This window comes from Palaemon carinicauda, chromosome 3 (assembly GCF_036898095.1).
Source record: "Palaemon carinicauda isolate YSFRI2023 chromosome 3, ASM3689809v2, whole genome shotgun sequence".
Taxonomy (NCBI): Eukaryota; Metazoa; Arthropoda; class Malacostraca; order Decapoda; family Palaemonidae; genus Palaemon; species Palaemon carinicauda.
In genome coordinates this window covers 76,467,522-76,539,610 of record NC_090727.1, presented here as the reverse complement: position 1 = coordinate 76,539,610, position 72,089 = coordinate 76,467,522, and the positions used below count along the sequence as shown (strand labels likewise).

The 72,089-nt window shown below is 41.0% G+C and overlaps 1 long non-coding RNA gene across 1 annotated transcript; it reads right to left on the bottom strand.

The window, feature by feature from the left end:
- Positions 1–24,402: 24,402 nt before the first annotated feature.
- On the bottom strand, positions 24,403–59,259 carry LOC137638346 (uncharacterized). Its single transcript, XR_011044085.1, has 3 exons — positions 59,187–59,259; positions 35,591–35,759; positions 24,403–33,307 (listed from the first exon to the last, which is right to left on the bottom strand). It is a non-coding gene; the product is annotated as an uncharacterized lncRNA (long non-coding RNA).
- Between the last annotated feature and the right edge of the window lie 12,830 nt (positions 59,260–72,089).

The following is a 72,089-nucleotide window of genomic DNA, read 5'->3' as shown; positions in this document are numbered from 1 at the left end:
AATTTGTATTTTTCCTAACCATACAAACCTTAGCTATTTACACATATTTGCCCGCCAGCCCTGTCCCCCAAGACAAGTCCTACCTCTAAGTGAAAGTGAGCATTCACCTGTGTGTGAGGGGGGGAGGGGTAGCTAGCTACCACTCCCCTACCCCCACGCTAACTAGCGCGGGGGTAATACACCCTCGTTAAATTCTAATGGCTCGCCATTTCAGCTGCGCTAAAAGGTAAACCCAATGTAAATAGCTAAGGTTTGTATGGTTAGGAAAAATACAAATTATCTTCGAATTTGTCATATTAACATTTGGATACCTACAAGTACATCTAAATATTAAAAGGAATACTCTGTTACACATGTATACGTATAGACTTTGTCTAAGCAATTAGTTGTTTCGTGAAAAAATGTCACATTTAAATGATAGGATTTGCCCAGCGGTGTTCCTCTCCTGATGGTGAATGAAGACGAAAATCGAAAGCAATGCAAACTTTAGAAAAGTGAATAACTCTCAAGATTAATTCTTCCTAGAGTTTAGAATGATGCAGTTAGGCTTTAATGAATGATGAGGATATTATTCAAAAGTTCAGTAATGTATAATTGCTTCTATTATCTGTATTGTCTTGAGATATTCTTAAAAGGATGACTAAAATATTTAACTTTCTTTTTCAGATTATCGACGTCAGTACGAAGTACAGTAGAAGACTTAACAATATCACTGAAGATATATCTGGGGTATAGATGAATCCATAGACGATTTCATCAAGAATCAAGAGAGCATCGATAATTACACCTTTTCTTAATTTCGTTTCAGTGAAGTCTTGGGTTTTTTATTCGAATAAGAATAGATGTATTTTAGGTCCAAATGAAAGAATTGAATAATGCAAAATGTAAGAAAAAAACTCAATTTTGCTAATTAACAATTGAGTTTATTCTAGAGAGCTTGTGAATATATACACATACACGTAAGGTAGAATGTCTCGTGGAATTGTGGAAGATCTGAATAAGAGAATCTCTGAAATATATGAAAGGTTTATGTAAAATTTATTTCGTTCTTTCATATTTACATTCTATGAATATTGTTTGTTGAAATTTATTTATTTATTTATTATTTATAGAAATGTACAGAGATCTCAGCGAGCTTAAAGATTTTTATATATAAGGAATAACGTTTTTATTTTGTGTTAAGTACTGTAGTATATATTTGAAATTCAAGATATTTTGCATTGGTAAGATGTTGAAGTTAATTCAAAAGTAGATTTATAGTTGAATTAGGTACAACATCCAACTCAGAAGAAGGTTCAGGTCCGATTCAGCTTCTAGAGAAAAGCGTCTTATGAGGAGTTTCGCTTAATTCCGTCCGTTTTGTCGTTTCTATAAAGTAAATGTTAATTTCTCATTACTCGCAAGAAGCGTTTTATCGTCACTTTTGTTTATACTCGGACTCTCCGTTTTAACTTTGAGACGTCAGTGAATTGCAAACGGTTATTCCTAAATTAGTCATGAAGAAATACGTACTTTTTTTCGTTTGATCTATTGAGCAGTTTTTTCTCAAATTTTGTCTTTCAAAATAATAATAATAATGATTAAAATAATAGAAATATTCAAAATGATAATATAAATAAAGATATTTGAAATAATTAAAATTATAATAATAATAACTGAAATAATAGTAATAATAATTAATATATTAGAATAATAATTTAAAGAATAATTAAAATGGTAATATTTTTTTTTAATTAAAGTAATTGAAATAATAGTTGAATAATTAGAATAATGATAATAATATTTAAAACAGCTAATATTATAATAATCGAAATAATGAAAATACATATAAAGAATTCAATATCAGATTTATTAAAGAAATAAAAGTAATATAACAACACAAGAAGTAAAACAATTGAGAATATTTTGTATGAAAAAAGAAAGTCTTAAGACGGATAAAATATTTTTTTTTACAATTTTGATTAAGTTCACTTATTGTTTTACTTGCCGGGTTTAAAAGGACACCCAATTAGAGTTTATTTATTGTTTAAAACAGTGTATTCCTTTTTTAAAACAGTTTAGTTCTTGTTTAAAACAGTCTTAATTATTTTTTTCAGTGCCAAGTGTTTCAAAATCACTCTTGTAGACGCTGTGTTAATTCTAGTACAACGTGAAAGGTTCAACATTCTTGGTATTACACACACGGTTATACATATCGACATCACAGTCCTGTAAAGAATACTCTGCCTGTATTGGCAGAATTCCATTGCATTTAATTATATTTATATTAATGGTGAATATTATAATGTGTACATTCAGATTTTGTAGTCCATTATAGCCAACTTCTTGAGTTAACTAGATCTCTCTTGGCCTTTCTAAAAATCTCGCTGGCATTCTCTGTACATTTGATGTATGTTGTATTTTATTGTATTTCATTTTTAGATTTATTATTAGCAGACAGAACACATTTTGATGTAGCAAAGGTTCTATTTTAAACTCGCATTTGAATGTTTACCAATCCTGAAACCACATATCGATAGTGAGAAAATTCCAATTGAGAAAGGACTTAGACAGGGAGACCCCTTCTCGCCTAGATTATTCACAGCATTTCTTAATTGAAAATAAGCAGCAAATACAGATCTGGGGAATTTCTATGTCATGAGAGAGAGAGAGAGAGAGAGTGTGTGTGTGTGTGTGTCGAGACATAAGTAGTGGCCTGCAAGTGTTGGTACGCGTTAAAGACGTGATTTTCAACGTATAGGTCTTTCCATACGTGCTGCTTAGCCGGGGTTTGTAAATCTGATGGCATGAGATAGACTCCCCTTGCGGTGTGTAGGTCTTTGAGTATGTGCTGCTTTGCCGGGGCTTGTAAGTCTGACGGCAGGGGTAGACTCCCCCACAATGTAACGTAGGCTTTGTAGATCGCCAGAGGAGGTGCGAGACATGAAAGATTAGATAGGGACGACCAACCACCTCCTACCATTTCTGCCAATGAGAATTCCTTTATATATTCTTTCTCCAAGTCCATGTGACGAAGATTATTCTAGAATAAATCAAATGAAAAAGTGTAAAATACTGCACTTATTTAACAATTTCATAAAATCACAGAAGATTGAATATTTAACCAAAATAATATAAAAGTTTTCTGAGGTTGAATGTCGAGTTTTTCCTCCAGGGATTTCGCTGAAACATTTCAGAGAACAATGTAGAGTTGGGGGTATCATTATCATTATCATTATAGCAGACGATATCAAACAAAGTTACTCATTTTATGTTCTTAGGAAGATTAGTCTTTGATGGAAGTCATTATTCAAAGCAGGATATAATTGTTATAAGATAGTATAACCAGAATGGCTAGTCAAATGTTCAGGCTATTCAGTAGTCAGTCTTGAGTTATGGGAATGGATAGTTGGATAGTCAAATACCATTTGAGATAAGGCTAATTGTTAGCTAGCCTTACGTTAGGGAATAGTTGAAACAGATGGATACTCGAGTATTGTACATACATACATACATACATATACCAAAGGCACTTCCCCCAATTTTGGGGGGTAGCCGACATCAACAAGAAACAAAAACAAAAAAGGGGACCTCTACTCTCTACGTTCCTCCAGCCTAACCAGGGACTCAGCCGAGTTCAGCTGGTACTGCTAGGGTGCCACAGCCCAACCTCCCACATTTCCACCACAGATGAAGCTTCATACTGCTGAGTCCCCTACTGCTGCTACCTCCGCGGTCATCTAAGGCACCGGAGGAAGCAGCAGGGCCTACCGGAACTGCGTCACAATCGCTCGCCATTCATTCCTATTTCTAGCACGCTCTCTTGCCTCTCTCACATCTATTCTCCTATCACCCAGAGCTTTCTTCACACCATCCATCCACCCAAACCTTGGCCTTCCTCTTGTACTTCTCCCATCAACTCTTGCATTCATCACCTTCTTTAGCAGACAGCCATTTTCCATTCTCTCAACATGGCCAAACCACCTCAACACATTCATATCCACTCTAGCCGCTAACTCATTTCTTACACCCGTTCTCACCCTCACCACTTCGTTCCTAACCCTATCTACTCGAGATACACCAGCCATACTCCTCAGACACTTCATCTCAAACACATTCAATTTCTGTCTCTCCATCACTTTCATTCCCCACAACTCCGATCCATACATCACAGTTGGTACAATCACTTTCTCATATAGAACTCTCTTTACATTCATGCCCAACCCTCTATTTTTTACTACTCCCTTAACTGCCCCCAACACTTTGCAACCTTCATTGACTCTCTGACGTACATCTGCTTCCACTCCACCATTTGCTGCAACAACAGACCCCAAGTACTTAAACTGATCCACCTCCTCAAGTAACTCTCCATTCAACATGACATTCAACCTTGCACCACCTTCCCTTCTCGTACATCTCATAACCTTACTCTTACCCACATTAACTCTCAACTTCCTTCTCTCACACACCCTTCCAAATTCTGTCACTAGTCGGTCAAGCTTCTCTTCTGTGTCTGCTACCAGTACAGTATCATCCGCAAACAACAACTGATTTACCTCCCATTCATGATCATTCTCGCCTACCAGTTTTAATCCTCGTCCAAGCACTCGAGCATTCACCTCTCTCACCACTCCATCAACATACAAGTTAAACAACCACGGCGACATCACACATCCCTGTCTCAGCCCCACTCTCACCGCAAACCAATCGCTCACTTCATTTCCTATTCTAACACATGCTTTACTACCTTTGTAGAAACTTTTCACTGCTTGCAACAACCTTCCACCAACTCCATATAACCTCATCACATTCCACATTGCTTCCCTATCAACTCTTATCATATGCTTTCTCCAGATCCATAAACGCAACATACACCTCCTTACCTTTTGCTAAATATTTCTCGCATATCTGCCTAACTGTAAAAATCTGATTCATACAACCCCTACCTCTTCTAAAACCACCCTGTACTTCCAAGATTGCATTTTCTGTTTTATCCTTAATCCTATTAATCAGTACTCTACCATACACTTTTCCAACTACACTCAACAAACTAATACCTCTTGAATTACAACACTCATGCACATCTCCCTTACCCTTATATAGTGGTACAATACATGCACAGACCCAATCTACTGGTACCATTGACAACACAAAACACACATTAAACAACCTCACCAACCATTCAAGTACAGTCACACCCCCTTCCTTCAACATCTCAGCTTTCACACCATCCATACCAGATGCTTTTCCTACTCTCGTTTCATCTAGTGCTCTCCTCACTTCCTCTATTGTAATCTCTCTCTCATTCTCATCTCCCATCACTGGCACCTCAACACCTGGAACAGCAATTATATCTGCCTCCCTATCATCCTCAACATTCAGCAAACTTTCAAAATATTCCGCCCACCTTTTCCTTGCCTCCTCTCCTTTTAACAACCTTCCATTTCCATCTTTCACTATCTCTTCAATTCTTGCGCCGGCCTTCCTTACTCTCTTCACTTCTTTCCAAAACTTCTTCTTATTCTCTTCATATGACTGACCCAGTCCCTGACCCCACCTCAGGTCAGCTGCCCTCTTTGCCTCACGTACCTTGCGCTTTACTTCCACCTTTTTCTCTCTATATTTTTCATACTTCTCTATACTATTACTCTGCAGCCATTCTTCAAAAGCCCTCTTTTTCTCTTCTACTTTTACCTTCACTCCTTCATTCCACCATTCACTGCCCTTCCTCATGCTGCCTCCAACAACCTTCTTGCCACATACATCACTTGCAATCCCAACAAAATTTTCTTTTGCTAACTTCCACTCCTCCTCTAAATTACCAGTTTCTCTTACTCTCACCTCGTCATATGCCATTTTCAACCTTTCCTGATATTTACTTTTTACCCCCGGTTTTATTAGCTCTTCAACCCTCACTAGCTCCCTTTTACATCCACCTACTCTATTCCCCCACTCTTTTGCTACAACTAATTTTCCTTCCACCAAAAAATGATCAGACATACCGTTAGCCATTCCCCTAAACACGTGCACGTCTTTCAATCTTCCAAACATTCTTTTAGTTATCAACACATAATCCATATTGTACGAGAGAGAAGTTTTGAAGTATCAATATGAACCAATTTTAATCGAGATAACTTCTAATGCTAGAAATGTGTTCTGCCTGTTAATAATCATCGTAGGATTTTGTATATATAAATATTCTGTATTTAATCCCATTACAGCAAATGAGCAAAATCTTTTGAGTTCTGTTTAGAAGTCAAATTTTGGTCGGGATTTTCATAGCTGTGAGCAGAAGTTTGACCTCGTAGATCAAGAGAGGACATTCTTCTTCTTTTTGTAGTAGGAAAAGGTGTTTGTTCACACTAAAGCCAAGACTGTTTCTGTTTCCGTTTCGTGAGATTAGGCTGAGAAAACCACAGGTCAAAGTGCCGGTGAAAAAGATAAAACTTTTGAAATGTTATTCAATAGGTTTAAAAACTTCTTTGTTTAGTGAGAGACAGAAAATACAAACTTCATTAACTTTTCCAAAGTGGTACTGATATCAAATAGAGTAGTCTTTTAGTCTTGAATTTAATATATTTGCCTGATTAGTCTCTGAAATTTAATAATTATAGATCTGTTTGAATTTTTCTAAATATCAAGTTACCTTAAGTTAGTTTTGTGACATCTTAATTGTTCGAGCAATAGCCTGCGATACTTGGTCTCTTTCGCATGATATATTTAGTCACCCTTCAGGAGGTGAGGACATTGAAGTGATAGATTAAGTGGGATGATGTTTTATTTTTCTATTTACTTTTGAATCAATATGTTTTTGCTGAGATCAGAAAAACATGTTATGAACTTCAGCTTTAGACAAAAAAGGGAATCTGTAAAGCAGTAGTTTTTCTATCTGATTTTATATTGTTAGATGACTACTTATCTGAATGTAGATTTTCAATTTGTTTTATTTATTTAGCTGTGTAGAGGATTTACAAAAGTATGAATTTTTAATAAGTTTATGATAAAATGTTTTTCAGGCAATTTATTTTTGACTAGGTAGCATTAGCTTATGTTGTGATGGCTTGATTATTATTGCATGAATACAATCCCTTGTTTACTCTGTTTTTGCTTTTCCATGACCAGAGTTTTAAGGATTTATTGGGATTCTGGCAATATTGTTTGCTTGCCAACTATCTCACCCACTTCAAGCGGAAGTAGCTATTGCCACAGTTTAATCCTGTTCTTCGTGCTTAACACACTTGTCTGCTCAAACTGCTTTTCAAACCTTTATGCTTGCATTTGTGTTTTTTTCTCTCAGATATGATGAATACAAATGCTTCAAATTACGTATGAGAGCTAGACCTGGCCTTGAAGGTTCTCCTTGCAGCTCTTCCTTGGAGGTCGACCTACATCCTTTAAGAAATGATGGTTAAGATCAGAAAATTCTGCTATGAATGATGCCAATTTGATCTCCCTCCCGGTTTCCGCGTTAAAAGGAACTATCTGGTGACGGGGCAATTTGTTACCCTGTCCTATACGGGCAGTTTGCCTTTTTCATCTGAGGACTTCTCCTGGACGCCTATTTCTTACGAGGACTTATAGACGCCTGTCCTCACCCAACTTCTTTGTAAACACAAGTCAAAACAAGAAGGGCATTTCTAGAAATACTATCTCCTTAAAAAGGCTCAAGATCTCTCTCTCAAGACAAGAGCCTGGTACATCAGGGATGGAACAAATTGCCACAGAGGCAGTAGAAATGGCATCTGTGATACCTCCACTGGAGTTACCAAAAAGTTCAGGGGAAACTTTCCACTTTCTTAAATTAGTGAGCTTGATAAGGCAACTAGGTGGGTTGGGTGAACCACCAAGGTGCTGTACTATTGACGGGTTCTTCCCAGAGCCGCAGAATACAAGACAACTGCGATGTCCCTCTGTCGAACCAGGCCAAGGGTGAGTTAGAATTGTTTAATTGACAGATTTCAGGTACGGAGAATTCCTTAAGGTCAAAGTACGGGTTGATTAATTTGCATTATACAGCGCTGAATGGCCTTTGATGCGCCAGATGGAATCAAAAACTCCTCCTCTAACCTTCTCAAAGCAAAGTAAGTTTTGTGTTCATACAAGAACAGATCCGAACCCAGTGGATCTAGATGTAGCCACTCTTACACCAGGCACATGTAGCAACCAGCTGCCTTGTTTGTCTTCTTCTTCTTATTATTATTACTAGCTAAGCTACAATCCCGGTTGGAAAAACGGGATGCTATAAGCCTCATCCACCTCGCAAGTCCTTAAAATTCTGTTCGTGGAAAAGCAACAACTGATTAAACACCTATAAATAACTCTGGTTTATGTTGCTAGGAAAAATACAAATCATTTTCCAAGAATTTGTATTTTAAAACTATTTTATTATTGTGAATATTACTATGTTTATAAGGCTGTACCGTATAGGATTTTGCTCATTGCTGCAGTGCGAGTTTTGTATCAAAATGTTTTTGTGACTTAATTTGATTATTGTTAAAGAGAACTTTTATGTTGAAGTCAGTTTGTTATGTTTAAAATCTGTCATTTCTTTTGGTATAAGACTGGGTTTCAACATTCTAAGACTGAGAATGATTTCTTATGGACATATCAACGAAGGGAAAGAACTAGGAACGGTAACTAAAGAAAATTGGTAGATATGAAACTAGTAAGACTAAAAAGACCCTGAAGAATATAGACTTTATTCTTTATATGTTAAACTCATTAAGATGATGCAATGATTTTTCAATATTAATCTTACCCGATGATCATGTAGCTGCAACTCTGTTGCCCGACAGAAAAAACCTACGGTCGGGATACGCCAGCGATCGCTATACAGGTGGGGGTGTACAACAACAGCGCCATCTGTCGAGTAGGTACTCAGGTACTTCTTGTCAACAAGAACCAATTTTTCCTCTGTCGTGCCACCGGCAAGACCTACTTGATACGCTGTTGTTTCTGGAGTTGATTTCACGCTTTTTGGTGATGTATTCTCTCTAGATATTAGCTTTCGCTGTACAGGAGTTATTATCATTACCTTATCAAGCTTTTTTGATTAGTTTTGGATTAATTGTTGACAACTTTGATAGATTTTGGATTTCCCCCTTGGCTAATTCAAGATGTCTGACCATACTCAAGTCCCCAAGTACAGGCAGTGTAGCGCTAGGGACTGTTCTAGGCGTCTTCCGAAGGCCTCTATAGATCCTCACACCGTTTGTTCCAATTGTAGGGGTAAATCCTGTCAATTGGAAGATCGATGTGAGGAATGCGCTGGGCTTTCGGAATTCGATTTTAATGAATTCCTTAAGAATGCACGTAGGCTAGAGAAGGATAGGATCAGGAGGAGTTCGTCTCGCTCTTTTGATTTTTCCTCTCCCCATGCCCCTCAACCTATTCCTTCCCCTGTAGTGGTGACTCCCGACCCTGCTACTAGCTCTCAACCCTCGATGGCGGACATGATGCGTGCCATTCAGGCTCTTGGTGACAGAGTGGAGTCATTAGCTAATGACCGCAATCAACTCTTGGCCGATGTCAAAGAGTTGAAAGAGAAAAGTGCAGTGGGAAGTGTAGTGTGTGCAAGTGCGGTGAAAAGTGTCAGTGTCAGTGTTACGCATGAGGGTTCATCTGTTCGTGCCAGTCGTCCTCCCAGTCCGGGACCTCTTGCAAGCTCCCAAGCCCAGGGGAGAAGCAATGTCGAAGGACCAAAGGGTTCGACAGGCCTTGATCAGCGTACAGATGTACCCTCAGTGGTTGCGGACGTATCTTGCAGAGATCGTCCCATCCACAAACAGACGAGTGAGCCCATTCATTCCTCATCTGTGGAAGAAGTTTCTCGGCAGAAACGCTGGACCAAGGTCTCACGACCTCTCAAGCGCAAGGTCCCTTCCGAGCGAGTCCAACGGCCCAGGTGTAGCCACTGGGTCAGTTCGGACTCGCCGCAGTCTTCCGAAGACTGCACACCTCCCAAGAGAGGTAGAGTGGTTCCGCAGCAGGCAATCACTCCGTCTGTTGCCGCACCAACCACTGTAGACCCTAAGTGGTCTATGCTGCAGTCTATGCAGACTCAGCTTGCTTCCTTCATGCAGGAGTATCGTGCTGAGAAGGTTGACACTGCACCTGTTAACCTACAACCTGCCACGGTTGTGCGCTCAGCAGACACTGCGGCTGCCTGCTCCAACACTCCGGCTGTGAGAGCTCCACCACCGATGCGCAGTCGACCCTGCCAGACGCATGTTGACGTTAGCCGACGTGCGGCACCCTCCGTTGACATGCGTGAGCTACCGCATCAGCAGTGGGAAGGTGCTGTCAAGCTGCCGTGTTTTGACGCAATGCGGCAGTCTCCGCAACCCACGGCAGTCCCCACCACGCACCATCACTCCGCTTTTGTTGTTGCCAGCTCTCAGACTGACCAGCAGCGGCATGATGTTGGATCCAGTGCAGCTACGCATGCACCCGTGCTGCCGGATTCAGCCGTTCAGCTTTCTTCTCCTCCTTTGCCGCTTCCTCCTCAGCATTCGGATGAAGGAGTCTCTGATGACGACGAAGCTGCGCATTTGGACGATCAACACTCCGACATAGAGGAACCCAAGACTACGCCTCCCTCCTTAGACTTTAGGAAAGTCCTTGCCCTGTTTAGGGAGTTGTATCCGAACCAGTTTGTGTCTGCAACCCCGCGCTCACCTCCCTCTGAGTTCGCTTTAGGCATGCAGTCAGCAGCTCCTGCCTTTACGAAGCTCGTACTCGCGCGCTCATCCAAGAGAGCTTTAAGGGTACTGGGAGAGTGGTTGCAGTCCAAGAAGCAACTTGGGAAGACATCCTTCATCTTTCCACCGACCAAGCTTGCTTCCAAATCTAGCGTCTGGTATGCCACGGGAGAAGATCCCGGCTTGGGAGTTCCTGCCTCTGCCCAGGGCGACTTCTCAAGTCTGGTAGACTCTCCCCGCAGGCTGGCTATGAGACGCTCTAAGATTTGCTGGACCTTTTCGGACATGGACCATCTTTTGAAGGGAGTTTTTCGTGCTTTTGAGATCTTCAACTTCCTGGACTGGTGTTTGGGAGCGTTAAGCAGAAAGACCTCCCCTTCGGATAAGGACTCTGCCATGCTCATCGTGTCATGCATGGACAAAGCCATTCGGGATGGGTCTGGCGAGCTTGCGGCTTCGTACGTGTCTGGAGTTCTTAAGAAGCGAGATCACCTTTGCTCCTTCTTGTCTGCGGGGATCACACCATGTCAGAAGTCGGAGTTGATGTTTGCTCCGCTTTCCAAGTGTCTCTTTCCGGAAGAGCTGATCAAGGGGATTGCCGCCTCGTTGATCCAGAAGGATACCCATGACCTGGTGGCGTCATCCGCACGTAAAGTCACAGCTTTACCTTCCGTGCCTAGACCTAGGATGGACACACCAGCGTCTAGGTTCATTCCGCCCTTTCGTGGCAGAACCTCCAGCAGAGGAGGTACCCGTGCCGACAGTCAACGTGGCAAAAAGAAGAAGGGTTCCAAGTCCTCAAAAGGCAGAGTCTGACTGCCAACCTCTCCAGACAGCAGTGGGAGCCAGGCTCAAGAACTACTGGCAGGCCTGGGAGAACAGGGGTGCAGACGCACAGTCTGTGAAGTTGCTAGGAGAGGGGTACAGGATTCCATTCTTGCGCAAGCCCCCTCTAGCAACAACTCCCATCGACCTCTCTCCCAGGTACAGAGAGGAGGACAAGAGGCTAGCTTTACAGCAAGAGGTGTCTCTCTTGCTACAAAAGGGAGCGGTAGTCATAGTCCGGGACCATCAATCCCCGGGCTTCTACAACCGTCTCTTCTTAGTAGCGAAGAAGACAGGAGGGTGGAGACCGGTGCTGGACGTCAGTGCTCTCAATGCTTTTGTCACCAAGCAGACGTTCACCATGGAGACGACGAAGTCGGTGCTAGCATCGGTCAGGAAGGAAGACTGGATGGTCTCGTTGGACCTAAAGGACGCGTACTTTCACGTCCCCGTCCATCCAGACTCCCAACCTTTCCTAAGGTTCGTCTTTGGAAAGGTCGTTTACCAGTTCCAAGCCCTGTGCTTTGGCCTAAGCACGGCACCTCTAGTGTTTACCAAACTGATGAGGAATATTGCCAAATTCCTGCATTTGGCAGACATCAGAGTCTCCCTCTATTTGGACGACTGGCTTTTAAGAGCTCCGTCAAGTCGTCGCTGTCTGGAGAATCTCAAATGGACTATGGATCTGACCAAGGAATTGGGTCTCCTGGTCAATATAGAAAAGTCCCAACTCGTCCCATCCCAAACTATAGTCTATCTAGGTATGGAGATTCAGAGTCGAGCTTTTCGGGCTTTTCCGTCGGCCCCCAGAATCAGTCAAGCCCAAGAATGCATCCAGAGCATGCTGAAAAGGAACCGATGTTCAGTCAGACAGTGGATGAATCTAACAGGGACGCTTTCATCGCTGGCCCAGTTCATCGCGTTAGGGAGACTCCACCTCCGACCCCTTCAGTATCATCTAGCTGCTCACTGGAGAAAGGACATGACGCTAGAAGCGGTCTCAGTTCCTATATCCGAAGAGATGAAGTCTGCACTGACTTGGTGGAAGAACAGCATTCTTCTCAAGGAAGGTCTACCACTGGCTGTTCAGACCCCCGACCACCTTCTCTTCTCGGACGCATCGGACACGGGCCTGGGGTGCGACACTGGACGGACGGGAATGCTCGGGCACGTGGAATCCGGATCAAAGAGCACTTCACATCAACTGCAAGGAGCTACTGGCAGTTCATCTGGCCTTGAGAAGCTTCAAGTCCCTCCTTCTAGGCAAGGTGGTAGAGGTGAACTCCGACAACACTACAGCCTTGGCGTACATCTCCAAGCAAGGAGGGACTCATTCGAGGAAGTTGTTCGAGATCGCAAGGGACCTCCTCACCTGGTCAAGAGATTGAAAGATATCGCTTGTAACGAGGTTCATTCAAGGCGACATGAATGTCATGGCAGACCGCCTCAGCCGGAAGGGTCAGGTCATCCCCACAGAGCGGACCCTTCACAAGAATGTTTGCAGCAGACTATGGGCCCTGTGGGGTCAGCCCACCATAGATCTGTTCGCTACCTCGATGACCAAGAGGCTCCCAAAGTATTGCTCACCGATTCCGGACCCAGCAGCAGTTCACGTAGATGCCTTTCTTCTGGATTGGTCCCATCTAGACCTGTATGCGTTCCCCCCGTTCAAGATTGTCAACAAGGTACTGCAGAAGTTCGCCTCTCACGAAGGGACACGGTTGACGTTGGTTGCTCCCCTCTGGCCCGCGAGAGAATGGTTCACCGAGGTACTGCAATGGCTAGTAGACGTTCCCAGGACTCTTCCTCTAAGAGTGGACCTTCTGCGTCAGCCGCACGTAAAGAAGGTACACCCAAGCCTCCACGCTCTTCGTCTGACTGCCTTCAGACTATCGAAAGACTCTCAAGAGCTAGAGGCTTTTCGAAGGAGGCAGCCAGAGCGATTGCCAGAGCAAGGAGGACATCCACTCTCAAGGTCTACCAGTCAAAATGGGAAGTCTTCCGAAGCTGGTGCAAGGCGAACTCAGTTTCCTCAACCAGTACCTCTGTAACGCAGATAGCTGACTTCCTTTTACACCTAAGGAATGTAAGATCCCTATCAGCTCCTACGATCAAAGGTTACAGAAGCATGTTGGCAGCAGTCTTCCGCCACAGAGGCTTAGATCTTTCCACCAACAAAGATCTACAGGACCTCCTTAAGTCTTTTGAGACCTCAAAGGAGCGTCGGTTAGCCACACCAGGTTGGAACTTAGACGTGGTTTTAAGGTTCCTGATGTCAGCAAGGTTCGAACCGCTTCAATCAGCCTCTTTTAAAGATCTCACTTTGAAGACTTTTCCTCGTTTGCTTAGCAACAGCTAAAAGAGTCAGTGAGATACACGCCTTCAGCAGGAACATAGGTTTTACATCTGAAACGGCTACATGTTCCTTACAGCTTGGTTTTTTAGCTAAAAACGAGCTCCCTTCTCGTCCTTGGCCCAAATCGTTCGAGATTCCTAGCCTGTTCAATTTGGTTGGAAACGAACAAGAGAGAGTACTATGCCCAGTAAGAGCTCTTAAGTACTATTTAAGACGTACAAAGCCATTACGAGGACAATCAGAAGCTTTATGGTGTTCTATTAAGAAACCTTCTTTACCGATGTCGAAGAACGCAGTTTCTTATTACATCAGGCTTTTGATTAGAGAAGCCCATTCTCATCTGAATGAGGAAGACCATGCTTTGCTGAAGGTAAGGACACATGAAGTTAGAGCTGTCGCTACTTCAGTGGCCTTCAAACAGAACCGTTCTCTGCAGAGTGTAATGGATGCAACCTATTGGAGAAGCAAGTCAGTGTTCGCATCATTTTACCTTAAAGATGTCCAGTCTCTTTACGAGAACTGCTACACTCTGGGACCATTCGTAGCAGCGAGTGCAGTAGTAGGTGAGGGCTCAACCACTACATTCCCATAATCCCATAACCTTTTTTAATCTTTCTCTTGAAATGCTTTTTATTGTTGTTTTTGGGTTGTACGGAAGGCTAAGAAGCCTTTCGCATCCTGGTTGATTTGGCGGGTGGTCAAATTCTTTCTTGAGAAGCGCCTAGATTAGAGGTTGTGATGAGGTCCTTTAGTATGGGTTGCAGCCCTTCATACTTCAGCACCTAGGAGTCGCTCAGCATCCTAAGAGGATCGCGAGGCTCAGTAAGGAAGACGTACTTAAAAAGGCAGAGTAATGGTTCAAGTCGACTTCCTTACCAGGTACTTATTTATTTTATGTTTGTTATTTTGAATAACTGCTAAAATGAAATACGGGATACTTAGCTTCTAATGTTAACATGTATGCTGGTCTCCACCCACCCCCCTGGGTGTGAATCAGCTACATGATCATCGGGTAAGATTAATATTGAAAAATGTTATTTTCCTTAGTAAAATAAATTTTTGAATATACTTACCCGATGATCATGAATTTAAGGACCCTCCCTTCCTCCCCATAGAGACCCAGTGGACCGAGGAGAAAATTGGTTCTTGTTGACAAGAAGTACCTGAGTACCTACTCGACAGATGGCGCTGTTGTTGTACACCCCCACCTGTATAGCGATCGCTGGCGTATCCCGACCGTAGGTTTTTTCTGTCGGGCAACAGAGTTGCAGCTACATGATCATCGGGTAAGTATATTCAAAAATTTATTTTACTAAGGAAAATAACATTTTCATTATGGTTTTCCTACAAGTTAGCAAAGAAAGCTTTATTCTAGTTTGGCTTTAGTGAAGCAAGTTAGATACATTTAATAAATTGTTATATTGACGTTAGATGTAGCTATAGCGTACAATCCTTTTCTCAGTGGGGATACCTCAACGTGGTGAAAGGGTTTGTGTATCGCCATGATCAAAGTTTTACTATTCAGGCCCACCCATACTAGCTTGGTTTGCTGTGAGCGATCAGACTAAAGTCTCCCACCATCACCAATCCGCAGTGGCTAGCGTGGCGATGGAAATGGCCAAACCCCAGACATGACTAAGGACATGTCTGAGGCTTTTGTCCTGCAGTGGACTAGAAATTGATATATTTGTTGTTGTTGTTGTTGTTGTTGTATGTAAATGTATTAGTAATGATTTGCAAGTTAATGAGTATGAAGGTAGATGTATAATGTTGCATTTTTATTCCAAGTTCTGAAAATATGTTTACAGTAGTAGTTAATTCTTATAGAACAAAAGCAAGATAAAACAATTATAAATGAATTAATTAGATTGTAATGTTTTGAATTATAATATTTCTAGGCTCATTGCTTAAGCATAAACACAAAACTAATTAATAAGATTTGAAATTCAGTCAAATGTCTTAATCACGCCTAACACGATTCCAGTCTTATGCCAAACGAAATACCATTTTGTAACTGACATTGCCATTGTATCGAGTCTAAAGTCTGAGTTCTCTTCCAGATGTAGATGTAGATGATTTGGAAAGAAAAGAAATAAAGGCCAGTGGCCGCACCTCAAGGGGCTGATCTCACAGAACGCGCAAGGCAATACTAAAGACGTCCCTCCCTGCTTGCCAGAGGCCGTGCAGTCGTCAGACTGTGCCGGAGTTACTCCCATTGCTATTGTGGTATGTGTCTTTTATCTCTGAATTGGAAAATTGATTATCTAACAACTGTTTTTGTTATTGGGAGAATGTATTCGCTATGTCGTCTTCCATTTGGTTAATATTAACTGAAATTAGTTGTCTCGATTTAGGTAAGAAAGTTTTAAGTTATAGCTTGAGATTAAGCTGTTGAAGTTTCTATCTTTTTTATAAAGCTTACTTAGATATATAATTCTAAAAGGTGTCTTTTTGAATGTCACTGAAATAAAGGTAATCTAAAACTTAAAAAGGATTTGAGGAAAATCTCGAGTCACAATTGTAATTTGACTGACTGTCAGAGTTTCAAATTCCACTAATAACAATGCAAAGTTGTTTTATGAAATTATGACTTGTTAAATAAGTTTATTTATATTTTGTAGACTTTCATCGATCAAAGACCATCTATAACAATGCTAATTAGTATTCCTTTTAATGAAAAAACCGTCATTAATTCCAAAGTTACATAATAATGGTCTGAAGAAATACGATACATGGAAAATATGATAAAAACGCAAGTACAGTATTTGTGTCCTTTATCATGGGACAGAAGGTGTCTTCCTTATCAGATATCGTCTAGAGATGATTTCAGTTTTGCCATATATTCTAATTCCTGTAGTGATGTGTAAAGTAGATTCTAAGTCCAGGTTTTATGAACATAGTCTTCTGAAAGCAAAAGAATTGGCTGTGGGTTTTCCACATTACTTTTAGAATTAAAATACTTGGATGAAATTATATATTCCGCTATTAAGATATTTACCAGAATTATAATGTTTCAAATGTGACTTTATTTGTCAGGCAATTGGCTGTGTATTTATAATTAAATAGATTGATTACAAATGAATATTTGTCTACTTTTTATGAGAAATATCTGTTTATTAAATTTGAATATAAACACTTAGCGTACGCCTAATTAAACGTAAGAATTTTGAAATGTAGAATCACTTTCAGGTGAAAACAAAATAGTTAACTAATTCAATTCAATTATACCGTTGCATCTAAAAGAAACGAAAAATGCAAAGAATGTGAATTTAAATTTGTTAATCCTCAGACATTTTTAATTTACATTTGCGACTTGTCCCACGAAGGGCACGGAAGAGTTTTGCACATTTTTCATTCCATTTAGGTTTTTGAAAACTTCCGAGAGAGAAGACCGGCATCACCCTATACATGTCCGATACATCGCACGCGTTGTTCCTCTGTGGGTGATCGAGTGAGGGAAAGTGAACAAGCATCTCTGTGGCATCAGTTCATCTTGAGTTGATGCGACAACCTTTTGTAATATGAAATTATTTGTACGTGTATTTTAATTCCCTGCTAATCTGTATCGAAAGGCGATGTGAATGGTCGTTCTGATTCTGAGTAGACTCGTTGGTTTTCATTCGATTAAGCGAAGCAGAAGTTATAGTCTTGCGAAGAAGCGTGGAGGCTCAATATGGCGATGTCTATGTCGTGTATTGGAGTCTTTCTATAGATGAGGAAGGATTTTATATGTTGCTAATGTGTAGTGTGAGGGCTTTTCTAAAGCGAGGTTGTGTTTCTTCTTGAATATATTCCCAGGAAGTTTTGTTTTTTAAACGGTCTGCTTTGGTCGTAAATTTTTTATGCTCTTGTAAATCTACATGTAATGTAGGGAGAATATAATCTTCAATATTTCTTTTTTATCTGGTAGTCATCAATGGATATTTTTGTCCTTTCAAGTTTACTAAGATTGGAAAACAGAGTCTGGTGCTTTGGGAAATCGAATTATTCAGTTGTTCTGCCAAAGGATAAAACATGACGTACTTTAGAATCCGAACATTATGGTAATAATGTTCAAGCTGTTTCTTTTGTTCTCAAGTCATGAACAATTAGAATTTAAGATGTTGATATAGAACAGAAATCTATAGAAAATTATTATCAAACAATAATTTTATGTTCTTAAAACTCAAAATTTTTTTAAGAAGAGGAGTTAGAAAAGAACTCAGTTTTCTCATCAGATTGAGGTAGATAAGAGATTGACAAGTTCATAATAAGGTTTCTTTTTATTTGGTCACTGTCAGTCAGTTTACATTCTGTCAGTTTATCATGCAAGTTACAAGCCCCCAAAGAGTGAGCTGGCATGACAGATGTCTATCATATTATGATTATTAAATGGTTTATCAATATATGTCGTCATGTTGCTTTACTATTCATAATGTACTCATTTAGGACTTGCACAAGAATATTTTTTTTTAAAACAAAAGAGAGACAGAAGAAAAGCAATGATAGGCTCAAGGCAGAAGAATGTTGTTAGTATTGAGACAGAACGCTAGTTTATCTGATTGCTGAATTAATCGTAAAATTGGATAGAAAGTATTCGGACCTGACGAGAAGAGGCGAGAAACAATTGAATGGTAAACTTAGCATAGAATCCTCAAGATAAAAGCCATTGGGAATGGTAAAGAATATCAGAAACATTCTTCTTTAGATTAGGGTAAGAATTCCGACAGAAATTGCTCTAGACATTAGACTAATTATTCTAAGATGTTGAGCGACAATCAGGATTCGAAATATCAACCCTGATGATTTACTAAGAGAGTTTAAGAAGGTTGGCCTACCATCTATTTATAGAGGCTGTTAGGAAGGAATAGTACCATATAGTGCAGATTCATTTAAATCTACCTTTTAAAAGACTCAAAACTTAAGGAATGTTTCAGTATGACATGAAAATAATATATATTTTATTCATTAATAATTTTATTATATAATGGCTTTAGCATAATGGTATTGGATTCCAAAGTATGTCAGTTTTTTCTTATTGAAATGAGGGATATATTTAGAACGTACAGGATTGCGTAAATTGTTCATTGTTATGTACGGTGTCTGTCGGGAAGTTTAGTGTGATGATGCTCAACTTCCTCTTCTTCTTCAGAGAGGTTCCTTGGGGATAAATTGAGAATCAAAACTCAGATGAGAGGGTGATATTTGGAGACTATAATGTATGCTGTACTTTATTTTTACTATTAGCCCATGTTAAGGAATTTTGTATCCTCTTCTGGCTTTTACAAGTTTTCTTGTGCTTCAGAATCCAAAGCTCGTAAGACAATGTTTCCAGTCCTTATTTCCAAGAACATTTCCTTAATTTCACAACTTGTAAAATGGTTTTTACAGGTTTTACTTTACTCTAACAATGACATGGGAGTTTTATTTCTTACATTGTTTTCCTAAATCTGTTCACTTTTTCAAAGGATTTAGTCATAAATTTACAAAGTATTTGTGTCTTTCTGAGTAAGTCTTCTGCCTGTCTTAAATGGATCTATATTTTTAATTTACTTTGGATTTGTTCCGGTTAAGAGAATCTGCTTTTTGCTGAATCATCACTTCTTTCAAACTGATTCGAAAGATTCGCTTGATTAATTTCATTTGCTTATTTTTTCTTAGACTTATTCCTCTCTCATCTGGGAGACTTATTTTGGGTTCTCCATCCTAAAAATTTGTTTTCTCTAAAGGTTTCATTTTGTCCAACCTTCTTATTGTGATGGATTTATTTTGTGGTTAATCCTCATAAATCCGTAATGGATTATATTCTATTTTATGAAAAAAAATTTGGATGCCTCTTGTATTGATAAATCCCTTCTAAATTTCTCTCTTGCAAGATCTAAAGAATTTACCTTATGTTTCTATCAGGAAAATTACCAATTTTTACTATAAAGTATCATAATATTATCTTTAGATATTTTTACTTTTTCTATATTCATATCTTGTATGTACTCTTCAAGTGTCGGATGTTTTTTCTCATATCTTTGGAAGATGTCCTTCGTTTCACGTGTCAGTGCGGTTAACATTGCCCTACTCTTGTGGGGGACACGAGCTCTTGCATTGGCAGCCCGTACGTAGAGTGGCTGTACTTTAAATCGGCAAGATGTTGCCAGAGTTCTTCAATCTAGAATGAGGGACAAAAACAATGCTGAGTGCCAGTGAGAGAATGCTTTTTTACGTGTCCTCATTAAAGCTTCCGTCTCATTAATTGCCTCGTTTGTTTTCTGAGCGAAAGTCAAAGCTCAACTCGCTTGCTAACTGATCACCTGTATCTTCGGCCACTTGCCAGCCATTTTATTTCTTGATGTCTGGTCCCCTTCTACAATAAGGGAATTGATTATTGTTAAATCTAATTTCTCCATGAGGAAGATCTCACCTCTTATGTCAGAAGTGTCCCTCCTTATTTCTGACAAGTTCCTGAGTTTGTCTTATTCTGTAAGTTGTTTTGCTATCAGTCTATATCACAGAAGGTGTTATCCACTTGTGTTGAATCAAAGCAAAATGCCTTTCAATATATCTTTCATTGTCTTCTGATTGGTTTGTAAATGACTTGGTATTTTTAATACTTGATCTAGACTAAAACTTCTGTCTTGCCCAGAAATTCGTTTTGCTTCCTGTCCATATCGCAAAAGGTGTTATCCACTTGTGTTGACTCAAAATAAAATGGCTGTCAGCTTTCCTTGTATTTCCTTAAGATTTATTTATAAGCAGCTCAGTATTTTAAGTATTTGATTTATGAAAAGCTCTTCTCTACTTTGGTTTTTACTTGAACCTAATTGGTTTCTGCTATTAAGTCAAGACTGCCTTTAGTCAGCTTTGAATCTTGAGGTTAATCCTGTCTTTGTATGGAGTCAGAAAGAAATAAATACAAGATTTTCTTATAGAAATATGTTCTATATTGCTCCTTTTCAGTCATGGGTTTTTACAAATGTATTGGAGGCTTTGACCTTGGTATGTCCTCTCAGGATGCAGTCTTTGGTGCTGTTACTGCATTGGGAAAGTGTCAGGTCACCTTAGAGGATATTTTGCTGGTTTTCTCCCCTTCACTTGCGGGTTTTTCGATGGCTTTATTATATCCTAGTTTTGCAGAGTTAATTCATAGCTGCTTACAGTAAATCAGAATAATATCTAAGTGTTTCTTTTTAGTTATGGACTAGAAGTGTAGATTTTATGCCTCTTCATCACTTGACAAATATTGGAAGAGTCTCTGCCATGCTTTGCTTTTGGCTTACAAGACAACGTATCTTATAGCTCCAATGTCAGACCCACATAAGGACGTTGCCCTTCGCCTCTCTGAGGTCTTGACCTGAGCAGTGATGGCCCACTGGGCACCCTCGTACGATGTGTCATACTGTTTGTAGCGTTGTCCTAAATATGAATTCAGGGTTGGTGGCTAATCTCCATTTGTGTTAGTTATCTCCAACTTTGCCCACTTTCGCCCTTGCTCTGTTCAGGGTTACCCAGTCCTTCCTGGTGAGGGTTGTTTCGCTGGACAGGCCTTTGTTTGGGCTGGGCAACACCTCATTGGATGGCCATTGGTCGTTTCCCGCCACTTCTCTAGCCTGTGAGCAGCTGATCATTTTGGTTCTTGTCCATCCACTGTTGCAAAGCTTTTGTGGGATTTCAGTCTTCACCTTCTTCCCGGTGATTGGACACTGGATGCGTGGGGTCATTAATTTGTTTATTCTTTTCAGTTTCTGCTAGCATTTCTTGTCGGGTGGTAGGATACTGGCTGTTTTACGTAAAGATCATAAAGGGGTTGATTTTACGGTGCCAGTAATAATCCGACAGGATTTATTTACTTCTGGGTCTACCTTATGCGCATGGCGTGATCTTGGCCCACACTTATGCTCAGTACTCCACAGTAGAGTAACAAAGTGGCAGGGCTTTTTGTCTCAGAGTCTCAGAGTTTGTTCTTCTGTAGCTGGTGTTGGCGAATTTGCTGAGGAGGCTGTTCCTAGTTGCTACTTTGTTTGCTATTGTTTGTGTGCTCTTGAAAGGAGAGCGTTCTGTCAAGGGTGACACCTAGGAAGACTGGGTAGGTGTGATTGTCCAGTTGTTTGTCCCCAAATTTGATCTTTGGCTTTCTGTTTGCTTCCATGCAGGTTAAACTTTTGTCTTACTGTAAATGATGAAGACGACCTTCTATTCAGTCATGCTAATAAGGTTGACTGTGATGTTAACTGCTACATTACTTGCAGTCAGGTTCTTCGATTCTTGGTATTTGTGTATACCAGAGAATAAAGTCTGCTTTAACCTTTTTGTCAGCTTGGGTTTTATTAAGTGACACGTTCCCGTCATTTTCCTTTGGATTTGCCTACAGTTGTCCTCACAATCTTGGTCTATGTCTAGCGAGTCTGGTTGGAGGTTCGTTGCCCAATACCCATACACCTTTGTGTGTGCTAGATCTGAGGCGCACAGAAGTTGTCTTGCTTGTTGAATAAAACCATATATCGCATATTAATTGATCCTCTTTTGTTTTTTCTCTACATTTGATATTTCCCCATTTTACCCTGGTGCAATTTGGCCCAAACTCCTAAATCCAGATCTCATTGGTGCTTCATTCCTAGAAAGTTTACTCGCACAGATAGAGGATGTTGTCTTGAAATTTGTCCTCCCCTTGTTTGGAATTTGCCGTTAAGTCAGCCAGTTGAAATGAAGATCATTGAAAGATATCCAAACCGATACAATATCAAGAACAATCAGAAATTTCAGACGGCCATTTGTTAAAACCGCATAATTGGAAAGGGACATTATAAATAAATCTCGCCTTTTGGTTAACAGAACAAGCAGGAAATAACTCTATTATGTACAGATAGTTTGATATTACGTAAAGGTCAGGCAGTAATTTGCCCGCCCAGGAAGGTATCCGACTGGTATCTTATGGTATTGAAGGTCACCTTAGTACCATAGACACGTCGCTCGGAGCCTTCCCTGGGCGAGCACGCTGCCTGTGCTATCTCGTCTGTTCGGGGGAATGCAACGCTAGTTCGATCCGGCGTCTCGCTGGGGTGAGTTTAGCGGACGTCGGGGCAGTACCCCGGATGGATGTCACCCCCTTTTCCAAAGTCTTTCGCCCATCAGAGAAGCATCGCGTGTAAACGGTGTCTATCGGACGTGTGTGTGGTCTTTGCTGCTTTCTCGGAAGTTTTCAAAACCTGGTTTAATAAAATGTGGTCGAAACGAAGACTCGTGCATTTGTTGGCGACTCGTCACATTAAGTAAATTATAAACATCTGATCATTAATGAAGATTCATTTACATTTTTCAGCTGTTTTTCATAATTCTTCTGATGCTATGATATGAATAATGTAGAATTCAGGTTAACTATTGTGTAATTCAATTGAATAAATTCTTCATTTCACTATTCAATCGTTTGACTAAGCTCACAATAAGTATGTCTTATTCAGGAGGAATGAAACAGGTCCATTTCATGAAAAGTAGTGAAATAATTAAATAATTTTTGTAATCAAAATATTTATTTGTAAATACATGGAAAAAATGTGTTTGAAGTTTGAGGTCACATTTGTAATACATTCTTAGTTTGGTGAATTATATTTTAATTGGAATTTATTATTTATACAATTATTTTTTTTTATGAAAGGAATGTGCAACTTATGGCCAATTCTTATGCTTTTTTTAATATTCTATATTCTTAAACTGGACTTATTTTCTATGATATTGCATTACAGAAATTAGAATATATAACAAAACTGAAATGACACCCCAAGTGTCTTATAGAGAGTACACCTTCCGATCACATGGTATAGGTACACGGATACTCATCTTGTGTAAACATACTTTCTGCCGACAGTATTCCATCTGACCGTGATGTAAAATGGAATTAAGTTTTATATTTTTTAAAAGGAATATGAATTTGCTTCGTTAAAGATAGTGTTTGGCTTTGAATGGGTAAAAAATATAAATTTAATATCGTCATGATTTTATAAAGCAATTCTTGAGTTTATTAAATGGAACTTTTGAAAATCAGTCGGTTAACCAAACTATAAATGTGACTTTATAATTTTCCCAACTAATTCTGGTTCAAGATTACCTCTTTAATTATGACATTTTAAATCACCTTTAAGAATTACATCAAAGGACTTTATATAAAGGATAAAATATGACAGTTTCATCTCAAGTTATAATAAACTTCTTACTAACTTTGAGAAAACCAATTTCACTTTAACCAACTCAAGTTATATAAACTTCTTACTAACTTTGAGAAAACCAATTTCACTTTAACCAAAAATGTAAGACCTCTTAGTGGCAATTCTCCCATTAACCAAGACAGTTACCAGATACTCAATTTCCCATTCAGATAAAAGGCACACGACACAATAGTCTCGGTACGGATTCTCTGACCTGCAGGGCACCAAGGGAAGGTCGCCAAGTGCCTGCAAAGCAGTTCCGTGAGGTCAGCCCCTATCCTGGGGGGGACACTAATGTATATGAAAAAATAAAATTTAAAAAAATATATTTTTTTATTTATGTACTTTGATTAAATAAAAGTATATCTTGAACTTATGTATTTTATTAGTCCTTGTTTTGATTACATATTCTTACATAGTAATATTTTCCGTACATCATGATGCATTATTATGCAAGTAAAAGGCATAAAATATTAACCCAAAATATATCTTAAATGAATCATGGTGTAAGTTCATAAAAAATGTATTTTGTAATTGAGTTTAAATGTTCCTGGATTGTGGTGAACATACCACATCATTTTGAGGAGTACTGTCATCATTATGGACGTGTATTGGTCACTCGTAAGTGAATACACTAAGTCATTTGAGATATGCACTACTGTATAATACAACAGCTGTATAGCCTTGAGAGGTACTGTATTACTGATATATCAAACTATACATTTCCTTCTGTTTTTCTTTAATTTGTAACAATGTCGGAAACATTGTTATGGCTTAAAGAGAATAAGCAGGAGGAGATGTATAGGTTCATATCAGTAATACAGTACCTCTCACTTCTATACAGGTGTTGTATTATACAGTAGTGTATTTATAAAATGCCTTAAGAGAAGTTAAACCACTTACTAGTGACCAACACTCGACCAAAATGACGACAGTACCCCTCAAAAGGATGTGGTATGTTCACCACAATCCAGGAACATTTAAATATGTTACAAAAATACATTTTTATGACCAAAAAACCATCATCATTTAATAGTTTAATAATTAATGAAAAATCATTAAATTATAATTTCAAATTACAGTTTTGTGAAATTAAAAATTAATACAAAATCATATTTTGAGAATCTCTAATTTGATTCCTTGCAACAATATAATAAATTAGTTGCTCAAATAACAAGAAATTATTTCAATGAAAATTATGAATATCAAGATAAATGTTCAGCTGAAAAACAAAGATTTTATATAAAAATGAAAAATATGAATAAAAGTTGCAAAGTAAAATCTACAGTAGTTCATTACGTTTGAAACAAAAATTATTCAGAAAATACAATATATTTTTTCAATTTGATGAAAGTGACAAATTTAATAGCTAAAAATTTGGTTGAAATGGACAACCTTTGTGGACTTGTCTGTCTCTCCTATCCCTTACTGTCTTAGTTGTCCAAGACTCAAGATATTATACAAAAATTGCTCATTTAAAATAACTTTAAAAACATGAAATTCTTTTTAATCTTGATCTACATTGTTTTTAAAATCTCCAATTAAATATTCAATTCCTGTCTACATACATTATCCTCTCCAGTTAAATAAATTCAAATTTGTACAGATTATGATAAACAAAATTTAATATATAAAATATCTGGTGAAACATTTAATTAGATCTATAAGCAAATCAATCAAGGAAATAACTTTGTTCATATATTCTAAAAGTCAATTTTCATGGAATGTGTATATTTCCAGAAGGCTAAAAACACAGCCAGACCTTTGCTCAGACAGTATATATATATATATATATATATATATAACATACATACCATTGACATCAACAAAAAAAAAAAAATAAAGGGGGACCTCTACTCTCTACTCCCAGCCTGACAAGGGACTCGACCGAGTTCAGCTGGTACTGCTAGGGTGCCACAGCCTACCCTCCCACATTATCCACCACAGATGAAGCTTCATAATGCTGAATCCCCTACTGCTGCTACCTCCGCGGTCATCCAAGGCATCAGAGGAAGCAGCAGGGCCTACCGGAACTGCGTCACAATCGCTCGCCATTCATTCCTATTTCTAGCACGCTCTCTTGCCTCTCTCACATCTATCCTCCTATCACCCAGAGCTTCCTTCACTCCATCCATCCACCCAAATCTTGGTCTTCCTCTTGTACTTCTCCCATCAACTCCTGCATTCGTCACCTTCTTTAGCAGACAGCCATTTTCCATTCTCTCAACATGGCCAAACCACCTCAACACATTCATATCCACTCTAGCCGCTAACTCATTTCTTACACCCGTTCTCACTCTCACCACTTCGTTCCTAACCCTATCTACTCGAGATACACCAGCCATACTCCTTAGACACTTTATCTCAAACACATTCAATTTCTGTCTCTCCATCACTTTCATTCCCCACAACTCCGATCCATACATCACAGTTGGTACAATCACTTTCTCAAATAGAACTCTCTTTACATTCATGCCCAACCCTCTATTTTTTACTACTCCCTTAACTGCCCCCAACACTTTGCAACCTTCATTGACTCTCTGACGTACATCTGCTTCCACTCCACCATTTGCTGCAACAACAGACCCCAAGTACTTAAACTGATCCACCTCCTCAAGTAACTCTCCATTCAACATGACATTCAACCTTGCACCACCTTCCCTTCTCGTACATCTCATAACCTTACTCTTACCCACATTAACTCTCAACTTCCTTCTCTCACACACACTTCCAAATTCTGTCACTAATCGTCCAAGCTTCTCTTCTGTGTCTGCAACCAGTACAGTATCATCCGCAAACAAAAACTGATTTACTTCCCATTCATGGTCATTCTCGTCTACCAGTTTTAATCCTCGTCCAAACACTCGAGCATTCACCTCTCTCACCACTCCATCAACATACAAGTTAAACAACTACGGCGACATCACACATCCCTGTCTCAGCCCCACTCTCACCAGAAACCAATCACTCACTTCATTTCCTATTCTAACACATGCTTTACTACCTTTGTAGAAACTTTTCACTGCTTGCAACAACCTTCCACCAACTCCATATAACCTCATCACATTCCACATTGCTTCCCTATCAACTCTATCATACGCTTTCTCCAGATCCATAAACGCAACATACACCTCCTTACCTTTTGGTAAATAGTTCTTGCATATCTGCCTAACTGTAAAAATCTGATTCATACAACCCCTACCTCTTCTAAAACCACCCTGTACTTCCAAGATTGCATTCTCTGTTTTATCCTTAATCCTATTAATCAGTACTCTACCATACACTTTTCCAACTACACTCAACAAACTAATACCTCTTGAATTACAACACTCATGCACATCTCCTTTACCCTTATATAGTGGTACAATACATGCACAAACCCAATCTACTGGTACCATTGACAATACAAAAACACATATTAAACAATCTCACCAACCATTCAAGTACAGTCACACCCCTTTCCTTCAACATCTCAGCTCTCACACCATCCATACCAGATGCTTTTCCTACTCTCGTTTCATCTAGTGCTCTTCTCACTTCCTCTATTGTAATCTCTCTCTCATTCTCATCTCCCATCACTGGCACCTCAACACCTGGAACAGCAATTATATCTGCCTCCCTATTATCCTCAACATTCAGTGAACTTTCAAAATTTAAAAAGCTTCCAGAGGGCTCAAATCACTAGCAGTTCTTTCCTTAATCGACCTTTACAATGTTTACGCTTCCAAAATGGTAAATTTAGAGGCTACAAAACCAATTGAAATTAAGTTTGACCACAATTTTCTATGATACATTTGTGATTACTTATGAAACTAGAGAATATTGGTAATGTATTCTACTAAATATACAGTTCTTTAGAATATTCTAATTCAACTTTAGAATATATTATTATTATATGGACATAAGTCATGGTATGACAGTGAAACAATCTCCAACAGATTTAGTAGATTTGAGAACAAAGCCCTTAGGAGGATATTGGGAGTTAAATGGCAGGACAGGATTAGAAATGAAACTATAAGAGATTACTCGCGAGCCATATCTGGATAAGATCATGGCGAGGGGTAGATGGAGATGGTTTGGGCATGCTCTTCGCACTCCCCAAGAGATATTAGTTCACCAACCTTTCAACTGGGCTCCACAAGTCACTAGAAGAGTTGGAAGATCCAGGCCTACTTGGCTGAGGGCTATGAATCGTAAAGTAGGTGATGAGGAATGGAGAAGTATTGATTTAATAGCTCAAGATAGAGACGACTGGCGAAATCTAACCGAGGCCCTTTACGTCAATAGGCGTAGGAAATGATGATGATGATGATGATGATGATGAACTCAAACTTACCAACCACTTTTAATGACCACACAGAGCAAGGAAATTGTAAACCAGAATGTCTTAAAAGAGGTTTTGAAGATAAGAAAATGATCACTGAAGAAAATCACTTCGAAAGAGGAACTGAATTGGGAAAACTAAAGACTGTAAAAAGTATATAGGAAGTTTGCTGTTAAATAAAAGCCGAGAGGTCGATGACTGGTCTCCAGCCTCCAGACGCCTTCTTTACAAGAAAGAGTTGTGTGAAGAAGCCTGGAGACCCGTCGAGGACATCTTGGAGAGCGCCCTTCTTCAACAGGGTCTGGACTTCTACCCGAAGGGCTTGCCCCTTTGCTGATCCCATGGCAAGGGAGCTCAATGACACTGGATTCGTCGTCAGGGGAGGTAGAGATGTTGTCAACGGGACGCGATATCCCTCACTGATTATGGAAATCGTCCAGGAATCGGCCGCGAGTTGCTGCCACCTATCTGCGCAACTTTGTAGGCATCCCCCCACTGGTGGACATGCAGGGGGACTGCCAATCCTAGCGTTTGCAGCCTCGGTTGCTCCCACTAGGATTCTTACCTCCTCTGGAGAACTTTTTGCCTTTCCTATCTTTGACAGGAAAGGGCTTAGACACCACTGTCTTCGCTGCTGCCGTTGGTTTTGTGGTCTTGGTCGGACGGGACTGCTGGGGTGCTGGAGGCTTATAGGGTTTAGATGTCAAAGCCCTATGAAGGAGGGAGTCTTGGTGAGACTTCCTCCACCTCTCAGCGGCCTGTTCCTTAGGCTCAAACAGGATCGTTCCTTCTAAGGAAGAATGCCTGAGCCTATTGATCTTGGTGCTAGGGACCTTCTGATGGAATTTTTCAGCCACCGCATCCCGACGTTTCAACATGGTGTTTGCCCACAAGTTCGAGACTTGCTGGGCCCGAAACTCTATCGTGTGAGTGCCTGAGAGAAGGAACGTCTCCATAGATTTCCTGGTACGTTCTTTGGAGAAATCCTCAGAACGTATCAGGATACCTGAGGTCCCTAACCAGATGTAAACGTGGCTTGCATAGCACACTTCGCAACCTTCTCCTGGTTAAGGACCTCGGTTGCCGAGAACGAGACCTGCCGGTTGGAGTCTCTCAAGAGGGACTCCCCTGGTAAGCTCTTCCAACGAATGGTGTAGAGGAAGAGCTAAACAAGGCTCCTCCAAGATCTCAAAGTACCTCCTTTGCTGTACGCGAGGAGGTGGGAGAAGCTTGCTGCCGGCACTGGAACGGTTGGAGGAGGACATCTCGGAGAGCTGTACAGTGATCTTGTCCCTGGTACTCTTAACCCCGAGACCAGGGCAGAGCCGCACTGGCCTTAGAAGGTTTCTGAGTACTGAATACCTGGTCCAAGACCGTGTCCTTGCCCTCTCAAGGAGGGATCTCTGAGTCAGCAAACCCATTGAAAGCCCTCATTAGAGTCAGAACTTGCCAAAATGCATGCTCTGACTCTTGCTGTTCTCCTCCTGACGATGGACTTGCAGCGAAGTCTCCTGTCCCCAAAGGCTCAGAGTCTTGGGGAGAGTCGCGGACGTTTTCCGAGTTGCAAGTTGGCTCCGTCCTATGTCTTATAGAAGACTTTGGTAAAGTCTTCGAGTCCTTCGACTCCTTCCTGGGAAGGATGTAAGACTCCAACATAGAAGGTGGCAAGTTCTTTCCCACCCCTGCTTGGGAAGACTTCTCAGCGCGAGGAGGGGTTTTCCCTCATTGGTGCGATGGGGGAACGTCTCACCTTACGTGATTCCCCTGAGGACGGGAAGTACTCGTCCGTCAGGGAAGGAGAGAAGGTCTGGGCGAGTGAAGGAACCTGCCTCGAAGGCTTGCGTGGAGTCAACTTAGCCCTTGGAGAAGTTACCGCATCCGGAACTCCTCTTTTTCTCTTCAGAGGAGTAGAAACAGCCAAGGATCTGTGACCTAACTCAAAGAGAACAGGTTTGAACGCCTACGTAACTGCTCTGATTAGTGCACCAATGAATGAATGATTTAAAGTTTTCAGGCATCCTGACATTTACACCAAACCAAGGTTGTTGACTGACAGACGCGCTGTCAGACACTCCCTCTGAAGGGACAAGGATAGAAGGATCCCTGGGAGGAGTTCCCATAGGTGGGCGCCTGAAAAGGAAAATAGATCCTGGACCCCTCTGGACGTTTCTCTTCCTCCGCAATACGCGCTGTTATGCGTTTGCGGGGAGGGGAATGCGGCGATGGCGACCTTGCCGTGCGTTGTCCAGCAACCTCGCGCGCAGGAGGGTATTGACGCTCGTGCGATGGGGAATACCAGGCCTCGCGCGCGGGAGACTGCTGATGAGCGTGTGGGAGACTGATGGCACGTAGGAGCGCGCGAGGGAGACTGTAGGCGCACAGGAGAGCGCGCAGGAGACTGATACCGCGCAGGATCAGGGCGTTGAACACGCGAGTGAGTTTGCGCGCCCCAAAACGTAGGGGGTGCGCACGCGCAGGAGACATACCCCTGGCGCACGGCCGCGCAGTTAAAGCCTATGCACGTGGGCGCGCATCAGAATGGTGGCGCGCAACTGCAGGAGAGGATGGGCCCGGGCGCGCGTGTATCCTCGTGGGCGCGTGTCGGTGCGATGGCGAGCACTGGCGCGCTGGAGAAAGCTGTTGGCGCGTTGGCGAGCGCTGGTGCGTGGGAGAAGTCAAAATCGACGTCCCAACAGCGCCCAGATCCGAAGATCGTGGGCACGCAGGAGAGATGATTGCTGCGCGTGGGCGCTGGCGCGCAGGAGATCACTGACTTGTAGGAGAACGCTGGCGCGCAGGAGGATGATGGCGCGCAGGAGAGCGCTGGCGCTGGATGGCACGTAGCTGGGCGTGGGCGTGCTAGCTCAGGCAAAGCCTGGCGTGCAGGTCAACGTGGGCGCATATGCTCATTGTTAGCATAGCGCGTGAGGGAAGTATCTGCGCATTGGCGCATACACCCTTGATGTCCCGTATTAGGGTTAAATGCCTTACGAGCGTGAAGGTCAGGTTTCGTCGGCGTGTAGCGCGCATCAGCACTCAGGAACGGTGGCGGCAGGTCGGCAGGTCTGACAGGTGGACGGTCGACGTGTCCTTTGAAAGGACGACCTTCCACCGAAGGGGATCGCGAACGATCCGCTGAGAGGTCCAGGACCAAAGCAGGAACAGTCGGTGATCGCTGAAGAGGCTCCTCTGCGGTGGACTGCAACAAAGATGTAGAACCAAAGAGTCGCCTCCTCACCGCAGGTGAAGGAAGGCCTCTCTGGCGAAGAGGAAGGCGAGCCTTGCGACGGATACGCCCTCTGGGGGCCGTTGGATCAGCAAGCTGACCTTCTGCAGTCCTCCGAAGAGGAGTCTCTGTAAGTGAACTCCCCCGAGGGGAAGAAACACTAGCAGGAGAGACTGTTGGACTTAGTTTCTCCCTCGTTGGTTGAACAGGAACGGGAGAAACTAAGCCTTCAGCTACTGCGAGATTTGAAGAGGCAGAGGTATTAGGAGATACCGCATTGGATACCTCTGACACCACAACGTCAACAATCGACAGAGGATCAACCTCTGCCGGAGTCGGCGATTGCTTGACAGCGGCACCCAATCGGATGTAGTCAAGTAAGGCTTCCTTGGAGGGCGAACCCTCGAGCCCCAAGGAAGACCAAAGCTGTAAAAGATGGATTAGTGACACATCCTCCCCCCAGGGGGGAGAGGTGGAGCTGCCTTGCTAGGGGAGGCAACGCCATCTCTCGAACCCCGAGCTTGGAAAACAGTACAACGGTCTACGCTACCACTCGACGGTCTCTCGAAAGAGACCGACCGAGTGGGAGCTTCGGAGGAGGTTTGAGCAACGGAAGAGTCCTTGGGTTTTTCTCCTTTCAAAGAAACCTTCAAAGGAGAAATATCCCCTCTGGACTTCTTAAGTCGCCGCGAAAACCTCTCCCACTGGGAGGTAGACCAATCCCTGCACTCACTACACTTATTATCACTATCATACCGTTGACCTCTACAGTAAGGGCAAAGGGTGCGAGGGTCTGTCTCGACTGCCGACATGAATGTTCCGCAGGGGCGGTCGGGTAATCCAGGGCAGGTTCGCACAATAGCAGAGGCCAACTTCACACAAAAAACCTGTCAAAAAGAGAGAGAAAAAAAAAGCATTAATGGCTGCCAATGAGCGGCGAGGATGAAAGCGGACACGTCCGACTACCATCCGAGCCAAGAGCAAAGTGAGTTCAAGCACAGGTGTGTGTGAGAGGGGGGGGGGGTAGCAAGCTACCCGCCCCTACCCCCGCTAACTAGCGGTGTGGGTAGTAAACCCTCGTTAAATTTTAATGGTTCGTCATTTCAGCTACGCCGAAAGTAATACCCCTATTAAATAGCGTGGTTTGTATTCCAGTTACGGAACAACTATAAATCACACACATTCCTATTACATCTAAATGTGAAAAAGAAAGAATTAAAAAGATTAAATAAATAAATTAAAATGAATTAAAGCTTGTGATAAAACCCAATACCTTTGGTGCCAACATTTTTTATACAATCTACCCGAGTGACAAAATACATTTTTTGTTTTAGCAGCGGTGAGGCCAGTCATGATTTTCCATCTGTTTTGCAACTTTTCATGGCTTCTTTAAGACTCTTGGAGTGGACGAGAGCTTCGTTCACACTCCTGGAGTGCACTGGGGGATTCTGAAGACTCTTGGAGTCACCCGAGAGCTTCGTTAACACTCCTGGAGTCCATTGGGGGCTTTGTAAGACTCCTGAAGTTCATTGGGGACTTCGTAACACTCCTGGCGTCCATTGGCGGCTTTGTAAGACCGAGTTGACTTGGGGCTTCGTAAGACTCCTGGAGCCCATCAGGGTCTTCGTAAAACTCCAACTGCACTATATTGCATTTGGGCACTTGCAAAGCCTTCTTGAATTCTTCTGGCTAAAGATCTTTCTGCCCCAATTACTGAAGGAAGATTATCTGCAATAAAAGAGAAAAGTTATCAAATGGTCTCTACCTTTGTTTTAAGATTTCTGTAATAAAGTATTTAAAATGTTCATCATTGGTCTGATAGGAGGAAGAACAGCTTGCTTCGTTAAGTAACAATTCAAATAAGTACGGCCGTACTTAAATAAGTAGTTCATATCTTTTTAGTGTTTACTATGAATAGGCCACTAGGTTCAGCCCTTCTTCCCTATATAAAACCATAGAATCTTATAAAATAGTTTTGATTATTCCATACATTAGTACATTATTCTTCTCTCTCAAAATGGCCGACAAGATTAGTTCTTCAGATTCAAACCTTTAAGTTTATCTCATTTGTATAATACAAATAAAATGACTCTGGTTAAAATGAAACTTTGGAATAGAATATTTAAATAAACCAGTGATATTCTGCATATTATTAATGTACATTTATACAGTATAGCTTTTCTAAAACACAAAATCCCATGTCAGTTCTTTAATCATAAAATGTATCTTAATATATTTTAAGTATTAATAACTGTGAGAGAGGCAAGAGAGCGTGCTAGAAATAGGAATGAATGGCAAGCGATTGTGACGCAGTTCCGGTAGGCCCTGCTGCTTCCTCCGGTGCCTTGGATGACCGCGGAGGTAGCAGCAGTAGGGGATTCAGCATTATGAAGCTTCAGCTGTGGTGGATAATGTGGGAGGGTAGGGGCTGTGGCACTCTAGCAGTACCAGCCGAACTCGGTTGAGTCCCTTGTCAGGCTGGGAGGAACATAGAGAGGAGACGTCCCCTTTTTTGTTTCATTTGTTTGATGTCGGCTACCCCCCCAAATTGGGGGAAGTGCCTTGGTATATGTATGTATTAATAACCTAAATAATAAACTGCAAGACTTATATCTCATGTCAAATTTACATTAAATAACACAAAATCTGCCTAAATATTATCCAATCATTACTGAGTTCAGTTCTCCTCAGGCGCGCAATTTTGGGGTTCTCAATTCAATTTCCGTTTTGTTTTACATCAATTATGCTGATGAAGAAAAGCTCTTATAAGGAAAAGAAACATTAAAAACCTCAAGATGTCTGGAGACAAGGCAAAAAAAAAAAAAAATAAATAAACTTAAGTAAACCTGACAATAATGAGTAGTTCACAACTACATGATCTATAAGTTTGAACACTAATTCCATAGTGTCAGAGACTCACGCTAACCCAAAACAATGGAGATTATTATTATCATTATTAATAGTAGCTAAGCTACAACCCTGGTTGGAAAAAACAGGATACTATAAGCCCAGGGCACCAACAGGGAAATTAGCCCAGTGAGGAAAAAAAGGAAAAATAAAATACTTTAAGAAGAGTGAATTGGCTTCCTCTTTTTCGTAAAAGTTGAGATAAATTGGCACACACAGTTAATCTAAGTTTTAAATCACATTACCCTCAGTAAGTAGAACACAACAGATGGTATCTGAGCAACCCTATCAGTCTAGGGTGGTGAAGAGCAACGAGAACTTCTAATTATATACTGGTAGACATCAATTGGAAAAAGCTGAAGTCTACATAGGACCAACCTTCCCTTTTCTCAAATATTGCCTGCGAATGAATCTACTCTATGATAACACTAGAAAAGCACTCAGGGTGCAGACCTCCGCCACGGTAGCTTATTTCTCAAAACCAGCTTGCCTTTCCAAGAATCAATCTAGACCGTAGGCGTATTTGAAATCTGTGTGAAAACCATATGTGAACTTGGGGTTGAGGTTAGGGTTAATTCAGCTGACCTTGACCTTTGACCTAGGACTTTCAAAATTAGATCAATTCAACGTCTCGATATAAAAATGAATCCGTAAAAGTTGTTCACAGACAAACGGACAAAAAGGGACAAAAACATTACCTCCTCCCAACTTCAATGGCAGAGGTACAAATGCGGGGCCAATTACATCCAAAATATTACTACTTCTAAGTCAGCCCATTTCTGAAATATCCCGTAATTTTCATAAAAATTCACATATAACTTTTTGAGTTACGCTGGTGATAGACAGAGCTATGAACATAACATTTTGATTTCAAATTAAAAAACTATTTCTCGACTTTTGAAGCTAAACGTTGTAGGCATGCGAGTTAGGTTAAGCTCATTCTACAATAAAATTTAACAATCGACATATAAGACAGATTCTTGGAACCTATTTGTTCGTAAGCTAGGACTTCTGTACTCTAAGACTGAGGAAAAATCACAAGTTATCAAATAATATAAATAATCCAAAAAGTAATTTTCTAGACCTATTAACCGAGAGACAAACCTTTATAAGGCTGTAGAAACTGTTAAGACAGGGAGTACGCTATCCCGATGGAGGAGCCGAAGGGTGAGGCTCGGAGAGAGAGAGAGAGAGACACCCTTCTCCCAACGGAGACTTATTACAGGTCGCCTACATTGCCTCTGTCCTTGACACATCCTGCATCGTAGGTCACCTGCAAATTGAAAATCATATATATATTCAACTGCAATTTTATTAACCGATATAAAATATATTTTAATTATAAAATAAATTTTTGAATATACTTACCCGGTGAATATATAATAGCTGCTGCTCAGCGGCTCAACAGAAAACACACTCAAAAACTCGCGAGCGATCGCTATGAAGGTTGCGGGTGTGCCCACCAGCGCCAACTATCGGCCAGATACCACTCTTGCATGTAAACAAACCCTTCAATTCTTCTCGTCCCGCTGCGTCTCTAATGGGGAGGAAGGGAGGGCCTTTAATTTATATATTCACCGGGTAAGTATATTCAAAAATTTATTTTATAATTAAAATATCATTTTTAAATATTTAACTTAGCCGGTGAATATATAATAGCTGATTCACACCCAAGGCGGTGGGTAGAGACCAGAGTTAATTAAGTTTACAGCGTATATGCTAAGAGTTTTTGACAGTTATCAATATAACAAAACCAAAAAATATAGGTACCTGGTAAGGAAGTTGACTTAGACGATTACTCTGCCTTGTAAGTCTGTCTTCCTCACGAAGCCCAGCAATCCTCTTAGGATGCTGAAAGACTCCCAGGAGCTGAAGTATGAAGGGTTGCAACCCATACTAACAGGACCTCATCAAACCCCTAATCTGGGCGCTCTCAAGAAATGACTTTGACCACCCGCCAAATCAACCAGGATGCGAAAGGCTTCTTAGCCTTCCGTACAACCCATAAAAAACAATATTAAAATCATTTCAAGAGACAGATTAAAAAGGATATTGGAATTAGGGAAGTGTAGTGGTAGAACCCTCACCCACTACTGCACTCGCTGCAACGAATGGACCCAGTGTGTAGCAGTCCTCGTAAAGAGTCTGGACATCTTTCAAGTAAAATGACGCGAACACTGACTTGCTTCTCCAAAAAGTCGCGTCCATGATACTTTGCAGAGATCTATTTTGCTTGAAGGCCACGGAGGTTGCTATAGCTCTAATCTCGTGCGTCTTAACCTTAAGCAAAGATTGGTCTTCCTCATTCAAGTGGGAATGAGCTTCTCGTATTAAAAATCTGATAAAATATGACAAAGCATTCTTTGACATAGGTAAGGATGGTTTCTTAACCGAACACCATAATGCTTCAGATTTACCTCGTAATGGCTTAGTACGAGCTAAATATAACTTAAGAGCTCTAACGGGACATAACACTCTTTACAGTTCGTTGCCTACGATCTCTGATAAGCAAGGAATATCAAAAGATTTAGGCCAAGGACGAGAAGGCAGTTCATTTTTGGCCAGGAAACCAAGTTGAAGAGAACAAGTGGCTTTTTCTGTAGAAAAGCCGATGTTCTTACTGAATGAATGATGAAGGCATGAAGTTCACTGACTCTTTTAGCCGAGGCCAAGCACACCAGGAAAAGAGTCTTAAGAGTGAGATCCTTCAGGGAGGCTGAATGTAAAGGCTCAAACCTGTCTGACATGAGGAACCTTAGGACCACGTCTAAGTTCCATCCAGGAGTAGCCAAACGACGTTCCTTAGAGGTTTCAAAAGACTTAAGGAGATCTTGTAGATCTTTATTGTTGGAAAGATCTAAGCCTCTATGCCGGAAGACCGAAGCCAACATGCTCCTGTAGCCCTTGATCGTGGTAGCTGAAAGGGAGCGAACTTTTCTCAGGTGTAAGAGAAAATCAGCGATTTGGGCTACAGAGGTACTGGACGAGGATACAGATGCTGACTTGCACCAGTCTCGGAAGACTTCCCACTTCGACTGGTATACTCTAATGGTAGAAGCTCTCCTCGCTCTTGCAATCGCACTGGCTGCCTCCTTCGAAAAGCCTCGAGCTCTAGAGAGTCTTTCGATAGTCTGAAGGCAGTCAGACGAAGAGCGGGGAGGCTTTGGTGTACATTCTTTACGTGGGGCTGACGTAACAGATCTACTCTTAGAGGAAGACTTCTTGGAAAGTCTACCAGCCATCGAAGTACCTCGGTGAACCATTCTCTCGCGGGCCAGAGGGGAGCAACTAACGTCAACCTTGTCCCTTCGTGAGAGGCGAACGCGAACTTCTGCAGTACCTTGTTGACAATCTTGAATGGTGGGAATGCATATAGGTCCAGATGAGACCAATCTAGAAGAAATGCGTCTATGTGTATTGCTGCTGGGTCTGGGACTGGAGAGCAATAGATTGGAAGTCTCTTGGTCATCGAGGTTGCAAAGAGGTCTATGGTGGGTTGACCCCAAGACGCCCAAAGACTCTTGCACACGTCCTTGTAGAGGGTCCATTCCGTAGGAATTACCTGACCCCTCCGACTGAGGCAGTCTGCTAAGACGTTCAAGTCGCCCTGGATAAACCTCATTAACAGGGAGATGCCTCGATCTCTTGACCAAATGAGCAGGTCCCTTGCGATCTCGTACAGCGTCAGGGAGTGGGTGCCTCCTTGCTTGGAAATGTATGCCAAGGCTGTGGTATTGTCGGAGTTGATCTCTACCACTTTGTTTCGAAGGAGACTCTCGAAGTTCATCAAAGCCAGGTGGACTGCCAAAAGCTCCTTGCCGTTGATGTGCATGCTCCTCTGACTTGAGGTCCACAGACCTGAGCATCCCCGACCGTCCAGGGTCGCACCCCAACCCAAATCCGACGCGTCTGAGAATAGTACGTGGTTTGGGTTCTGAACTGCTAGGGAAAGTCCCTCTCTCAGACTGATATTGTCGTTCCACCAATTCAGGCATGCCTTTACTGGTTCGGAGATCGGGATTGAGACCGTCTCTAACGTCCTGTCCTTTTTCCAGTGAAAAGCTAGATGGAACTGGAGAGGTCGAAGGTGTAGCCTTCCTAGCGAGACAAACTGCTCCAGGGATGATAGAGTTCCTACTAGACTCATCCAATTCCTGACTGAGCATCGTTCTCTCTTCAACATCAGTTGGACTTTGAGCAGGGCTTGCTCTATTCGGGGGGCAGACGGAAAAGCCCGAAAAACTGGACTGCGAATCTCCATCCCTAAATACAGTATAGTTTGGGATGGAATCAGCTGGGACTTTTCTAGGTTGACCAAAAGTCCCAATTCCTTGGTCAGATCCAATGTCCAATGAAGATCCTGCAGACAGCGATGACTGGACGATGCTCTGAGAAGCCAGTTGTCCAAGTACAGGGAGGCTCGGATTCCCGATAAATGGAGGAATTTTGCTACATTCCTCATAAGCCTCGTAAACACGAGAGGAGCAGGACTTAGGCCAAAGCACAGGGCCCGAAACTGGTATACCACATTGTTGAAAACAAACCTCAGAAAAGGTTGGGAATCTGGGTGTATGGGGATGTGGAAGTATGCGTCTCTTAGGTCGAGAGAGACCATCCAGTCTCCCTTTCTGACCGCTGCTAAGACTGATTTCGTGGTCTCCATGGTGAACTTTGTCTTCGTAACAAAGACGTTGAGTGCACTGACGTCTAGCACCGGTCTCCAACCTCCTGTCTTCTTCGGTACTAGGAAGAGACGGTTGTAAAACCCCGGTGATTGAAGGCCCGAGACTTTCACCACCGCTCCCTTCTCTAGCAAAAGACACACCTCTAGGTTCAGGGCTTGTCTCTTTGACTCCTCTCGGTACCTGGGAGAGAGGTCGATGGGGGAAGTCGCTAGAGGAGGTTTGCGTACAAATGGAATTTTGTACCCCTCTCTGAGCAACCTCACAGATTGTTGGTCTGCGCCCCTCTTCTCCCAGGCTTGCCAGAAGTTCTTCAGTCTGGCTCCTACTGCTGTCTGAGGCTGCGGGCAGTCAGACTCTGCCACGTGAGGACTTGGCTCCTCTCTTCTTTCCTCTCTTTCCCTCGGCACGAGTACTTCCCCTGCTGGGAGCTCTGCCACGAAAGGGCGGAATAAATCTGGACGCCGGAGTGTCTATCCTAGGTCTTGCAGAAAAGGATGTCGAAGGAGTCCCTTTGCGAGCAGAGGACGCAACCAAGTCATGGGTGTCCTTCTGCACGAGTGAAGAAGCTATGTCCTTAACCAAATGTTCCGGGAACAAAAACTTTGATAAGGGAGCAAAGAGCAGTTCAGATCTCTGACAGGGAGTAACTCCTGCCAACAGAAAAGAGCAAAGGGACTCTCGCTTCTTTAGGACTCCCGACATAAAAGAGGAGGAGAGCTCATTGGAACCATCGCGGATGGCTTTATCCATACAGGACATAATCAGCAAGGAGACATCTCTATCAGCCGATGAGATTTTCCTACTTAAGGCTCCCAAACACCAGTCAAGGAAGTTGAAAACTTCAAAGGCTCAGTAAATGCCTTTCAGCAGATGGTCAAGGTCCGAGGAGGACCAACTAATCTTTGAGCGTCTCATGGCTAGGCGGCGGGGAGAGTCTACAAGGCTTGAGAAGTCGCCCTGGGCAGAGGCAGGGACTCCCAAGCCGAGAACTTCTCCCGTGGCATACCAGACGCTCGATCTAGACGAGAGTTTAGACGGAGGGAAGGCAAAGGCCGTCTTCCCCAAACTCCTCTTGGTTTCCAACCAGTCGCCTAAAAGCCGTAAAGCTCTCTTGGATGAGCGAGAGAGGACAAGTTTTGTAAAGGCTGGTATGTTAGCAGGTACGCCTAGAACAAAACTCAGACGGCGGCGAACGAGGAGCAACAGCGACGAAGTGATCGGGAAACAACTCCTTAAAAATTAACATGACTTTCTTAAAGTCCATTGATGGAGGAACTGTTCTGGGTTCGTCTACATCCGAAGGATGATCATCATGCTGAGGGTCAGCAACGTCCTCATCTGAAGGATCCTCATCTGACAACTGCTGTGAAACAAGCAAAGGGGTTGGCAATGCTTGACACGCAGCGTCCACACGTACTGGTGCATTAATAGCGGACCAGGACGCAACGTCATGTAACTGCTTAACAGTCTGTGAACTGTCAACAACATTAGGTGCGTGAGGACGCTCGGCGTCCACTCGAGACTGTTTTGACTGCCTAGTCTGAGCAGTCAAAACAACTCTAGACTGCGGTGGTTGACGCTCAGCGTCAAAACAAGTCAACTCCGATGGTTGGCGAACGTCCTGAACGTCAACAGGAGCATTAGTAAGTGGCCTAACGTCCAAATGCGGCTGAAAATCAACACGAGACCGCATCGAGTGAGGCTCTACATATCGTGACTGACGTGACTTAGCTACGCCAACGTCAACAGGACGCACAAAGGTTCGTTTAGGCGGCTGAAGGCCAGGATCTCGATGAGATAAACGGCTAGGCTCAACGTGAACCTTATCGGCAGAATAGTCTTCCATAAGGGAGGCGAGCTTAGTCTGCATATCCTGCAGTATAACCCATTTAGGGTCCACGGGAATGGGTGCGGTAAACGACGGGGTTAACGTCTGAGACGGCACAACCTTGCCTACACCAAGACTTACTGAGCCTGTGTAACGTTGCTGCTTAGGCGGCGAGCTGTCATCCGATGACTGCAACGGGTCAGAACTGTCCCAATGACTACATCCAGGACGCTGGACCTGTCCTGAAGGGACCGACTTTCGCTTAAGGGGCCTAGAAACCTTGCTCCACGGTTTCTTATGCGAAAAGCCTTCGGAAGACGAGGAAAAAATGGGCTCTCTCGTCTTATGGTAGGGGCGATCTTGGTGAGATACGCCTGATACCATAGAGGGAACGTCTGTTCGCTGATCAAGGCCTCTCGAACCCATAAGTCGTACGACATTACTTCTCCCCTGGGCTTGGGAGCTTGCAAGAGGTCTCGGACTAGGTGAACGACAGGCACGAACAGACGAACCCTCGGTCGCAACACTGTTCACAACACTTTGCGCACTAATCACTTTCCCACTATTTTCCGCTGTGGCACTCTGACACTTAAGCTCTTTAACGTCAGCCATGAGTTGATTACGATCAGTTGCTAACGCTTCAACTCTTTCCCCCAAGGCATGAATAGCACGTAACATGTCTTGCATAGATGGTTCCTGAGTGCCAGAAGGGGGGTTAGGTACAACCACTACAGGGGAAGGATTAGGTTCAGGGGCATGTGGAGAGGAAAAATCTACTGACCTAGATGAACTCCTCCTTACCCTATCTCTCTCTAGCCTACGTGCATACTTATCGTATTCGAGCCAATCGAATTCCGAAAGGCCCACGCATTCCTCACACCGATCTCCCAATTGACAGGTTTTACCCCGACAATTGGAACACACAGTATGTGGGTCGAGAGATGCCTTTGGAAGACACCTATTACAGTCCCTAGCATTACACTTATGAAATCTAGGTACTTGTGAAGGGTCAGCCATTTTGAATTAGTCAAAGAAAGTCCAAAAAACAATCCAAGTCATCAACAATAAATCTGTTCAATAAAGAGTTCAAGAGTTTAAGTTGAGGAAAAACACCTGCACTGCGAAAGCTCAAACCAAAATGAAGTACTTCACCAAATATGTTGAGAAAACTCCAGGTTTTACAGCGAGTATTGATACGTCTTGTCGTCAAGGTCGACAGAGAAGAATTGAAGGGTTTGTTTACATGCAAGAGTGGTATCTGGCCGATAGTTGGCGCTGGTGGGCACACCCGCAACCTTCATAGCGATCGCTCGCGAGTTTTTGAGTGTGTTTTCTGTCGAGCCGCTGAGCAGCAGCTATTATATATTCACCGGCTAAGTTAAATACATATTTAAAAAAGTCATATTGGTGTCACCTAATCATAGATTTAAACACATACATATAAAGAATCCAGAAAATCACTAACATTAACCATAAGTGAATCAGCAAATACATTTTATACATTTCATACATGAATAAATTTACTTCAGTTTACATGACTGTTTTGCTAACTTACACAAATCAAGTTATCGTATGAACAAATATAAAAACTACAGATATATAATTATATCAACCTTTTTAGTGTTGCTTTTTAAAACTAGAAGGGCACTCAGTAGAGTGCAGACCTCCGCCGCGGCACCTTATTTCTCGACCTTGACCTTAACATGTATTAAGGCCGATTCACACGACCCGTTTTCTTTCCGACAGGCTGGCCATCGGTTAACCGGCGTCTAGCTTTCTTACTTGTATTCAAATGCAACTGTTCACACGACCCGTTAGGCAGACGGCGGCCCTTGGACGTCAGCCGTCCGAGTCGGCCCGGCTTTCTTTCCAAGAAACCTCGTCCGGTTTGACGTCCGTTAGCCATCCGTCGCAACCAACGGGTGGATGATGTTTTGTGTGAATGAGGAACTGTATCGTACCCGTTCGTTTTGTGGCCTACAACCCCGACTTTTCCTCATAGTATAGTCATAGAAATTAGTTATTTTGTTGTTGACACCATGTATGAGAGGTTAATTGAACCTTTTCAAGGGTATGAGGAGATATTTGACATGGCAAACAAGATGTATAGAAATAATTCACATAAATAAAAGATATGGAAAATGACTGGAGAGGCATTAAATAAAACAGGTGAATCTATCATCATTCTAATATTCTTGGCTGTGCATAAAGTATAATGAAGTTGCCTCACTTATTTTATCAACACAGTTATCAACCAACATCTGTGTCAAAATTATCGTAATTTACTCGGTGTTCACATGACAGATTCTAAGTATACAATGAAAACTGCGCGCTGGTAAACGGATACGGAACGCCTCGTGTGAATGTACACCATTTTGACGGAGGTTAGCCACCACCCAGCCTGTCAGAAAGAAAACGGGTCGTGTGAATCGGCCTTTAATTGGCATGGATTTCAATACACTTAAATTTGAACCAAGTTTGAAGTCTCTCTGAGAAAGATGTCAAAACTTATGAAAGATTACGTGAATTGGACATTTTGCTCGACTGTGACCTTGACCTTGACCTTTCAAAATTTAATAATTTCCAGCTAATTACATAACAGTTAATCCCTGCCAGTTTCATTACTCTATGATTAAAATTGTGGCCAGGAAGCTGTTCACAAACAAACTTAACCTCCTTCCAAGATTGGTGGCGGAGGTAAATATAAAAATGACATATTGGAAAAATTTATTAAACTTTAAACGTTGCTTTTTAAAATTACAAAGCCTAACTGTCTAACGACTATCGAGTCTTAGCTTACAATGCACCAACTCATTAAAATATTGCATTAAAACTCGCACAACAGTATTAATGAATAAAAATCCCTTCTGGCCTGGTTTTATAGACTCCTGGATGCAGATAACTATTAACAAATAATTAATACTTTCTAATATACTTTTCCCCATTTTAAAAAATGCTATTTTTACAGAATATTATAATACATTAGATCTAAATCCTTCTAAAAAAACGTTCTGCATTTGCGAATGTTCAATTTGCCTAACTCTATAACTCAAAAACTGTTAGATTACAATCAAAGTTCTTAAATACATAAAACACTTTGGTATATTTCTATGTCTTTTTACCCGTCCGGTTTGATTTAATAAAATGCACAATATACTTTTAAACTTGAAATGTAAAATGAATTATATCACAAGTAATTTGTATTTTCCCTAACTTTACAAAGTAACGTTCTTTAGTAAGAATATGTCTACAGATTGACTGAACTTCAGCTGTCAATATACGAGATGTCGTTAGTTACTGGCCCATATTAAGCTTGAGATTCAAGCTTTAATCTTAAGCTTAAGGCTTTCATTTACGGCTTGCAGTTGCAGAGGGAAATGGACCTCAAAACTCAGGTTTGATTGATTATGAAAATGACAAATTACTTTTAAAATTTGAGATTTATTCCTACGCTAATATCAAACCCCGTTCTTTAATCGGAGACTTATTAACCTTAGGTAGGAGAAATTTCCTACGACCATACTGGATGGTTTAAAATCAAGGGATGTGAAGTCTCGGACATGATAAACGAGAGTGAGTATTTTTGGCGTTATTGTAACCCTTACTGAAAATCCAACGGTACTCCTCCCATGAAGCCATACAAACATATTGTCTAGTCTCTAGGCTCTTCGACAGACTTCTCGTCCAGAGTTTCTGCGTTTCCTTCAGGGATTACTGGAATTGGAAACGTCAAATAATTTTTTTTTTTTTTCTTTTTTTAAATTTTCCACCCTCCTCAAACATTAATTTGTCAATAGGAGTCAGTTTGCCATATTGTTAGGCAGTAAATATAGACGATACTCAGGGAAGTGCACCTCTAAGATTAAAATCTAAGGCCAGCATCGAATTTGGAGAGAATGACCTTAAACAGAAAACAAGTTTATAGTAAGCCTGATTCAGTTATATATAGAGCTAGGGCCAACTGTATAAGATTAAATGATAGGAAAAGACATACAGTAGGAGGAAAGGGTAGAATGGAAGCTATGTGGGGCAGAGACGGAAGACCTCTTGGCACATTTCATTCTTGACTGTCCAGACCTCAGCGAAGAGAGAAGGAAGATAATAGAACTACAGTTGTCATACGCAGAGGAAAAGAAGATAATAGGAAACGTTTAAGAGAGAAGGAATAGAGAAAAGAAAAGAATATATATCAGATGTGGGAAAAAATTGGAAGAAAAACTCAAAAAAAGAAGAAAGCTAAAGAGGTGCTGACGGAAAGGCGAAAACCTCCGCCCAGCAACTGAACTGAACTGATATCGGCAGGTTACACATTCACTGACAGATGTCTAAAGTTATCAAGAAAATTGCAAAAATTTTCTTCGTCCTTAATTTCTATTGCATAATAAATACTGCTAACCATTATCTACGAGAAAATTTAAATTCACAGAGCTGTAAGGGGGCTCAAAAACGTGACTACGAAGTAGTATACGTATTGGTGGGCCTGGCTTCCCTTGCCGTTCATTGTATAATATGCCAGCCCATTTCACGCTATGAAAAATGATATTTTAATTATAAAATAAATTTTTGAATATACTTACCCGGTGAATATATAATAGCTGCAACTCTGTTGCTCGACAGACACATACAATAAAAACTCGCCAGCGATCGCTATACAGGTTGCGGGTGTGCCCACCAGCGCCAACTGTCGGCCAGATACCACTCTCGATGTAAACAAAGACTCAATTTCTTCTCATCCCACTGCGTCTCTATTGGGGAGGAAGGGAGGGTCGTTTAATTTATATATTCACCGGGTAAGTATATTCAAAAATTTATTTTATAATTAAAATGTTATTTTTATTAATAAAATAAATTTTTGAATATACTTACCCGGTGATTATATAAGCTGCAACTCTGTTGCTCGACAGAAAACTCTACGTTCAAAATACGCCAGCGATCGCTATGCAGGTAGGGGGTGTACATCAACAGCGCCATCTGTCGAGCAGGTACTCAGTACTCAATGTAAACACAGAACCAATTTTCTCCTCGGTCCACTGGGTCTCTATTGGGGAGGAAGGGAGGGTCCTTTAATATATAATCACCGGGTAAGTATATTCAAAAATTTATTTTATTAATAAAAAGAACATTTTTCAATATTAAACTTAGCCGGTGATTATATAAGCTGATTCACACCCAGGGGGGTGGGTAGAGACCAGCATTACTTGTTTACATTATTATGAGCTAAGTATTTTGTATTTCATTTTAGCAGTTATTCAAAATAACAAACATAAAATAAATAAGTACCTGGTAAGGAAGTCGACTTGAACAATTACTCTGCCTTTTTAAGTACGTCTTCCTTACGGAGCCTCGCGATCCTCTTAGGATGCTGAGCGACCCCTAGGATCTGAAGTATCAAGGGTTGCAACCCATACAACAGGACCTCATCAAAACCTCTAATCTAGGCGCTTCTCAAGAAATGACTTTGACCACCCGCCAAATCAAGTAGGATGCGAAAGGCTTCTTAGCCTTCCGGACAACCCAAAAACAATAATAAAACATTTCAAGAGAAAGATTAAAAAGGTTATGGAATTAGGGAATTGTAGTGGTTGAGCCCTCACCCACTACTGCACTCGTTGCTACGAATGGTCCCAGAGTGTAGCAGTTCTCGTAAAGAGACTGGACATTCTTAAGATAAAAAGACGCGAACACTGACTTGCTTTTCCAATAGGTTGCGTCGATTATACTTTACAGAGATCTATTTTGTTTAAAGGCCACGGAAGTTGCGACAGCTCTAACTTCGTGTGTCCTTACCTTCAGCAAAGCTTGGTCTTCCTCATTCAGATGGGAATGAACTTCTCGTATTAACAGTCTGATAAAATAGGATAAAGCATTCTTTGACATAGGCAAAGATGGTTTCTTAACTGAACACCATAAAGCTTCAGACGGGCCTCGTAAAGGTTTAGTTCGTTTTAAATAGAACTTAAGAGCTCTTACAGGACATAACACTCTTTCTAGTTCATTTCCAACCATACGATAAGTTTGGAATATCGAACGATATTGGCCAAGGCCGAGAAGGCAGCTCGTGTTTGGCTAGAAAACCAAGTTGTAGAACATGTAGCCGTTTCGGATGAGAATCCGATGTTCTTGCTGAAGGCATGAATCTCACTGACTCTTTTAGCTGTGGCTAAGCATACCAGGAAAAGTGTCTTTAAGGTGAGATCTTTCAGGGAGGCTGATTGTAGCGGTTCGAACCTGTCTGACATAAGGAATCTTAGTACCACGTCTAAATTCCAACCAGGTGTAACCAAACGACGCTCCTTCGTGGTCTCAAAAGACTTAAGGAGGTCCTGTAGATCTTTATTGTTGGAAAGATCTAAGCCTCTGTGACGGAAGACTGATGCCAACATGCTTCTGTAACCCTTGATAGTGGGAGCTGAAAGAGATCGTTCTTTCCTCAGATATAAGAGGAAGTCAGCTATTTGAGTTACAGAGGTACTGGTCGAGGATACGGATACTGACTTGCACCAGTTTCGGAAGATTTCCCACTTCGATTGGTAGACTCTAAGGGTGGATGTTCTCCTTGCTCTAGCAATCGCTCTGGCTGCCTCCTTCGAAAAGCCTCTAGCTCTCGAGAGTCTTTCGATAGTCTGAAGGCAGTCAGACGAAGAGCGTGGAGGCCTTGGTGTACCTTCTTTACACGTGGCTGACGTAGAAGGTCCACCCTTAGGGGAAGTGTTCTGGGAACGTCTACTAGCCATCGAAGTACCTCGGTGAACCATTCTCTCGCGGGCCAGAGGGAAGCAACTAGCGTCAACCTTGTCCCTTCGTGAGAGGCGAATTTCTGCAGTACCTTGTTGACAATCTTGAACGGAGGGAATGCATATAGATCTAGATGTGACCAATCTAGTAGAAAGGCATCTATATGAACTGCTGCTGGGTCCGGGATTGGTGAGCAAAATATTGGGAGCCTCTTGGTCATCGAGGTTGCGAAGAGATCTATGGTTGGCTGGCCCCAGGTGGCCCAAAGTCTCTTGCATACATCCTTGTGGAGGGTCCATTCTGTTGGAATTATTTGTCCCTTCCGACTGAGACAATCTGCCATGACATTCAAGTTGCCTTGGATGAACCTCGTTACTAGTGATATGTCTAGACCTTTTGACCAGGTGAGGAGGTCCCTTGCGATCTCGTACAATGTCAGAGAGTAGGTCCCTCCTTGCTTGGAGATGTACGCCAAAGCCGTGGTGTTGTCCGAGTTCACCTCAACCACTTTGCCTTGAAGGAGAGACCTGAAGCTTTTCCAGGTCAGACGTACTGCCAGTAGCTCCTTGCAGTTGAAATGCATTGTCCTTTGACTCGAGTTCCATAATCCCGAGCATTCCCTACCGTCTAATGTCGCACCCCAGCCTACGTCCGATGCGTCCGAGAAGAGAACGTGGTTGGGAGTCTGAACAGTCAGGGGAAGACCCTCTCTAAGGTTGATATAGTCCTTTCACCAAGTCAGACAAAACTTTATCTTTCCGGAAACCGGGATCGAGACCGCTTCTAGCGTCTTGTCCTTTTTCCAGTGAAAAGCTAGATGGTATAGAAGAGGACGGAGGTGTAGTCTTCCTAGTGACACAAATTGATCCACAGATGACAGTGTCCCTACCAGACTCATCCACAGCCTGACTGGGCAGCGTTCCTTCTTCAGCATCTACTGGATGGATAGCAGGGCTGGGGGCTGATCGTCTTGTTCAGCAACGTCCTCATCAGAGGGTTCCTCATCCGAAACTGATGAGGAAACGGCAACGGAGTGGGCAACGTCTGACTCGCTGAATCCGGTCGCACTGGTGGATGCGTGACGGAGCCGGACGCAATATCATGGAACTGCTGCACAGTCTGTGAACTGTCAACAACCATGGGTGCGCGAGGAAGTACAGCGTCAACCTGAAACTGTCTAGACTGTCTGGGTTGTGCAGTCAACACCCTACCGGGTTGCTGAGGTTGACGCACTGTGTCACAACAAGTCACCTCTGCTGGTTGTTGAACGTCCTGAACGTCAACAACCACCTCCGAGCGTCGCTTAACGTCAACGTGCGACTGGCAACCCACACTGGGTCGCATCGGTGGAGGAACCACCTCAACTGGCAGACGCGAGTAGGTTACCTCAGCGTCAACAGGGCGCACAACCGACCGGTTGGAAGGTTGTTGGCCAGAAGGGGGAACCACCTCAACTGGCAGACGCGAGTAGGTTACCTCGCGTCAACAGGGCGCACAACCAACCGGTTGGAAGGTTGTTGGCCAGAAGGTTCTTCTCCGCATTTAAGTCCTCTATCAAGGACGCAAGCTGGGACTGCATGTCTTGCAGCAAAGCCCATTTAGGGTCTACGGGAGCAGGTGTGGCAACAGACGGGGTTAGCGACTGAGGCTAAAACCATTTACCATCCCTGAAAGCCTTGTTATGTGTGACATAATAGTACAGCAAAACTTCAAAGGCTCGACAAAGGTTGAGAAGTTGACCTGTAAACAACTTGGAGCGTCTCCTGGCTAGGCGCCAGGGCGAGTCTACCAGAATTGAGAAGTCTATCTGGGCAGAGGCATGAACTCCCAAGCCGAGAACTTCTCTCGTGTCCTATCAGACTCTCGCTCTATAAGCCAGTTTAAAAGAAGGGAAATCAAAGGCTGTATCCCTAAAACTCCTCCTGGTGCAAAAACCAGTCGCCTAGCAAACGTAACGCTCTCTAGGAGAGCGAGAGAGCACTAGCTTAAAAACAACGGCTTCGAAGTAGCTAGGCCTAGTGTAAGTTCTGACGTTTAGGCGAACGAGGAGCAGCAGTTACAAGATCCGGACGAAGATCCTTAAAAAATCATCATGATTTAATTAAAGTCCATAGGAGGCTAAGCAGCTTAAGGCTCCTCTCCAAATGACAAGAGTCCTCAAGGGAATATCAGTAGGAGGGAGAACAGCAACTTCCTCATCTACAGGAACCTTGTCCGATAAAAGCTAGGTTACCTCAGTGAGTACCTCACTGGTGCATTAGTAGCAGACCAGAAGGCAACGTCATGTAACTGCTTGACAGTCTGTGAACTGTCAACAACTGAACTGTCAACCACAACAGGTGTGTGAGGACATACAGTGTCCACTCGAGACTGCTTTGACTGTCTAGACTGAGCAGTCAAAACAACTCTAGAATGCGGAGGTTGACGCATCGCGTCAAAACAAAACAACTTAGACTGTTGTTGTACCTCGTGAACGTCAACGGAAGGTTCCGTGCGTTACTGAACGTCAACATGCGGCTGGCAGGGTACACTGGAACGCATGGGTGGCGGGACTCTCTCAGCTGGAGTGCGGCAGAAGGTCGCCTCAGCGTCCACAGGACGCACAACCGTGGTTGGTTGTAGGCTAGAGGTTGGTGCAGTGTCAACCTTCTCCGCACGAAAGTCCCGCATCAATGACGTTAACTGAGACTGCATGGTCTGCAGCAAAGACCACTTAGGGTCTACAGGAGCAGGTGCGGCAACAGACGGTGTGACTGCCTGATGCGGTACCGCTTTGCCTCTCTTAGGAGGTGAGCAGTCGTCGGAAGACTGCAGCGAGTCCGAACTGACCCAGTGGCTACAACTGGGCCGTTGGACTTGCGCGGAAGGGACCGACTTGCGCTTAATAAGCCGCGAGACCTTGGTCCATGGTTTCTTACGAGAAACCTCTTCCGCAGACGAGAAATAAATGGGCTCTCTCGTCTTTGTGTGGGTGGGGCGATCTTGGGTAGATACGCCCGAAACCACGGAGGGAAACGTCTGTTCGTTGATCAAGGCCTCTCGAACCCATAAGTCGTTCGACATTACTTCTCCCCTGGGCTTGGGAGCTTGCAAGAGGTCCCGGACTAGGTGAACGACAGGCACGAACAGACGAACCCTCGGACGCAACACTGTAACACTTTGCGCATATCACTTTATCACTTCGATTTTCTGTTTTGCACTTATTTCACTGAAATCGAAACTTTTACTGATTTCTACCTGAAACACGCAATTCTACCCTTCATTAAAAGGTAGTAATTGCGAAATCAGTCGTATAATGCAGCTCATTAATACTAGCAAAAAACAGAAAACATATATAAAGATAAAAAATTCAGTGGCTGGGAAAGACTAAACACTAGTTCAAATAAACTACGTTTACAATCTCTCACCGCACATAGCCTGGGGACAAGAATAAAACCCTAGAAACGTTTTACCTTCTTCCCCGTACAGCGACTAGGGACGAGAGTAACACGAGAACAACGTTACCCGCTTGAACGGAACGTTTTCTCTCCTCTCTCTCCCTCCGTCTCTATCTCTCTCTCTCTTTCTCTCTTGATTTCGCACCTAAGAGAAGAGCCCAATAATATATCGTCAAAAAAACATGTTATTTGACTAAAGGAAAAAAACTGAAATGTTTTCCAAATAAAAAGTTCCTTTAATTTAGAATTTAAAACATTAAAGCTAAGAAAGAATGAACAAAACGTCAGAATCGATTTACTCTTACTGCAAAGTGAAACCGTGAAACACTCTCTCTCTATCGTAACGATAGAGCGCATGTTGAACGTCCTGAACGTCAACAACTGCGTAGTCTAAAAAACTAAACGTTAGTTCATCTTTGAAAACAGTACGAAGACTATCAAGGAAATTCTTTCATAAAACATTAAATTTAAAAAGTTTTAAATTCTTTAAAGGCTAAATACGATATAACGGGCTCAACGTTGATTAACTTCGGTTCCAAGTTAGGACCGCCTACTATCAGGAAAGGTCGCATATAAACAAAACATAAAAATTATCTTTATATGTTTATAATAAATGGAAAGTTAATCGAAGAGGCCTAATAAAGGCGGAGAGATATAAAATATATAGATCTATAACGTGTTAAGCAAAATTACTAAAAACCTAAACACACTTCCGTCTAAGGGAAGGGTCGGCCATTTAAAAGTGAAAGAGAGTCCATACTCTCTTTGTCACCATAATTAAATCTATCCAAAACGAGTTCAAGTTTTGAGATGAAGATAAAACACCTGCATAGCGAAAGCTCAAGACTAGAATAGTGTACTTCACCAAATAGTTGTGAAAACAAATCCAGTTAGTAACAGCGTATTAGTAGGTCTTGCCGGCAGCCCGACAGAGAGAAAATTGGTTCTGTGTTTACATTGAGTACTGAGTACCTGCTCGACAGATGGCGCTGTTGATGTACACCCCCTACCTGCATAGCGATCGCTGGCGTATTTTGAACGTAGAGTTTTCTGTCGAGCAACAGAGTTGCAGCTTATATAATCACCGGCTAAGTTTAATATTGAAAAATACCATTTTTAAATATTTAACTTAGCCGGTGAATATATAATAGCTGATTCACACCCAAGGAGGTGGGTAGAGACCAGAATTAAATATGTTTACATCGTATAAGCTAAGAGTTTTTTATTTCATTTTGGCAGTTATCAATATAACAAAAACAAAATAAATAGGTACCTGGTAAGGAAGTCGACTTAGACGATTACTCTGCCTTATAAGTACGTCTTCCTTACGGAGCCCAGCGATCCTCTTAGGATGCTGACAGACCCCCAGGAGCTGAAGTATCAAGGGCTGCAACCCATACAACAGGACCTCATCAAACCCCTAATCTGGGCGCTCTCAAGAAATGACTTTGACCACACGCCAAATCAACCAGGATGCGAAAGGCTTCTTAACCTTCCGGACAACCCATAAAAACAACATTAAAACATTTCAAGAGACAGATTAAAAGGGTATGGAATTAGGGAATTGTAGTGGTTGAGCCCTCACCCACTACTGCACTCGCTGCTACGAATGGTCCCAATGTGTAGCAGTTCTCGTAAAGAGACTGGACATCTTTCAAGTAAAATGACGCGAACACTGACTTGCTTCTCCAATAGGTTGCGTTCATGATACTTTGCAGAGATCTATTTTGCTTAAAGGCCACGGAAGTTGCTACAGCTCTAACCTCGTGCGTCTTAACCTTAAGCAAAGATCGGTCTTCCTCACTCAAGTGTGAATGAGCTTCTCGTATTAACAATCTGATAAAATATGACAAAGCATTCATTGACATAGGCAAGGATGGTTTCTTAACCGAACACCATAACGTTTCAGATTGGCCTCGTAAAGGTTTAGTACGAGCTAAGTAGAACTTAAGAGCTCTAACAGGGCATAAGACTCTTTCTAGTTCATTGCCTACGATCTCCGATAAGCTAGGAATATCGAAAGATTTAGGCCAAGGACGAGAAGGTAGCTCATTTTGGCTAGGAAACCAAGTTGCAGAGAACAAGTAGCTTTTTCTGACGAAAACCCGATGTTCTTGCTGAAGGCATGAAGCTCACTGACTCTTTTAGCCGAGGCTAAGCATACCAGGAAAAGAGTCTTAAGAGTGAGATCTTTCAGGGAGGCTGACTGTAAAGGCTCAAACCTGTCTGACATGAGGAATCTTAGGACCACGTCTAAATTCCACCCAGGAGTAGCCAAACGACGCTCCTTAGAGGTCTCGAAAGACTTAAGGAGGTCTTGCAGATCTTTATTGTTGGAAAGATCTAAGCCTCTATGCCGGAAGACCGAGGCCAACATGCTTCTGTAGCCCTTGATAGTAGGAGCTGAAAGGGATCGTACTTTTCTCAGGTATAATAGAAAATCAGCTATTTGGGCTACAGAGGTACTGGTCGAGGATACGGAAACTGACTTGCACCAGTTTCGGAAGACTTCCCACTTCGATTGGTAGACTCTAATGGTAGACGCTCTCCTTGCTCTAGCAATCGCACTGGCTGCCTCCTTCGAAAAGCCTCTAGCTCTCGAGAGTCTTTCGATAGTCTGAAGGCAGTCAGACGAAGAGCGTGGAGGCTTTGGTGTACCTTCTTTACGTGTGGTTGACGTAGAAGGTCTACTCTTAGAGGAAGACTTCTGGGAACGTCTACTAGCCATCGAAGTACCTCGGTGAACCATTCTCTCGCGGGCCAGAGGGGAGCAACTAACGTCAACCTTGTCCCTTCGTGAGAGGCGAATTTCTGCAGTACCTTGTTGACAATCTTGAATGGTGGGAATGCGTAAAGATCTAGATGTGACCAATCTAGGAGGAAGGCATCTATATGAATTGCTGCTGGGTCCGGGACTGGAGAGCAATAGATTGGAAGCCTCTTGGTCAGCGAGGTTGCAAAGAGATCTATGGTGGGTTGACCCTAAGTCGTCCAAAGTCTCTTGCACACATCCTTATGGAGGGTCCATTCGGTTGGAATTACTTGACCTTTCCGACTGAGACAATCTGCTAGGACGTTCAAGTCGCCCTGGATGAACCTCGTTACTAGGGAGATGCCTCGATCTTTTGACCAGATGAGCAGGTCCCTTGCGATCTCGTACAAAGTCAGTGAGTGGGTACCTCCCTGTTTGGAAATGTACGCCAAGGCCGTGGTGTTGTCCGAGTTTACCTCCACCACCTTGCCTCGAAGGAGATTCTCGAAGCTTATCAAGGCCAGATGAACCGCCAAAAGCTCCTTGCTGTTGATATGCATGCTCCTCTGACTCGAGTTCCACAGACCTGAGCATTCCCGACCGTCCAGCGTCGCGCCCCAGCCCAAGTCCGATGCGTCCGAGGAGAGAACGTGGTTGGGTATCTGAACTGCCAGGGGAAGACCCTCTCGCAGGCTGATATTGTCCTTCCACCAAGTCAGACAAGACTTTATCTTTTCGGAAATCAGGATCGAGACCGCCTCTAGCGTCTTGTCCTTTTTCCAGTGAAAAGCCAGATGGAATTGAAGAGGACGGAGGTGTAGTCTTCCTAGCGAGACAAATTGCTCCAGGGATGACAGCGTCCCTACCAGACTCATCCACAGCCTGACTGAGCAGCGTTCTTTCTTCAGCATCTTCTGGATGGAGAGCAGGGCTTGATCTAAGCTGGGGGCCGACGGAAAAGCCCGAAAAACTTGACTGTGAATCTCCATCCCTAAATACAGAATAGTTTGGGATGGGACCAGCTGTGACTTTTCCAAATTGACTAGGAGTCCCAATTCCTTGGTCAGATCTAGAGTCCAATTGAGATCCTTCAGACAGCGATGACTGGAAGAGGCTCTGAGAAGTCAGTCGTCCAAGTACAGAGAGGCTCTGATCTCCGATAGCTCGAAACTGGTACCCCACATTCCTGTAAACAAACCTCAGAAACGGTTGGGAATCCGGGTGTATAGGAATGTGGAAGTATGCCTCCTGAAGGTCGAGAGGGACCATCCAGTCGCCTTCCATAAATGCTGTCAAGACAGCCTGGTAGACTTCATCGTGAAGTTTGTCTTGACAATGAATACATTGAGCGCACTTGCCTCTTACGTACTCCTGCAGTGAACATGGCTGCCAAAACATGGAGCCATCCCTGAGGGACTTGTCCCTGCAGAGAACGTGGCTGTCAGATCATTGGAGCCATCCCTGAAAGCCTTGTTTATGCATGACATAATTGTACAGCAAAACTTCAAAGGCTCGAAAAACAGCTGTGAAGTTGACCTGTAAAATCTTGGAGCGTCTCCTGGCCAGGCGCCAGGAAGAGTCTACGAGATTTGAGAAGTCTATCTGGGCAGAGGCAGGAACTCCCAAGCCGAGAACTTCTCTCGTGTCATATCAGACTCTCGCTCTATAAGCCAGTTTAAAAGAAGGGAAAGCAAAGGCTGTATCCCCCAAACTCCTCCTGGTGATAAACCAGTCGCCTAGCAAACGTAAAGCTCTCTAGGAGAGCGAGAGAGCACTAGCTTATAAAACAACGGCTTCGAAGTAGCTAGGCCTAGTGTAAGCTCTGACGTTTAGGCGAACGAGGAGCAGCAGTTACAAAAAGATCCGGACAAAGATCCTTAAAAATCAGCATGATTTATTTTAAAGTCCATAGAGGGCTAAGCAGCTTTAGGCTCCTCTCCGTCTGACAGAGTCCTCAAGGGAATATCAGTAGGAGGGGGAACAGCAACTTCCTCATCTAAAGGAACCTTGTTCGAAAATAGTCGAGTCTCAAGCAAGGGAGAGACCTACCGTGGTGGCAATGCTTTACAAGCAGAGTCCACACGCACTGGTGCATTAGTAGCGGACCAGGACGCAACGTCATGTAACTGCTTGACAGTCTGAACTGTCAACAACAACAGGTGCGAGAGACCAGGACGCAACGTCATGTAACTGCTTGACAGTCTGTGAACTGTCAACAACAACAGGTGCGTGAGGACGCACAGCGTCCACTCGAGACTGCTTTGACCGCCTAGACTGAGCAATCAAAACAACTCTAGAATGCGGAGGTTGACGCACAGCGTCAAAACAAGTCAACTCCGATTGTTAGCGAACGTCCTGAACGTCAACAGGAGCATCAGCAAGTGGCCTAACGTCCAAATGTGGCTGAAAAACCACACGAGACCGCATCGAGTGTGGTTCTAAACAACCTGACTGACGTGACTTAGCTATGCCAACGTCAACAGGACGCACAAAGGAACGTTAGGTTGGCTGAAAGCCAGGATCTCGATGAGATAAACGGCTAGGCTCAACGGACTAATCGGCAGAATAGTCTTCCATTGCATGTCTTGCCGTACAACCCATTAAGGATCAACGGAAAAAGTTGCGGTAAGAGACGAGGGTAACGTCTGTGACCGCAAAACCTTGCCAACAAAAAGACTCTCGGAGTCTGTGTTACGCTTTTGTTAGGCGGCGAGCAGTTTTCCGATGACTGCATAGGGTCAGAGCTGTCCTAATGGCTACAACCAGGACGCTGGACCTGTCCTGAAAGGACTGACTTTCGCTTAAGGGCCTCGAAACCTTGTTTCAGGTTTCTTATGCGAAAACCTTCGGATGACGAGGAGAAAATTGTCTCTCTCGCCTTATGGTAGGGGAGATCTTGGTAAGATACACCCGATACCATAGAGGGAACGTCTGTTCGCTGATCAAGGCCTCTCGAACCCATAAGTCGTACGACATTACTTCTCCCCTGGGCTTGGGAGCTTGCAAGAGGTCCCGGACTAGGTGAACGACAGGCACGAACAGACGAACCCTCGGACGCAACACTGTAACACTTTGCGCAATATCACTTTATCACTACGATTTTCTGTTTTGCACTTATTTCACTGAAATCGAAACTTTTACCGATTTCTACCTGAAGCACGCAATTCTACCCTCATCAAAAGGTAGTAATAGCGAAATCAGTCGTATAATGTAAGCACATTAATACCAGCAAAAAACATAAACATCTTTTAGATAAAAAAATCAGTGGCTGGGGAAGAGACTAAACACTAGTTCATTCAAAACTACGTTTTCAATCTCTCACCGTACATTGCCTGGGGACGAGAATAAAACTAAAAACGTTTTATCCTTTCTCCCCGTACAGAGACTAGGGACGAGAGTAACACGAGAACAACGTTACCCGCTTGAACGGAACGTTTTCTCTCCTCTCTCTCCCTCCGTCTCTATCTCTCTTTCTCTCTTGATTTCGCACCTAAGAGAAGAGCCCAATTACGTTTCGTCAAAAAAACATGTTATTTGACCAAAGGAAAAAACTGAAAGGTTTTTCAATTAAAAAGTTCCTTTAAAATAGAATTTTAAAACATTTAAGCTTTGAAAGAAGAATGAACAAAACGTCAGAATCGATTTACTCTTTCTGCAAAGTGAAACCGTGATACTCTCTCTCTCTATCGTAACGATAGAGCGCAAACTGCGTAGCATAAAAAACTAAACGTTAGTTCATCTTTGAAAACAGTACGAAGACTATTCAAAGAAAATCTTTCATAAAATATCTATTAAAAAATATTCATTTAAAAAGTTTTAAATCATTAGCACTTTAAAAGCTATTTACGATTGAAAGGGCTCAACGTTGTTTAACTTCGGTTTCCAAGTTAGGACCGCCTACTCTCAGGAAAGGTCGCATATAAACAAATCATTAAAATTTATTTTTATGTTTATTATAAATGGAAATTTAATCGAAGAGGCCTTATAAAGGCGGTGAGCTATAAAATATATAGAGGAAAATCTATAATTAATTTATAACGTGATAAGATAATTGCTAAAAGCCTAAACCCACTTCCGTCTAAGGGAAGGGTCGGCCATTTAAAAGTCAAAGAAAATCCATACTCTCTTTGTCATCAAAAATTAAATCTATCCAAAAACGAGTTCAAGATTTAAGATGAAAATAAAACACCTGCACTGCGAAAGCTCAAACCAAAATGAAGTACTTCACCAAATATGTTGAGAAAACTCCAGGTTCTACAGCGAGTAAAAGTACGTCTTGTCGACACGTCGACAGAGAAGAAATTGAGTCTTTGTTTACATCGAGAGTGGTATCTGGCCGACAGTTGGCGCTGGTGGGCACACCCGCAACCTGTATAGCGATCGCTGGCGAGTTTTTATTGTATGTGTCTGTCGAGCAACAGAGTTGCAGCTATTATATATTCACCGGCTAAGTTAAATATTTAAAATACTCAGCTTTTAATTTCTGTAAGAACAGATATATTATAACCACATTCAACTAAGTCATGGAGATTTGTACCAATAGTTATGAACTACTCTAAGAAAAGTATTTTATGTATAGTTTTGCTGAAAAGAATTTGCTTATATATACCCTAAAATACTGAATGAACAACGCACATACGGAACAACAAACTTCTCAAACCAAATACAGTGCTTGTAACAAGCAAACTTTCTGTTCAAATCTACGAAAGCAGTAGATGGCCCAAGAAGTGCTCGCAGAGAGTAATACCAAAATCTCAAGCTTTTGAAAAATGCTGAACAAATTATAAAACTTCAAAAATTCCATACAGTTGAGGGTGGAAATATGCTAATTAAATTGAGTTTTTAATAACACATAAGTCATTCAATATCAGGCAAGGTAAAATTCTTCTGCAAAGATATAACAGGAGTCTTTGCCTAAGGTAAGCCCCTCACATATTGGGGTAGGTTAGGTAAGGGAAGAAATGATCTGCCATTAACACACATTTGGTAGTTACAATAAAATTGATATATTAACTTTTTATGATAAGTCAAATCTACATACATAATTCCATGAATTTCCAGCAATGGCCTGGATCATAGAATTTGAATCATATAATAGAATCGTGGGCCACTCTCTGCCACTACGAAAATGGTAGTGTCACTAGAAGCCGGTTCAAAACCTCTAAATCTATATTTTACATATAAATTATAAGATTGTCACTTTTAATTATATATCAAATTAACAATAGACTTGTATAGATTAAATTCTTATACTAATACTTACAGGAAAGTCACTTTAAAAGGCACAAAAATTAAATAAAACTTATGAACAGGGACAGGAATTGAAGAGCTGGATGACCGTCTGGCGTCTGTTGTTGTTGTTGTTGTATCACACGGGCCTTTCCCTTGGTTCTGGCGTCTGCCATATTGTTATGAGGATAAATATACCTAAACAAACGAAACTTCCCCTAAAATAGGGGCTAAGTTTCTCCCTAGCATTCATCAACACAATCTAAATTCAGTATTATATATATTTCTCTGCTTTCTAGTTACATTACATAATGTAATTAATTTCAGGAATTACATTTTTGTAATCATAAATAATGAAATTTTCCTTAAAGCATCAAACTGATTTTGAAAACTTGTCCCCCAAATCCCTAAATTTTTCTGATTTTGGAATAATTCCCCTAAATGTAGAAGCCACGATCTAAGTGCCAACAAGCTTAAATACAAAATATCCAATAAAATCATATATAAATTTAATATAAAGCCCTTAAACCATATAATTATTTAATTTCATTATTATTATGATATGTTTATAATAATTGATCATGTTTTTATACAAATTTTACGTTCGGCACCTAAAAAATTTTCATGGACATGGCGATGGTATCGCCTCCTATTGAGTGTAAAAACAACTAATTTTGCAACTATTAACTTTTGTATTATATAACTAATGTATAAACTCAAAATTTATGCTTAATAAATATTTTTTTTACTGAATATTGAATCAATAAACTAGGAAAATTGATTTAAAATAGTTTTTTATGCAAATAATTCTTTATTTATCAAATAAATATGATATATTAAAGGTACATTGTAACTAGAGGTTGGTAATGCAAAAAACAGCTGATATTTTAGCAAGAACACGTGGTCAAAATGAAATAGATTATATGAATTAAAATTAGTTAAATTTTCAATAAAATTCCCTTAGATTTTACTAAAGTTTAATTTTAATCAAGAAAATTTGTTGAAAAGTCTGTATATTTTTCATAATTTGGAATAATAAGGATATTTTGTTAGTGTTTAAATTTGGCGCCAAGTTTTATGGTGAAAATAACGACTTTGGACGTAAGCTATTTAGAGTTAAAATAACAGTGGACAATAATAGCTATTTTAAAAGTAATTGTCAACTTTGTATGTAAACAACGGCAAATTACCTTTATTATCTTGCAAATATTTAGCAAAAAATAGCACAGATTGAAAAAATAAACATATATTAGTTTATTTTTTGTCTTAATATATAAATATACTATTAAAATTATATATAAAATAAATATATATCATTAGAGTAGTTGAAAACTTATGCTAGAAGGCTGACTTAGTATACAACTATAATTTTAAATTTAGATTATTCATATATAAAATATATTTTGATTAAAATTTACTTAAAAATTATTAAATTATTGAGTAAATATATTATTATGGTTATAAATTCTTTAGTTATTTGTAAAATAATATTAAATTTTAAGGTTTTTTGCTAAATTTGTCTGGTAAACTATGAAATAAACATTTCTTCTTTTGCCAAATCTTATAAGGAAATAACATATACAATTTTGACTTTTAAACTTGATTAAAATCAATCAAATTTTAACATAATAATTTCATCTGCAATTTTCATCTGGATTATGAATGATAAAATTGAAATCTCTTGTTGCTTAAATAAGTTTTAAAATCAAAGTCTTCCAACAATTTTTAAATTCATTTGTCTGAGTCACCAATACTAGGTTGGTTTCCTGTGAGTGATCAGATAAAAGTCTCCCACCATCACCAATCTGCATTTTGCCAGCTTAGTGATATAATTGGCCAAACCATAGACATGAATAAGAACATGTCTGAGGTTTTTGTCCTGCAGTGGACTAGAAACGGCTACATAGATCTCTCTCTCTCTCTCTCTCTCTCTCTCTCTCTCTCTCTCTCTCTCTCTCTCTCTCTCTTTATTCATTTCTTTATTTCCTTTCCTCACTAGGCTATTTTTTCCTGTTGGAGTCCTTGGGCTTATAGCATCCTGCTTTTCCAATTAGGGTTGTAGCTTACCTAATAATAATAATAATAATAATTATTATTATTATTATTATTATTATTACAAATAATAATAATATTTAAAAGCTTAAATTACCTTACCTTATTATATACTTACAGTCCACAGTGTATTTGTGTGTGAGTGAGTTTGCGTGCGTGTGTGCATGTGTGTGTGCACGCACGTGTGACCTCTTCATGTGGTTATTGATATGTAAGTATTATTTTTTATTTATAGTTTATATAGATGTGTGTATTTATAATAAATTTTAGTTTTTATTATTATTTTGTGATTATATTAAACTATACAAGAAATTTATATATATTTGCGTTTTGAACTCTCTCTCTCTCTCTCTCTCTCTCTCTCTCTCTCTCTCTCTCTCTCTCTCTCTCTCTCTCAATCATGAGTACCTTAGATTGGAAACCTTGTATATACTATAGTTTATATATCAACGTTCTTATACCTTACATATATATATATATATATATATATATATATATATATATATATATATATATATATATATATATATATATATATATATATATATATAATATTCTCAGATTTTTAAATAAGGTTCTAACTAAATATTAGACTCATATAATATATACGATATGTTTATAAAGGATGGACAGATAATTTAGAGAGAGAGAGAGAGAGAGAGAGAGAGAGAGAGAGAGAGAGAGAGAGAGAGAGAGACGAATACATGTGACTTTGTTTTGTTTTCCAACAATGGTGCGCCGAGTCCCTGCCAAATCTCCAAACCATATTCTACTTCAAACTTGATTAGGGATTTATTGTGTTATAAATGATTTGATTATTATAAAAAAATCACTCTTTTTAAAGCCTTGATTTGTATGTGATACTTGAATTTCGAATAAATGAATTATCCACTAAATTGCTTTGAACATGTGGCAATGTTGCTTTTCCTCTTCTCTAGGCAGTCCACATAAATTATGATCCGACATGTTTGTCCAGCCTTAATAAAGCATAATGCAATGCTATTCATTAGTCAAGCCATAAAGTATCAGTAATTGTTTAATATGTTGTTATTTAAGTCACTATTTAAATATTTACGCCGGAAAAAGGCTAGAGGCAGAGCCGTTGTATGTTAGACTTGGCCAGTTTCACAATGGATTGTTTGTGAAAATTAACTTTAATTCTAAGCACGATTTTCTTGGCTTATATCTATGCGTAATTAAGATAAGCCAAAATAACTAAGAATTGACACTTGATAAATCTTGACAACCATTTTTAACGTAATATTCAAAATCATGTTTAAAACTTTAGGTTTCATATAGGCCTAATCCTAAGTTTATTTGTACTTTGCAAAATAGCCAGCATAACTGTAGTGAAAATGAAGTACAATTAAAAATGTAATAAAAAATAAAAAATAAGAATTAATAATGGGCTAAAAAATAAATGAACTCTAAAACTGACTCATGCATTTTAATTCACTTAGCTATCCAAAGTAGAAATTTCTTCTTCTTATACTTTCTAGTCTTTAGTTCTTGGTAACTGATAGATTATTTCCTTTTATTTTTTTACCAATTTCTCATAATGTTCCTGATTTATTTTTGTATAAGTCTTTATCTCTATAAAAAAGGAAAAATGAAGCTCGCAGCCATGTCTACGGTAAGGCCTCTTTTAGAATGAATATTCTAATTTAGTTCACTTCTGAATATAAACTATATGCGTATGTGCGTGTTTACGTCTCGATACATTTTTCAGTTCATAACATCTTAACATAAATAAATATGAAGTATTAACGTAGACAAATCTTCACAGAAAAAGAGAGAGAGAGAGAGAGAGAGAGAGAGAGAGAGAGAGAGAGAGAGAGAGAGAGAGAGAGAATCATTACATGATTCATTTGAGTAGGATTGCTTCATACAACTCTCTCTCTCTCTCTCTCTCTCTCTCTCTCTCTCTCTCTCTCTCTCTCTCTCTCTCTCTCTCTCTCATAAACAAAAACTCCTTAGAAATGTGTGTGTGAGCGTGTGTGTATGTAGACATCACGAAAGCTGACGTGACGAACACATGAAATATGTATAAATGCATGAACAAATTCATGTATAAATGCATGAATTATCGAGACAAACTGAGTCGTTTACCAATAAAATAGATTTTCTTTGGATAATTACGGGAATAGAAGAAGACCTGAAAATATTTAATGAGGATGACAGACAATAGATGGATATTAAGAACAACAGACTGGGTCCCTAGAGATTGTAAAAGAAGCAGAGGGAAAGGAAGAGAAGACGATGGATCGACGAACTAAGAAACTTTGCGGGTGTAAACTGGCATAGAAAGCCTATAAACAGGCTCAGTGGAAGGACATGTCTGAGGCCTTTGTCCTGCGGTGGACTAGTAATACACACACACACACACACATATATAAACCGATTAAAACAACACAAAGTTACAAAGGAAAAAAATTAGCCTTACCCTTAAGAACGAAGTAGAGTAGATCCCTTTAGGTTCACTAATCATTGTTCACTGACCTTGTCCCGTCAGCCGTCAGCGTCAGGACTCGGTCTCAGTCACTCAGGACGTAGGACCGCCTTCCAGGGCCCAAGGTCACGGTGGGCCGCGGGAGGCGCCTCAGGGCTTTCAGGAGTCGCGAAGTCTGTGAGATTTAGGGACAGCGTAATTTTTCAAATTTATTTTAAGTAATGAATAGTGATTAAAATTGTTATTAAATTCTAAAATGTGTGTATTAAAATAAAGTCTATATCAGGATAGATATTCTGAATAGAAAAACTCTTTTTTTATATATTCGTTTTATGGGAAATTACGAGATCTGTGAGATTTAGTCATTCTTCCGACCATTCGGCCTCTTGCCATTTATTTCAATTCATTTCCAGGGGTTTTTTTTATAGTCCCTATCCTATATAGCCTCCCAAAAAACATTGATAGAAACCAGAACAAACGTAAAGTATATTATTGTCTATAAAAGGATATACTAGATCTAGTAACTGTTTAATATTTTGCTTATTTCTTATTTCTGTTTCTTTCGTTATAGTGTGTGTGTGTGTGTGTGTGTGTGTGTGTGTGTGTGTGTAGGTCTATAGACTGACATTTTTTCTGAGTGTGGTGTCGTTTGATCCAATTAATCTGACCATAAATTTCTTATTTCAATACTTTGAAATACTGTAAATATATCAGGAAATGAATAATAATAATAATAATAATAATAATAATAATAATAATAATAATATTCCATTACACAATAGGAACTCAATTGTAGGAACTCGGGACTTGGGCAAGCAGACGTTGCTGCCAGACGTACGATGTTTTGCAAGACGTCAAAATAGCATTATTTTAAACGCTAGTTATATATATATATATATATATATATATATATATATATATATATATATATATATATATATATATATATATATATATATATATTACGTAAATTGAATAACTATGACCAAAACTTAGAAGTTATCTGATTTAGCGAGTTATTCGCCAACATAAAAACTCACCAAATTTTCCTCCGACATTGAAGTAACTCTACCGGTTTGCCTATTATTTTTATGTTTATAATTCTCTTTTCATAATAATTGAACATTTTCAGAATAGATCGTAGGACGATTGAGAACATATTTCTAATATTTAGGAATAGAAGAAGAAGAAGAAGAAGAGAACGAATTCTAAAGAGATTTACAAGGAAGATGAACGTTACTCTCCGGGAATAAACGGAAATGAAATATGACAAGAATGCGTCTCTCTCTCTCTCTCTCTCTCTCTCTCTCTCTCTCTCTCTCTCTCTCTCTCTCTCATCGGCCATTAGACCAAATTGTCCTATTTTTCTCCGGACACTGAAGATTTCTTTCGAACAGAGACATATATGGAATTTCTCTCTCTCTCTCTCTCTCTCTCTCTCTCTCTCTCTCTCTCTCTCTCTCTCTCTCTCTCTATTACACCGGCCATTAGAATATGGTAGAATTTTCCATAATTGGAGTGAAAACGAACGAAAAATTAAGGAATGAAATCCTCGGAAAAGAACAAAATTCATCTTCAGCGTAAAATTTCTCCCGTTTTCCTTCGGAGACACTTTGAAAATTCCTACGAGAGAGAGAGAGAGAGAGAGAGAGAGAGAGAGAGAGAGAGAGAGAGAGAGAGAGAGAGAGAGAGTTGGAATTCTTTAATCTTTCGGTCATTTCCATAATTGTTAACATGAATACAGAGGAAATTCATACGGAGGCGAACATTACATTCTGAGAATGAACGAAGATGAAATAAGAACGCTTCCAGAATGTCTTCAGAGAGTCAGATTTGCCTCAAAAACGTTTTAGGAGATAAATGTAACGATTTGCACAGAAAGAAAACTATGAATAAATCTTTCCTTTTGCTATGGTCTTTTTTTTTAATTCCTTTCTGTATTTCTTTATCTTGTGAATTCTCTGTTGATTTATCTCTCTCTCTCTCTCTCTCTCTCTCTCTCTCTCTCTCTCTCTCTCTCTCTCTCTCTCTCATACCTGAAGACATTTGGACTCCAGTTGAAGCTAAAAGAAGAATTTCTTGGATTCTAATGGCTTCTCTCTCTCTCTCTCTCTCTCTCTCTCTCTCTCTCTCTCTCTCTCTCTCTCTCTCTCTCTCTCTCTCTCTCTACTTGCTTTTTTTTTCAAAAATAATGCTGTATTCAGGAAAGGTTTCGGTAATCATAAATATTGTTGGAAGGAAAATTAGTTGTAGCAAAAGAGTGGGGGAATAGAGTAGGTGGATGTAAAAGGGAGCTAGTGAGGGTTGAAGAGCTAATAAAACCGGGGGTAAAAAGTAAATATCAGGAAAGGTTGAAAATGGCATATGACGAAGTGAGAGTAAGAGAAACTGGTAATTTAGAGGAGTGGAAGTTAGTAAAAGAAAATTTTATTGGGATTGCAAGTGATGTGTGTAGCAAGAAGGTTGTTGGAGGCAGCATGAGGAAGGGCAGTGAATGGTGGAATGAAGGAGTGAAGGTAAAAGTGGAAGAGAAAAAGAGGGCTTTTGAAGAATGGCTGCAGAGTAATAGTATAGAGAAGTATGAAAAATACAGAGAAAAATGTGGAAGTAAAGCGAAAGGTACGTGAGGCAAAGAGGGCAGCTTAACTGAGGTGGGGTCATTCATATGAAGAGAATAAGAAGAGAGTAAGGAAGGCTGGTACAAGAATTGAAGAGACAGTGAAAGATGGAAATGGAAGGTTGTTAAAAGGAGATCTTCTTGCTGAAGGAGTGTTCCAAGATGCACTGGAAGATGAAATTGATCTTCCTGCTGGAGTACTCCAGGATGAACTGGAAGAGAAAATCGATCTTCCAGTTGAAAGAATGATCCAAGAAGAGCTGGAAGATGGTGAATTTCTTCCAGCTGAAGGAATGTTCCAAGAAGAGCTGGAAGATGGTGAATTTCTTCCAACTGAAGAAACTTTCCAGGAAGAACTGGTGGATGAAATCGGTCTTCCTGCTGGAGAAGAGGTCCAGGATGAACTGGAAGAGGAAATCGATCTTCCATTGCAAGAACAAGAAAAAGAGGCGGGTCTTCCTCAAAGAGGAGAAGAGGAGGATGCAGAAGAAGAGAAGGAGGAGAAGGAGGAAGAAGAAAAAGTTCCTACTCTTGAAGTACATCTGTCTGAAGACGATTCAAAGACAGAGAGAAGTGATAAAAAGCTATCAAGGAAAAAGAGGAGAAAAAGAAAGCTCTCAAAGGAAGAGACCAGTAATGGTGAAGTCACTAAGGAAGAGATGAATAACAGAGAGGTATCAAAGAAAGAGAAGAATAATAAAAAGCTCTCAAAGAGAGAGAGGAGGAAAAGAGAGCGCTCAAAGGCAGAAAGAAGAAATAGAAATCTCTCAAAGGAGCGGAGCAGTAATGAAAAGCTCTCAGAGGAAGAGGAGAGATTTGGTTCTGAGGACATCCTGGAGGTCAAAGAGCATCTAATACTAGAAGGATGGCACCTCTAAATAGAGGTCAAAGAACATCTAATGCTAGAAGGATAGCACCTCAAAATAGAGGTCAGAGAGCATCTAATACTAGAAGGATGGCACCTCAAAAGAGAGGTCAGAGAACATCTAATACTAGAAGGATGACACCTCAAAATAGAGGTCAAAGAGCATCTAATACTAGAAGGATGGCACCTCAAAATAGAGGTCAGAGAGCATCTAATACTAGAAGGATGACACCTCAAAATAGAGGTCAGAGAGCATCTAATACTAGAAGGATGGCACCTCAAAATAGAGGCCAGAGAGCATCTAATACTAGAAGGATGGCACCTCAAAATAGAGGTCAGAGAGCATCTAATACTAGAAGGATGGCACCTCAAAATAGAGGTCAGAGAGCATCTAATGCTAGAAGGATGGCACCTCAAAATAGAGGTCAGATAACATCTAATACAAGAAGGATGGCACCTCAAAATAGAGGTCAGAGAGCATCTATTGCTAGAAGGATGACACCTCAAAATAGAGGTCAGAGAGCATCTAATACTAAAAGGATGGCACCTCAAAATAGAGGTCAGAGAGCATCTAATACTAGAAGGATGGCACCTCAAAATAGAGGTCAGAGAACATCTAATACTAGAAGGATGGCACCTCAAAATAGAGGTCAGAGAACATCTAATACTAGAAGGATGGCACCTCAAAATAGAGGTCAAAGAGCATCTAACACTAGAAGGATGGCACCTCAAAATAGAGGTCAGAGAGCATCTATTGCTAGAAGGATGGCACCTCAAAATAGAGGTCAGAGAGCATCTAATACTAGAAGGATGGCACCTCAAAATAGAGGTCAAAGAGCATCTAATACTAGAAGGATGGCACCTCAAAACAGAGGTCAGAGAACATCTATTGCTAGAAGGATGGCACCTCAAAATAGAGGTCAAAGAGCATCTAATACTAGAAGGATGGCACCTTAAAATAGAGGTCAGAGAGCATCTAATACTAGAAGGATGGCACCTCAAAATAGAGGTCAGAGAGCATCTATTGCTAGAAGGATGGCACCTCAAAATAGAGGTCAGAGAGCATCTATTGCTAGAAGGATGGCACCTCAAAATAGAGGTCAGAGAGCGTCTAATACTAGAAGGATGGCACCTCAAAATAGAGGTCAGAGAGCGTCTAATACTAGAAGGATGGCACCTCAAAATAGAGGTCAGAGAGCGTCTAATACTAGAAGGATGGCACCTCAAAATAGAGGTCAGAGAGCATCTAATACTAGAAGGATGGCACCTCAAAATAGAGGTCAGAGAACATCTAATACTAGAAGGATGGCACCTCAAAATAGAGGTCAGAGAACATCTAATACAAGAAGGATGGCACCTCAAAATAGAGGTCAGAGAGCATCTATTGCTAGAAGGATGGCACCTCAAAATAGAGGTCAGAGAACATTTAATACTAGAAGGATGGCACCTTAAAATAGAGGTCAGAGAGCATCTAATACTAGAAGGATGACACCTCAAAATAGAGGTCAGAGAGCATCTAATACTAGAAGGATGGCACCTCAAAATAGAGGTCAAAGAGCATCTAATACTAGAAGGATGGCACCTCAAAATAGAGGTCAGAGAGCATCTAATGCTAGAAGGATGGCACCTCAAAATAGAGACCAGAGAGCATCTATTGCTAGAAGGATGGCACCTCAAAATAGAGGTCAGAGAGCATCTAATACTAGAAGGATGGCACCTCAAAATAGAGTTCAGAGAGCATCTAATACTAGAAGGATGGCACCTCAAAATAGAGGTCAAAGAGCATCTAATGCTAGAAGGATGGAGGTCGGAGAGCATCTATTGCTAGAAGGATGACACCTCAAAATAGAGGTCAGAGAGCATCTAATACTAGAAGGATGGCACCTCAAAATAGAGGTCAGAGAGCATCTATTGCTAGAAGGATGGCACCTCAAAATAGAGGTCAGAGAACATCTAATACTAGAAGGATGGCACCTCAAAATAGAGGTCAGAGAGCATCTATTGCTAGAAGGATGGCACCTCAAAATAGAGGTCAGAGAACATCTAATACTAGAAGGATGGCACCTCAAAATAGAGGTCAGAGAGCATCTATTGCTAGAAGGATGGCACCTCAAAATAGAGGTCAGAGAACATCTAATACTAGAAGGATGGCACCTCGAAATAGAGATCAGAGAGCATCTAATACTAGAAGGATGACACCTCAAAATAGAGGTCGGAGAGCATCTAATGCTAGAAGGATGACACCTCAAAATAGAGGTGAAAGAACCTCTAATGCATTATTGCCTGAGGGTCAGGGTAGGAAAGAGGAGGAGAGGGGAAAGTGTAGGATACTGTGTAGGATAGGGGAGGGACTTGATAGGATACGGGAAGGACAAGTGTGTAGCAACCTGCTATCGTAAATGTGAGTGTGCGTGCGTGTGTTTGTTCAAGGCGAATACAGTAACTTCAATATTCTTAAAGTTTCAAATTTTCTAGACTTTAATAGGTCTATAATTTTGAATGTATTTGAAAGTTTGTATTTTATGATAAATATGAACATTTTATAAATGGTATATATAATAAAAATAACAATAAATCACACATTGTGAAAAACATAGACATATTTATATTTCAAAAACCGTATGATTCGAGTGAGCGACGAGCATCGTTGCCAAATCTCCTCCTGATACCTTTATTTCCCTTAATAACACTGAAACTACATTAAACGTTCCATTCACATTTGGCAACAAGTGAGACTAATAAGAAACTACGCTTTAGCATTATAGGGAATCTCTCTCTCTCTCTCTCTCTCTCTCTCTCTCTCTCTCTCTCTCTCTCTCTCTCTCTTCTTTTACACACATGATAATTCTTTGTCTGCTATTCCTTTGTTCTTAATTGCAACTATCCGTTGATTCTTTCCCTATGGGTATATGTGAAACGTAATTGTGTATGTGCGTAGATGCTTGTGCTTGGGTAAGGACGGAAGTCTAAGCAAAGGTCTGTGGATATTAGAGAGAGAGAGAGAGAGAGAGAGAGAGAGAGAGAGAGAGAGTTTTACGTGAATGAAAGTAATGACAGGATAATAAAATAATTGATGTGATCATTGCTATTCCCGATACTCAAATCCAACAGCATTTCGGTATTGATTTTGAATCTTTTGAGTAAATAATTGGTTTCACCATTATATTTTTTCTTTCTTTCTTTCATAGAAAATACTTATAAATCATTAGGTAACAGAATCGACAAATAGATATTAACATAAGGGACACATTTCAGCATTAGGCCTATAGTGGAGGCTTGGCTTCATGCATGAGACAGTCATGTTTCAAATTTGGCAACATCTTTAATTATCGCCTACATAATATCATGATTCTTAATTAAATTATTTCATGAGAGAGAGAGAGAGAGAGAGAGAGAGAGAGAGAGAGAGAGAGAGATTTCGTGCTGGTATAAAGCCATCCAACTTCATATGTGAAAAGGCCGACCGAAGTCTGCCTCTCTATCATCCCCAATAGTGTCTGTCTGTCACCTGCTTCCTCCTGGCCTGGGCTGTTCACGGACACCAGCAGGAGAAGGAGGTTGTCTGTATGTGGGCCTTCTGTTTTAAAATCTCCTAAAGATTTGGCTAATTATTGCTAGAAATCTTCCTCAATGGATTTACTGTACCTTCGCGAGCATTTGCTCCTATCTCTGGAGACGAAAATAAATGAAAAAGCTTTATTCCAGTGGGAAATGCTGACTAAACCATGAGTTATTTCTTTTTTAAGAACAGTAAAACAGATCTTTTATATAAAAACTATAAAAAGACTTGATGTCAGCTTCTTCATCATCAAAGCATTTGCTTCAAGTTTGATTTTCTGAAGTTCTACCAATTTAACTACCCAATTCTGTTTATTTATTTTGCAGTTATGAATTACAACTGGAGCCTGAATATCGTGGTAAAGGTCTTGGTCGATTTATCTTACAAGTTTTGGAATTAATGGCCTTTTCTAATCAGATGCTCAAAGTTGTATTAACAGTTTTCAAACATAATCCTCGGGGCATGTCTTTTTTCCAAAAATGCAGGTAAGCTTTTTCATGGTTACATGCTTATACCCTGTTTTGTTTCTGATTGTTTAACATTAATTGTTGATTATTATGCCATTATAGAACCATGAAATTGTTTTTCATTGAAGAAATGTGTACTAATAGAATATATTTGCTATTCATTGATGACAATCTTGAGAATTCCTGATGATCATATTCTAGCCCATGAATTCTTTAAGACAAGTTTTACAGTAAACTCTTCATAATTTGAACGGTTTGGTGCTCTAACCAGGTTGATTTACTGGATTCATATAAAGAAGCAAGAAAAAACTAACACTGTACAGCAAACACATGCATAAATAGGTTGGCGATCACTAAGTTTGGCCACTGTAATTTCTAACAAAGTACAGTAGGCTTAATCAAAAAACGGAGGCTATGGCACTACCCAAGACTAGAGAACAAAAACAACAAACTTAACAATAGCAACAACGAGGAAACTAGCGACAAAAGCCTCAATTTAGAAGGAGACACGACCAGAAACACTAGGATTAAACAGCTTTAAGAAGACTTTGCATGAAAAAAAAAAAAAGGTTTAATTTGCCTGTATGATAAATTAATTACTGAAATCTATAGTACTGAGAAGGTTTTAGATTTGATATTTGACTTGAATTTAAGTTGGAAACCTTTTTTAAAACAACATTTAGCTGCAGTTGAAAAGCATAAGCCTAGGTAGGAAAACTGATCATACCCCTGGACATGACTGAGGCCTTGGTCCTGCATTGGGCTAGAAGCGAATGCATTTGTTGTTGTTGTTGTTGACTATACGATGTTGTTAGGCCGGTCTTCTTTGTAATATACACACGTTAATCATGAAATAAAAAAAAAAAAAACACTATTAGGACTACTTTAAATATTCGAAAATTAATATATTAGACGATGTTAGCTGTAA